Genomic DNA, 69,411 nt, shown 5'->3' with positions numbered 1-69,411 from the left:
CTCAGGGAGGACCCTGAGGGGGATGTGGGGACCGGGACGGGGGTGGAGGCGGCTGCAGGGGGGAGGGAGACCCCCCCCAGGGGACACCAACCTGGAGGGGGGACACCGGGGTCACCCCTGCAGGGACACTCTGTCCCCCCGGTGACCCCCACAATGTCTCCTCCCTGTCCCCCAATGTCCCCTTCGTCCCCAGTGTCCCCCCCCCATGTCCCCAGTGTCTACCCAGTGTCTCCCAATGTCCCCCCCCCAATGTCCCCCCCACATCCCCTGATGTCCCCATGTCCCCCCATCCCCACTGTTGTCCCCGAATGTCCTTCCGTGTCCCTTTCTTCCCCCATGTCCCCCATCCCCTCCCTGTCGCCCCATGTCCCCCCATGTCCCTTCCTGTCCCTTTTTCCCCCCCCAATGTCCCCTCATGTCCCCGTGTCCCCCAATGTTCCCCTCCCATCCCCATCACTGTCCCCAATGTCCCCCCCATGTCCCTGATGTCCCTCTCATCCCCTGATGTCCCTCATGTCCCTCTCATCCCCTGATGTCCCCAATGTCCCCCCCATGAAAACTTGGGCTGGCCTTAACCCTCACATGGAACCCTACCCACAGCACCACCAATAACCGGCCTACGGGTTTCCGTTTGACCACCAGCCTTGAATATACAAGCCCTAAACAGCCATTTTACCACCAACCTTGAATCAACCTTGAATTTCCCATTTTCCTCAATGGTGTCCCAAAAGTCAGAACAGTTATGTTGGGCCCACTCCGCACATGAGGAGGTCCAGGGGGCCAATAAAGGGTGAGGCCTAAGACACAATCTGAGCTCACACTTGAACTCACAACCTCAGCATGCTTGGCTTTAAGTGCTGCTGTCCGTACGGTGCTACCTTTCATTCCAGATGTATCAAGACGAATCTCTCTTAGGGAACGGCACTTCAAGGTGTAACCAGGTGTTCCAGCAGAGTCTCACATGCAGTCCTCTAAGCCTTCATCTCTCAGAGTTTACTACCCTGGATCGTTGTTGTTGTTTCAAGAGCAACTGGTCTCTCTGCTGGCTAGCCAAGGGCTGAGCTGTGCCTGTGTCTAAGGCCTCACCTTTTATTGGCCCTCTGGTCCTGCTCATGCGCAGTTGGGTCCCACCCTAATCAGAAACAGCTGGGCTTGTCATTAGCTCATGATCATTCCCTCGCAATTAGTGTCACCTGGTTGCCTCATTTCACTACAGCCAGTCCCGATTGTTTCCACTTTTAGGACCCCATTCAGCAATAGGGGAAAACGGCCGCTTCGGGCTGGTAGATTCAAGGTTGGTGGTAAAATGGAAACCCGTAGGCCGATTGTTGGTGGTGCTGTGGGTAGGGTTCCATGTGAGGGTTAAGTCCAGCCAAAGTTTTCAGTGGTCACTCTTTGCATTTGTTACCAGTTGTAGTTAAATTAGGCAACCAGGTGCCACTAATTGCCAGGGAGTGAGCATGAGCTTGTGTCAAGCCCAGCTGTGCCTAATTAGGGTGGGCCCCCACTGCTCATGAGCAGGACCAGGGGGCCAATAAAGGTGAGGCCTAAATCACAGGATCTGCTCATTCCTGGGCTTACTAGCAGAGAGGCCATTTGCCCTTGGAGCAACAGCATGGCTCCTGGCTACTCAACTCTGAGAACCATAGGCTTAGAGGTTTGCCCGTGTCTCTCTGCTGGAACACCTGGTTGGACCTTGAAGCGCTGTTCGCTAAGAGAGGTTCGTCTTGGTACATTTGCAATGAAGGTGGTACCGTGCTGATAGCAGCACTTAAAGCCAAGCATGCTGAGGTTGTGAGTTCCAGGGTGAGCTGAGTTTGTGTTTTATGCCTCACCTTTTATTGGCCTCCTGGTCCTGCTCATACGCACTGGGGGCCCACACTAATAAGGCGCAGCTGGGCTTGATACAAGCTCATGCTCACTCCCTGGCAATTAGTGGCACCTGGTTGCCTCATTTCACTAGAGCCAGTCCTGAATATTCAGACTTTTGGGACCCTATTTAGCAATACAGGCAAATGGCCGCTTAGGGCTGGTAGATTCAAGGTTGGTGGCCAAATGGAAACCCGTAGGCCGATTGTTGGTGGTGCTGTGGGTAGGGTTCCATGTGAGGGTTAAGGCCAGCCCAAGTTTTCAGTGCTCACTCTTTGCATTTGTTTGCCAGTCCCTGTTGTTCGGACTTTTGGGACCCCATTCAGCGATCCGGAAAACGGCCGCTTCGGGCTGGTAGATTCAAGGTTTGTGGGATGGGGATCAGGCTGTTCCTTGATATTTCATCTGTTTTCTTCCCACTGTCCAGTAGAGTTGAAGTCGCCAGCCTCAAGCTTAGGGAAGAAAACAGTGATCAGGCAAACACCCTGAGTTCTGAAGGATTAAATATTTAAATATTTTTATTTTAAATAGTGGTGGGTTTGTTTTGTTTGTTTCTCGTCAGCAGTAAGTCACCAGAGTAGTCTTATAGAAGAGAAAGGGCTGTGGACAAAATAGTTTGATATCTAAGACTGTCATCACCTGCACAATTACACACTCTGCTCAGACTCCTCCTTCTGTGTGCAAAGGGGATTTAACCAGACACAGAGAAAGGGAAAAGAGCTTTCTGCTTATTTTCCCCTTTCTGTGAGAAGCATCCTTCAGGATAGACTTCAGGATGAAAGAGAACTGGGAACAAAGCAACTTTGTTATCTTGTGTTTCTGCTCTCAGATGGGATTGTTTTGAATTAAGAGACATGCAAGGAACACTGACATGCCTCACACTAACTGTTCTCACAGCAGGGAATAAAAGCTCCATCAGTCAGTAGGGCTTTGCAAATAGGACACAAGAACTCGTCAGGTATGGGATCATCAGAGGAGGAGGAGGAGGAGGAGGATGGCTCTTTGGATAAACAGAAATGCTTTTCCTTCTTTCCTCTGGCATATGCTTCCCTGTAGGCAGAGTGGGGAAGGAAAAAGACAAAAGTTAAACACAGGCACAAGGAAAAATTTTCCAAGCTTTGGATTTTATCAAAGGAAGTAAGAGATGGAATTTTTGAGTGGAATTTTATACTGGAAAGCCCAGTACATCTCAGCCCAGCAGACCAGATTCCTTCTTGGAACCTAGGACACATTGCTGGCTCATGAGAAACTTGGTGCCCACCAGGACCCCTCCCAGCCTGTGCTGAAGGTACAGAGAGGATCCAAGGCTGTGTCATTAGATACAGATTATTTAAGCTGGCAGACTGCAGGGCATGAAGAAGCAAGAGTGGAGGGGCTGGGACAACTGAAAAGCTATTAGACAACATTTTCTGTCAGAAATGATAGAAATGAGGGACAGGCATCAGTGACAATGTTGACATTCAGCAAAAAAAGCAAAACAATTACCAAATGGGTCACTGAGACATTTCACTTCACTGCTTGATAGGAGCTGGAAATACATCAAGAGTAAATTCACTCAAGTGCTTTTTTTTGGTGGTGGTGATTTTCACAGCTGAATCAGACACAGAAATGCACTGAACAGGCAGCTGAAAGAAACTCGACCCCAAATTACCAACAAATAGGACTGCGTGGGGATACCAGATTTAGAATAGACTAGGTTTTTATATTAAACAGTGTCTTCCAGTAACAAAAGAGAGAATTTTGGTGCCCTGTAACAGGCACTGGGGCCACAAAGTGAGCACCTTATCCTGCTGCAGATTTTCCTCTCAGAACTACAGGATGTTGGGACACCTGAAACATCACAGTGCCTGCGTGGCAAAGCTACTGGCTGCCTTTTCCTCCTGAAAATAGGGACACAAGAGGGAAAAAATATTCCAGCACACTCCACCTCCAACCACCAACCAACCAACCAACCCAGGTATTCTGACCTCTAAATCTCCTGCTCCACAATGACAGGCAGCAACCCCGCTTCTTCCCGGGACACTCCACTCCTCCTCAGAGCCAGGGACTGCAGGAAGGCTCAGCCAGGGCTGATCTCCTCCCCCCTGGGAACAGCTCCCTGAGCTGACACACAACCCCATCTCCATGCTGGCAGCAATGGGTGCCTGAGGGCTCCCTGTGGCAGGGCCGACTCAAGAGGGAGCTCCACGGCTCTTCCCAGCACCCGATGGATGTGGATTCTGAGGAGCAGGTGGCAGCTGCTGGGAAAGGAGCAGAGGGGAACAGCAGCCCAGCAAGGAGCAGGAGGAAAGGGGGATGGGCTGCTGGGCTGCCTGACTTTCTATAGGCTGTGGGCAGGAGAGGGGAGGGAATAGTGACCCCTCTCAGAGCCCTCAGGCTCACAGACCCTCCTTCTTTACTTCTCCAACTCAAACTTCTTTAGTTCCTCCACTCCAACTACGACAGGTACCTTTGTTCCACTCAGTGGGAACCTCACCAGACCACCATCACCTCTCCAATAGGATGGACAGAGGCTCAGCAACTGCGTCTGCCAGCTCCTCAGGACCCGTGCCTGGACCCCGTGAGGTCCCATAAACTTGTGCCCCTGCAGGTTCTTTAGATGATCACAAAGCTCTTCTTCTCCCCCAGCGGGGGCTCCTGGGTTGTCCCAGGCCCTGCTTTCGATTCAATTCTACCTGGGATGGATGTGGCTCTCCTGCCCTGCTCCCCAGCTGCTCCGACCACCTCTCTACTCCTCCCAGGGTACCTGCCCTTGCTTCCCGCCTCTGCATGCTTCCTCCTTGTGTCTGAGGGCTTTTAGGAGCTGCTGGCTCATCCCCGCCGCCCTCCTGGAGTTTTTCCCCGGCTGCGGGATGGGGAGTGTGGGGAAACGGCAGCCCCCTGCATGCCCCGGGGCGCTCCTCCTCTCCTGCTGCCTGAGCCCGCCCGACCCCGGGGCTGCCCCGGCCCCGGCCCAGCTGGGAGGGGGAGCAGGAGGAAGGGGATCTGGGCAGGGAGAGAAGGCAGGGAAAAGAGTGGTGAGGAGGGGGAAAGAGATGGGGGGAAGGGGGCAAAGAGGGAGGCAGAGAGGGAGGGAGAGAGAGGAGAAGGGCGGGAAGGAGGAGAGAGGGGGGATGGAGAGAGAGCGGGCCAGGGGCCTGAGAGAGACAGAAAAGGCCCCAGGAGAGGGGAGTGACAGAGGGGTGGGAGAGGGAGCAGGAGAGAGGGGAAAGGGCGAGGGGAGAGGAAGGGAGAGGGGAGAGAGAGGCAGGAGAGGGAAGAGGCTGCAGGAGAGAACAGGGAGAGAAAGATGTGGAGACGGAGAGAAACAAAAATAAGAGCAGGCAGGGAGGAATTGGGAAGTGCTGAGAGGGAGAGAGAGAGTGAAAGCCCAAACTTGAGATGAGCAAAGGACAGAGAGGGAGGGCTGAAGAGCTGGGGGCAGGGAGCTGGGCAGAGCCCCAGAAGAGCAGTGATGAGCAGCTGGGCCAGGCCCCAGCACCCTGGGCTTCCCCCTGGGGTCTCCATCTCTGCTGTCTGCCAGCACTGGGGGCACCCCAAATGTCCTGCCTGCTCCCCACAGCCCTCCTGAGCCCGGGGGACAGCTGGGCTGTGGTGTCCGTGTCCCAGGGCTGATTTGGGGGTGTCAGGGCTCTCCTGGGGCACTCTGGGACTGAATGGGAGCAAAGCAAATCCAACTCCTTGCCTCTTATCATTGTCCTCAAGGTGACTGAGCAGAGCTGTGGCACGTGCTGGAGAGCATCCCCCTGGGAGGTAACAGAGGTTTGCAGAGCAACACTGAGATCTGCCTGAGAGGAAAGGTGTCCAATGGCCTCCAGGCAGCCCAGGTCCCAGGTGAGATGGTTCTCTTGGAGGCCACCAGAGCAGCCTTCCTCTGGCCCTGGTTTTGGTGAGAGATGGAGCAGCACAGAGATGTTTCCCAGGCATCCAGGGCTGTCGAGCTGTTCCCAGTGCCCCCATGATAGGTTATGGTCCCAGGAAGCCTCTCCCCATGGAGCAGAGGCTTTATCCAGCCTCCCCAGCATGGGTACAGCTGCCTTGGGGGGGTGTCAGGGAGGATGAGATCACCTGCCTGGTGCTTCTGCAAGAGAAATGAGCTGCTGGGGGGGAAGGGGGGAGGGGGCTGAAGGGAAGGAAAAGGCTCCTTTAATCCTTAAACCTTGCATTCATTCATTGCCACTACAGGTGACAATGGTCCCTTAAGTGTCTGGGAGAAGGTGAGGAACTCTCCCCCACCTCTATGAGTCATACAAGAGGCTTTTTCATACCCAATTCAAAGGAGGAGCTAGAGAGGGTAAAATAACCCTTCTTGTGTAACCCACTTCTTGTCTCTCACTTGTCATCTTGTCCTGGTTTGGGCCAGGATAAAGGTGATTTTCTGTTTTGTACTTTTGCTTTCAGCTCATCTCTTGTAAGTGGTTCCCCGTGCTGAAATTAACAGCAAGTTAATTAAATTAATGGCAAACTAGCTTGCTCTGACTGCACAGAGCTCACTGCAAAAGTTCCACTGCCACTGTACAAGTGTAGCTACACAGAAAATCATCTTACAGTTCCCTGCCGAAGTCTCCCAAAATTCAGCCCCCAAATGGGAGCCCTAATAAGAGATCCCAAAACAGTTGGGAACAGAACAGGCAGCCCAAGAGGTGTTGTGTTCCCCTGAATCTGCCTCTCCCTCCTTTCCTCCTCCCACACTTCCCTCCATTTGGCAGGATGGCACGGAGACCCCCCAGCCACCCCGAGCAGGCCTGGGAGGAGGTGAGGGCTCCTCAGGAGAGCAGCTCTCCAGCAGAACCCTGCAAGGTGACCATGGCCCAGCCACTACAGATGAGTGAGTGAGTGAGTGAGTGAGTGAGGGGCCCTAGGGGGCTGGAGAGGGTCCAGGGCCCAGGGATTGGGAGTGCCGGGATGCTGGGATGCTGTTTCCATGGCAACAGGGGTACCACAGGCAGGGGGCATGGTGGTGGTGCCTGACTGCCAGGGCTGCTTGGGGCTGGGGGCTGGTCCCAGCACAGCCTCCCTCCTCATCCATGCCAAGTTGAAAGCTCTTCCACTGACTGGGAAGCTTGTGAGCCAGAGTGTCAAGGGGCCCTGCGGGCTCTGCTTGCCTCTCACTGCTCTCTTTGCTTCCTCTCCTGGCCTGCCATCCCCTTCCAAAAGGGCTGGGTTGACCTGCATGTCCTCCAGGCACATCTGAAGCATTCCTCCCCTGCAAAGAACTTCCTGGCACTCAGGGCCTTGGTGGCACTGTCAGAAGAAGAGGAGATGGTGAGCGAGGTGGAGTCAGGCAGAGCCACCTTGGCAGCCTGGGGCTGGGGCAGGGGGGTAACGTGGTGGCTTGAGTCTGGCTGGGAGGAAGGAGGTGGCTGTCAGCAGAGTGAGCCCTGCTCCAAGCAGCACAGAAATTCTCTGCTTCCCCCAGGCCAGAAGAATGAGGTACAGGTGCCTGCTGGATGACATCCTGCTGTGCCTGAGGAATCCCTGTGCAGACAGCAGAGTGTCAGCCTTGCTCATCTTCCACAAGGTGATGGGGCACCTGAAGAAGAAGGCCAGAGCCATTGCTCTGCTGCTGGTGGAGGAGCTCCCACCCTTCTTTGGTGATGTAAGGAGCCTGAGCCCCACAGAGGGGCAGAGGGCAAGGACCCCATGGGCAGCACTTGGGCAGCTCCTCACACCCCTGGGCTCTCTCTGCTGGGAGGGCTGCTGGGTCCTGCAGCCCAGTGCAGCTTCTCCTTGGCAGGATGAGGCATCCAGGCCCCCCAAGCATCTTCCCTCACACCCACCCACCAATGCCCCTGCTCACTGTAGGCAGGGAGTGGCTGTTGCTGCACTCACCTTAATTATCTCTTTTTCTCTTTTTCTTTCTCTTTTCCTTCCTTCCTTCCTTCCTTCCTTCCTTCCTTCCTTCCTTCCTTCCTTCCTTCCTTCCTTCCTTCCTTCCTTCCTTCCTTCCTTCCTTCCTTCCTCCCTTCCTTCCTCCCTTCCTTCCTTCCTCCCTTCCTTCCTTTCTTCCTCCCTTCCTCCCTTCCTCCCTTCCTCCCTTCCTTCCTTTCTTTCTCTCTTTCCTAGAAAACAGAGAAGAAAAATTTCTTCATGGAAAGAGTGGTGAAGCATTGGAAGAGTCTGCCCAGGGAGGTGGTGTAGCCTCCATCCCCGGAGGTGTTCAACAGAGGGGCAGCTGTGGTGCTGGGGGAGTGTTGCCTTCGTTGAGGCTTGGCGACCTGGTTCAAGGACAACTCAGCAACCAACCTCAGGTTGCTTGGACCATCAGCTCACAGACATCAATATGATGGATGGCAAAATGGCGTTTATTCTTTGGAAGCACCTTGTTTTATAGCCTAGGTTTGCACCGTCACTTCCGCCTGCTTGCGTCAGGGGTCCATAAATTTATTGGCTGTCCGAGGGTCCAATCTTTCCGTACAGCGCGAGATCTTCCGGTCGCCAGACCCTAACTCCCACATTTCCCCCTCTCCCCATGCTTAACTAAATGGGCAGAAGTACAGACGGCTTAAAATATTAAAAATATAAAAATGTAGTGGTTAGTAGGTTTGTGTAAAACATAAGGCACACCAAACAAGTGTGTTAGTAGAGGTATCGCGGACAATCAAAATCACACGAAGGCATTGCCGCCTCCCCCTGTGAAGGCTATTTTGCCCCCGTTTAGAGGTTCAGGTGTGGGCAGCACACGAAGGCATTGCTGCCTCCCCCTGTGAAGGCTATTTTGCCCCTGCTTGGAGGTTCAGGTGTGGGCAGGATGCCTGCCAACTGGTTGTCCTCTCTTCCTACAGCTACTCGAAGCTGTTAAGCGAAGGTGAGAACCCTCTGGCTGTCTTCCCTTCCTGCAGCTATTAAGATTGCCCACTGTGAAGCCAGAAAGGGACGAACTGGAGTAATGATATATGCAGGCGAAGCTGAAAACCATATTGCAGCAATCCACTGTAAAGCCAGAAAGGGACGAACTGGAGTAGCGGCGCTATGTGTACTATTATAGCTACCGAACAGACATCTGTTCCGGAAAATGTGGACACTAGACATGCAGGCAGATAGAGGAGGCTTGCCAAAGGAAATGGAATTTCGAATCTCTCCGCATTCTACTAACAAAGAGATTTGTATCACAGCTTATACTCTATTGGCTACAGGAAGAGGGGCCTCTGACTTCACATTTCCCCCCTCCCTATGCCCAAAGATACATTAATAATGTTAGTTAAGAATCTATCATTCCTAATCATTCAGTGAAAATCACACTATCTATAAAAACTTGTGCAAAATTATCCCTTATCCCTAAGTTACAAAGTTAAAGCACCATGTTAGAATCAGTTAGTAAAACATAAAAAAATCAGAGGTAGTTTAAAGCTATCTAAACGACACTGTAGGAATGTTTGCTTAGAGTAGCTGCCTACGTTCTAAAAAGAGAATATTAACTCTCTCAAGTCGGCTTTTGACGAACGACACTAATCTGTTCAGGATACAGGGTCCGAAGATTAATGTCAGGACGAGTATCGCAATTGGACCTATCAAGGTTGATACCAGGGTTGTTAACCACGGAGATTGGTTAAACCATGACTCAAACCATCCCTGTTGGGTTTCCCTATCCTTTTTCCGTTGAGCCAGTCTCTCTCTCAATTTTGCCATGGAGTCTCTAACGACTCCGGTGTGATCGGCATAAAAGCAACATTCCTCTTTCAAGGCGGCACAGAGGCCTCCTTGATGGAGAAACAGGAGATCTAATCCCCGTCTGTTTTGCAACACGACCTCAGAAAGCGAAGAGACAGACTGCTCCAGAAAGGACATGGATTTCTCAATCTTCTCCAGGTCTTCATCAATGGCAACTTGCAGCTGGGTCAGGCCTCGCTGCTGACTTGCCAGGGAGGCCACTCCCGTGGCTGTACCGGCAATTCCCAGGCCAAGCAGAGTTGCCAAGGTAATGGCTGTCAGCACCTCTCGTTTTTGCAGGCTGTAGCCCATCTGTTCCCACAGATGGTACAGATCTTCTTCTGGGTGGTACAGGACCCTGGGGGCAATCAGAATCTGAACACAAAAGTCATTAGCAAAATCGAAGCGTTTAAGGGACACGCATGGCGTTATTCCCAGTTGGTGGCAAATCCACATCCCTGGTGCGAATGGGATTGCCCACGCACGGGTCTTATCTACCGCAACGACTTTTGCACAGGCAGAGTAGCCCCGGCTTGCTAGATTAGTGTTGCCGAAGCATACCCCTCTGCCACTGACTTGGCTCAGGGTGATTCCCTTTCGTGGTGTGTCCCATTTACATTGGGCAGGGTCACTGTCAGACGAATACGTGAAGGAGGCATTGATTGCGATACCCTCATAAAAGGGAGGATTCACATCATAGCACAACCAACAGGAATCCGTCAGATTGGGGTCGGATTGGTTCAGTGACTGGAAGGCAGCGTCCAACACGCCAAAAAACGGTTTACCGACCACATGTTGGGCGTCTCCAACCGGTCGTTTGGGGAGAACTGTCTCCTCAAGTGACAGGGGACTGGTTGCTATGGAGGCGGAGGTTGGCAAGCTGCTTCTCCTCCGCTGATCATCACTTTTAATTACAATGTTGGGGCCAACCGCTGTATTGCTCTTAATTTCCCGCTTTTTGATAAAGAATAGACCTCCCCTATCACCTCCAGTCTCCCGGTACCTGAAACCCCATGTCTTACCGACTGCCCACCCCAGGTCATTTTCTTCGGTGACAGTCAACATAAGATATCTGCACCACCCCTTGTCTCTGAGTTTAAACCACACCGCAAGATTGTGACCCCGGTGTGGACGAGGTATGCGTCTAGCGCAGTTGCTGGGACCCCATTGTACCCTTAAGAATTTGTCTGGCCCTGCTCCTGGTGCCCAATCAGAGGCTATGGTCTCACAGCCCCAAGAGGCGCAATAGAATTGGTCAGGGGCATGGCAGTAAGACCTACCAGGATTGGAGCTAGGGCACATATAGTACTGCACGTGAGTCAAACAAGGGTTCGTGGGGACCAATTCACAGGGAGTTACCCTGAAGGTAGGAGGCCCTGAGGTGACGATTGTCTGTAAGAGTTTTTGGTCCTCCCATCTACCCAGCACCCATTCCCATGGTTGATGCTCATACCAACCGCTGGAAGGCATTATGAGTCCCAACAGCAAGATTGTACAAAAGCACCGTGCCCCCCACCCGCGGGGGCTGGTCCGCCTTTGTACGGGCTCTGCAGATGTGGGTGCTTGAGATGTGGGCGGGGAGGTTGCTGCCATGTTGTCGTCGTCCCCTGCTACCGGGAGATACAGATTTCGAGGGCGTCCGACAAGCCGGTCCTGTGAACAGAAACTTACAGTTTTTGTTAGTTTAACTCTACTATTATTATTGTTATTATTATTACTATTACCATCAGTCTGAAGGTCTGGTTTGATGGACTTAAGTGGACACCACTTAACTTTACCATCTTTTTTGACAGCTGCATACCCTCGCCCTGTGAGAAGTAATCTCCATCCCTGTTCCCATTCACCTAGCTCATTTCTGACTACAATTAGTGGGCCCTCCTCCATTGTTCGAGTGGCCCAGTGTTTGTGGGCCGGGCTATTTGCTTCTTCTCCTCTGGGGTACTGATTAAGGGCTAATAGAGCTGTTGCCAGCAGGCGCGCTTGGTCTCTCGAAGGAATGGAGTTGTCGAAGCCTTCTGCTTTTGCTAATACCTCTAGTTTAGATTTCAGAGTCTGGTTCGCGCGTTCGACTATGGCCTGGCCTGTGCTGTTATATGGGATACCATGTACCAGCGTAATGCCCCACTTCTGGACGAAAGCTTGTACAGATTTGGACACGAAGTTTGGGCCATTGTCAGTTTTGATCTGATTAGGAATGCCGAGCCATGCCATAGCTGTCAGCCAGTGCTGGATAGTCGCTTTGGAGTCAGTCTTAAGATGCTGAGTGGCTACGATCACTCCGCTGTACGTGTCCACGGTTACCGCTAGCCATGCTCTAGGTTTTAGCAGCTGGCAGAGTGTAAAATCTGTCTGCCACACTTCGGAGGCTTTGAGACCTCTGGGGTTTACTCCGCTGGACCACTGTGGTGCTTTCTGGCAGTAGGGACATGTGGCTACGATGTGTTTTGCATCAGTGACTGAAATCCTGCATTTCTTCGCCAACGCTTTAGCTCCAATGTGGAGAGACTCGTGCAGCTGACGGGCATCTTTTAATGTCCACAGTCCTTTTGCAGCAGCATCTGCTTTGTCATTGCCGATCTGGAAGAACCCTTTAATTGGGCTGTGACTGTTGACGTGGATGACTGATATAGTGCCCTGTCGGGAAAGAAGCGCTTCTTCTAGCATTAGAGCTACTGTAGATGTTGACACACCGGGCCCAGACATGGCCAGGCAAAGTTTGGCCACAAACATAGAATCAGTTACTATGTTGAGATGTTCTGTTGGGAACAGTCCACACGCTAGTGCTACAGCCGACGCTTCTAGCTGTTGGACTGAGAGAGCAGGATCGGTCATTTTAACGCAGTGCCATTCTCCTCCTGACTGCCAGACTGCTGCCGCAGTTGAGGTCACTGAGGACGCGTCTGTGAAGACCGTTGGTCCCGGTTGAGGCCGGTCCATGATCTTCAGCGGGATGTCAATGTCTACAATTGTCAGCATTTGGGTCCAGGGGGGCTTTGTAGCATGTCGAACTTCTCCTCCAAATCCGAGGAGAGCTATGGCTAGATGCTCTGACATCGCCACTGATTGTGCTGGGAGCTGCTTGCGGAAGGGTAGGTATATCCTGGCAGGTTCGATGCCTAGGTGTCTTAGGGCGAGTTTCCTGCCTTTCATGATGAGGCTACCGAGGCATTCAAGTCCTGGGCAGAATGCACGTGATGGTTTTCCTAGAACTATCCATTGTACTGGCTTGGCTGTTTCTGGAGAGCCCTGGGCCAGAGCTCCTACTCCCCCTCCTTTTGTGAAGTGCACATACAGATCAAGTGGTATGTTCGGGTTCCACCTGGCAAGTGTGCTTGAGGATACCTGTTGCTCAATGAAATCGAGAGAGCTCATTGCTTTTGGTGTCAGAGTTTTCTGCTCCCACGAGTTCCTTCCTTTTAAGAGATCGTATAGGGGGGCCATGATTTCAGGAGGGATTAGGACTATGTTGCGCAGCCATTGCAAAGATCCCACCAACTGCTGCATATCGTGGAGTGTCTTGATGTTTCGACGGATCTTCATCTGCGGGGGGGTAACATAGGTGTTTGTGATCTCCACTCCCAAGAAGCTCACACAGGGTCCTCTCTTAATTTTCGCACTCGCAATTTCGAACCCATGTGCTTTCAAAGTGTTCGAAATTGTTGACACCAGGTGGTCTACTTGAGTTCCTGACGGCGCGGCAATCAAGATGTCATCCATGTATTGGATGATGGTCGCAGACGGGTCAATATGCCGGATCGGCGTTAATGCTTGATCCACTGCGATCTGGCAGATGGTGGGTGAGTTGATCATTCCTTGGGGTAGCACTTTCCACTGGAAGCGTAGGTTGGGACGTTGGCTGTTTGGAAACACGACAGAGAAAGCAAACCGCTCTCTGTCCTCCTCATGCAGGGGTATTGAAAAGAAACAGTCTTTGATATCAAGGACAGCACAAGGTTGTCCCTCTGGTATCATAGAGTTCATAGGTAGCAGCGTTTGGACAGGACCCATTGGTTGGATTACTTTGTTTACTTTGCGTAGGTCATGAAGGAGACGAAACCCCTCACCAGTTCGTTTGTGTATTACAAAAACTGGGGTGTTCCATGGGCTAGTGGAAGGCTCTATGTGACCTCGCTGTAGTTCGCGGTCAACTAGCTCAAGAAGAGCATCCATTCGAGGCTTTGACAAGGGCCACTGCTCGACCCACACTGGATTGGATGATTTCCATGTCAGCTTGATCGGCAGGAGCGGGTGTGCGGCAGTGGCCCTCAGGGTAAATTTGTCACCCTGGCATTTAACAGGGCTAGAGCATCCCTTCCCAGCAGAGGTGGAACTCTTGGCAGGACATACGGAAAGAGAGTGATGGTTTTCTCTGGTCCCTTTTCAGTGTGAAGCGTAATCGCTACCAATTGAGCGCTTTTTCGAGCTTGGCTTACTCCCCCGACCCCACCCACCATGGGCGCCTCTTCCAGTTCCCAGCTTGGGGGCCAAATTGACTTAGGAATAACTGTAACGTCTGCTCCTGTGTCGATCAAAAAGGATACGCTGATGGCGGTGCTATTTGGAACCCTATAGAGGGAGCAGACCCCCCACACCATTGGTGGGTCGTTGCAGCTTATTGCCAGGGCCACCTTGGGGTCTCGCCCCCAGAAGGTGGTACCGGCTGTCCCTGAAGCGTGGGTGGATTCGGTTGGACCACTGGTTGGGCCGCGTAGTTGGTTGTCGCTCGCTGGGGCGGTGGGTTCGGGAGTGCCTGGTTCCATCCAGGGTTGGTATAGTTGGGCCGCGTCATATCCCAAGTGGGAGAGGGCTGTGTGCAGCCCGGGCGCCCCCTCCCCGTCCCGTTTCCCCGCTTTTTGGATTTGCAGTCCTTAGCAAAATGCTCTTTCTTTCCACAGACCCAGCATGGTCCCCTGCATTGCCTCTGGCGCGGATTAGATGTTGGTGGCTGGTTCACTAGTTGGGGACAGTTTGCCACCACATGGCCCGCTTGGCCACACTTATAACATGCCATCACATCAGCTATTGCAGTGCGGACAGCTACCTGAATCGGGGCTAGATTCTCTTCATTCATGACACGTTTAATCATGTCACCAATACTTGCCTCCGCTGGCAGTGATCGAAGGATTTCTTTGGCTTTTGAATTACACTGCTGACGTATGCAGTCTAGAAGTACCGGGTTTTTTACATCTGCAGGCAGGGACGAAGAGTCCATGGCCGCCTGCAGGCGGTCCACAAATTGTGTAAAGCTCTCACTTTCATTCTGTTTTATTGAGGTCCATGGTGATGACTTGTCTACAATCCTACTGGTAGCACGAATGGCCTCTCTAGCTGCACGGGTGGTTGTCATAATTTCATGGGGTCGCATACCTTGGGCTTGTGCTTGGGGGGTAATCACTGATGCGTCTCTGCCCATCAGTCGCTGCAGGTTGGAGCCATGCAGTGGGTGATCTGCCCCGACTGCTCGGGCTAGTTGCTTTGCACAGTTATCTTCCCATTCTTCTTTGAAAACAAACATGCCTGCCCCATCAAAAATTAGTCTGCCAATTTGTTTTATATCAAATGGGATCATGTCATCTCCCCCAAAAAGCCCATCTATAAGGGTGTTAACTATGGCAGAATTAAGTCCCTTTTCTGCAATTGCTTTAACAATCGCCTGTACATCCTTATAATTTACAGGGGTGTATATTGTTCGTGCCTCATCACCCTCTCCTATCACCCTGACCGGGAATGCTAATGCTGCCGAAGGGACCCAATCTGCACATGCATTGTTTATTTTCCTCCAGTCCGTAACGGAAATACCCTCCTGCAATCCCCCTTTGCTACATCCACAGATGTGTCGGGTTCCAATCCCTCCCTTACTACCATTTGAATCTGAGTCTGCCCGGGGCCACTCGTCCCCGGGACTGTCCGACTCAGAATCGGAACTCGACTGACTGGCTGCTTCCGGGCTCCGATGTTTTTTCTTCCGACCCCGGTCCCGCCCACTTTCCTTTTTGGGGCTCCGACCCCTCCCACCTCCTTTGTGGGCGGGCAGTTCCCTCCCCTTCGGCTCGCCCCATGTCCTGCCTGGGGAGGAGTTTGCCCTGCAGTGACAGATCTGTGGGCGGACCCAACCACCCTTCTCCTCCTTACTCTCCTTATTAGGGCATAGAACCGGATAGGCGCTCTGATTGGTTTCTGCTGCCTCGTTTGTGTTTCCCGCCGCCCGGCTCGCGATCCCGCCCCCCTCCTGGTTATCGGCACCGCCCCCCTTCTCCTTTTCGCTCGGCGCGGTCGGCGCGGCGCCGACGGCGGGGTAGAGCGGGCTGGGACCGAGCGGGTACGCTCCCCCCCCTTTTTTCGCATCGCCTGGCACGGTCGGCGCGGCGCCGATGCCGGGGCGGAGAGGGCTGGGGGCAAGCGGGTCCGCGTCCCCCCCCTTTTTCGCCTCGCTCGGCACGGCACCGGCGGCGGGGCGGAGCGGGCTGGGGCTTGGTGGGTTCGGACCGCCCCCTTTCTCCTTTTCGCTCTCCCCGCCTTCCCGTCCGCGCACGCCCATCAGTTCTGGTGCCCCCCCCTCGTCTCCGGCAGAGGCATTTTTGCCCCGCCCTCCCCCTTGGGGATCAGCGCCATCTTTGGGCGAGTAAGGAGGCGGTCTATGCCACGCGTCATCGGCTTTTGATTTTTCGGCCGCTTCCCTAGCTTCCTCAATTAGACCGCACCAAACGGATTCTGTTTGTTTTGTCTCTTCCGCGGGCGGAATAGGGTTTGGAGGCTGGAGGGGGGTGTCCCCCTCGTGCCGGTCCGCCTGGGGACCGTCATCGGTTGGGGGTGCGGTCTGCGTGGCTGCACCGACCCCGATTTTCGGGACGATTAGTAAACAGTCCCTTGCCTTCCTCCATGTCTCCTGCTCCTTTAGGGCTTTTTCTAAGGCGCCCCTGACCCTCCCCCATGCCTTGAGGGATTTTCCCGTGCCTGAGGATATGGTCTCCTCGGCCATGGCTTTAGTACATTTGTCCCACACCTCTGGGTGGAGGATATCCACCGCCTGGTCAATGACCCCAGTCTCTAACAGCCTCGAAACTGCGAGGGTAAAATCTTTGGGCCTACACTCAATTCCCCACTGTCTATGCAACTCAGATACGACCTTTACAAGGGCTTCCATCCTCCTTGTCGGTCCGGGAGCGTCCTCCCCGCCAGGCTGGTCCTGCCGCTCCGGCCGCTGTTCACCCGAATCCAGGTGAATTTCCCGAACCCGAATTCGACTCCGGTTCTGGCCTCAATTTTCTTCTTTCCCGGGTTTCGGCACCATTTGTTGCCTTCGGAGAAGGCGAGGCGACCTGGTTCAAGAACAACTCAGCAACCAACCTCAGGTTGCTTGGACCATCAGCTCACAGACATCAATATGATGGATGGCAAAATGGCGTTTATTCTTTGGAAGCACCTTGTTTTATAGCCTAGGTTTGCACCGTCACTTCCGCCTGCTTGCGTCAGGGGTCCATAAATTTATTGGCTGTCCGAGGGTCCAATCTTTCCGTACAGCGCGAGATCTTCCGGTCGCCAGACCCTAACTCCCACACTCTCCACTCAAGATCTTACTCACCCTTTAACTATATACGTGTTTTTTACAATTGATTAGAACTCCAGAATTTCCCTCCTTTCTTTAAAAACCATTTTGATGATTCTAATTCTACACAGGTATTAGAACAGCATTACTGGAGACTGAGGAACATACCTGCCCAGCCTGTCAGCAGAGGTTTCTCCTGATGCTCTAGTTGCCAACAAGTGCTTACCCCAGGTAACATGATGACTTTAAACATAACCTGTTTGTGAGAAAAGTCTTATCTGTAAAAAGCTGAAAGGGAAGAGTTTACATCTCGTTAGACAAGGCTACATTGAATAAGGCCAAAACAAATGATTTGGAAAGTCAGTGCTGTTGATTTATGACAATTGTGAGTTTTTTCAGTTTAGTCATCTCAAATGGCCAAGCTGCTTTCTCTCAGCTGGAGGGAATGGTGTTGTGGTTTTATCTATTTTTTGCATTGTCAGGTTAGTCCTTCTTTTTGGTTTAGAGTTGTTGTAGGTAAATTGTAAGGGTGCATTGTGCCTGTAAAAGCTTAAAAGATAAAACAAAACTCAGAATCTTTGTATTTTGTTTGCACCTGAGGTTGTAACTACACTGGAGTGTCTCTGACATAACCAGAATGCCATAGTGTTTTTCCAATATGCTTTTTCATTGTGGTTGGCAAACATGAAAAAGTAAACCAAGACAAATGTCATTCTAAAATGTTCCCTAAACCATGCAGGAATTCTAAAAGGTTTTTTCTGAGATGTTCACATTTTGCATTTGCATGCAGTATATATTTCTTCACATTTGCCCTGTTTTATTTCTTGGGCTTATGTTGTAAGAAAGGAGAATTGGACTAAAGGTCAAACTTACTTTAACAGGAAGAAGAAGATGTCCAAACTCTGTGAGTTACAGACAGGTGTGGTGAGGAACTAAGGGACTACAAAAAGCTTCAAAAGGAGCATAGGTGTTTGTTTTCCAGGTGACTGCTTTGCATGTCCACAGTGGAGAAGCAGATGACCAGGGGTCTGGAGCACCTCTGCTACGAAGATGGGCTGAGAGAGTTGGGGCTGTTCAGCCTGGAGAAGAGAAGGCTCTGGGGGGACCTTGGAGAACCTTCCAGTCCATGAAGGGGCTACAGGAAAGCTGGGGAGGGGCTTTTCAGCAGAGAGAGTAGTGACAGGACAAGGGGTAATGGTTTTAAACTGAAAGAGGGGAGATTTAGGTTGGATATTAGGAAAACCTTTTTCCTCATGAGAGTGGCGGGATACAGGAATAGGTTGCCTAGAGAAGTTGTTGCTGCCCTTCCTGGGAAGTGTTCAAGGCCAGGTTGGATGAGGCTTTGTGACACCTGGTCTAGTGGGAGAGGTCCCTGCCCATGCAGGGGCTTGGATCTTGATGATCTTTAAGGTCCCTTCCAACCCAAGCCATTCAGTGATTCTCTCCCTCCTTAGGAGCTGTGTCCTGATTTCTCTGCACTACCTGAAAAAGCTTGGGTTTTGTTCTGGGCAGCTCAGCAGACAGCAGTGAGACTCAGTGCCTGAGGCAAGTTGCTGCTTTTAAATTCTCTCCTGGCTGATGCCCAGCAGTGGGGTGTGGTTGGTGGCTAATTACAGCCATTAGTGGCTCATTTCAGGCTGGCTGTTCAAAAGCTGGGCTGCCTGTGGAAGGTCAGGCTGGTGCTGGGGCCTGCAGAGGATGTGTTTGCAGCAGGGAACTTTGAGATGATTTTCTGTGTAGCTGGGTGTGACACATGTGGCCTGGTGACAGCTACCATTTGTGTTGAGATTTTCCCCAGAGTTAGGGAAAAGCTAGTTGTCCTGCCAGTAATTCCTGGTAGGCCAGGAGAATTCCAGATGTCCATTTCCCTCTAGTTATGGGTTAGACTTGTCTAGGGAAACACCCTGTACTTGTACAATGGCAGTGGAACTTTTGCAGTGAGCTCTGTGCAGTCAGAGGAAGCTAGTTTGCCATTTAAAGATGACAAGTGAGAGACAAGAAGTGGGTTACACAAGAAGGGTTATTTTTCCCTCTCTAGCTGCTCCTTTGAATTGGGTATGAAAAAGCCTCTCCAGGAGCAGAACTTACCAGTTGTTTGTATGACTCACAGAGGTGGGGGAGAGCTTCTCAGCCTGTCTCAGACACTTAAGGGACCATTGTCACCTGCAGTGGCAATGAATGAATGCTGAGGCTTTAACCTGGGCAAGGTTTAGGGATTAAAGGAGCCTTTTCCTTCCCTTCAGCCCCCTCCCCCCTTCCCCCCGTGAATTGGTTCAGCCCCTTCCCCCCCCCGCAGGTGGTTCGGCCCCGCCCCCCGTTGCCCCTGGCGACTGCCGTTAGCGGTGACTCTGCCGTTGTGGCTCCTGTGCTGAGCTGCGCTGGGCTGCGTCTCTCCGGCTGCTCCCGGTTCTGGACACTGGTTTGCTCTTTCCTCCCGCCCCGTCCCTGCCTTTCCCCTTGCACCCACCTCGTCCCCGTCTGTCTCCTCCCTCCCCTGACCCTGTTTTTGCCCTTCCCTTGTCCTTAACCCCCACCCTTCCAGGTCTACCCCACCCAACCCTTACCCCACCCTTCCGGCTCGGCCGGCTGCCTCCCGCTGCTCCCGCGGGGCTGTGCCCGTGCCACAGCTCACAGAGCTCCTGGGATGGGGCTCTTCTCCAAGAAGCAGAAGCTTCCCCGCTTTGGCAGGGCTCCTAGGCAGCCCTGCGGTGCTGCCTCTTCCGGCACCAGCGCCCCTGAGCCTCAGTACCAAGGTCTGGGCAGGCTGCACCGCGCGGCTGCCCGCGGCCACCTGGCCTGGCTGAGGCGCTGGCGCTGGTGGATGGAGATTTGGGGCATCGACCGCCGCGACAGGGAGAATCGGTGAGGGGCTGTGGGCAGCATGCTCGGGTGGGCTGTGGGAGCATCCCCCCTGCAGGGTTTGTGTGGGATCCCCTTGGAGCTGCTTGCTTGCAAAGCAAGATGTGCCCTGTCAGCTGGGAGGGGGAACTGGAGAGCTTTCCAGTGCTGGGAGCTGCTGGGTGGGCGCCAGTGCTCCTGGAGGTGCTGGGCTGCTGCTTGGCCCTGCTCTCCCTGCAGGGTTCTCTTGCAGCTGCTGAGGCCTCCCCAGGTCTCTCCTGCCCTGTGGGTGATGTCTGCAGGCTTGCAGCAGCAGCAGCAGCAGCAGGAGCAGCAGGGTCTGGGCAGGGTCCCCCGGGCTGGGTGGTGCCACAGCTTTGGTTCTTTCCTTGTCTGTCAGTGTTAAGCTCCCATGTTTGATTCTCAGGACACCTCTCCATCTGGCGTGTGCCAACGGCCACACAGAGGTTGCCAGATTCCTTGTAAAGCACGGCAGCCAGTTGGATGCTGTTGATAATCTCAGGAGAACACCCCTGATGAAGGTGAGTGAGAGAAGTTCTGCTCTTGGAAGAGGGGCTTCTTGACTGTGCATGAAAGGAGAGGTGTCTGGCAGGACTCTGTAGGCAGAGCTGTGCGGAAAGACGCCTGTTGGGTTTGGAGTGGAACAGGCACCTGTCAGATCATCTTTGCAGGTGCTCTTCTTTCCCAGTGGTCAGAAGCTGGGCGAGCTGTGATGGAGTGAAATGGGATTTTGGAAGTCTTCCCTTTTTTTGTGTGTTGTTCCCAGGCAGTAGAGTTTCATCAAGAAGACTGTGTGGCTTTCCTGCTAGAGCACGGTGCCGACCCAAATCTCACCGACACCGATGGCCACACTGCCCTCCATCTGGCCATCCTGGCTCATAATAAAAACCTCGTGGGGCTGTTACTCAGGCATTATGTGGATCATCGTGCCAAGAATAAGGTAAATGTTTCTCTTTCTTCAGCAAGTCCTTCCAGAAAGTGGTGTCAGTATTCCTTTTGCAGATTTTTTTGACTTTGCTTATTAACATGATGTATTTCTCTGACTTTTCAGGAGGGCTTTACCCCACTAGCTCTTGCTATCTCTGAAGATCAGGAAGAGATAGTAGAAATCCTCCTGAAAGCAGGAGTTGACGTGCATGCTCGAGACCGGCATCAAAGGTAAGGGGCTTCTCCAAAGGTGTCCCTTTGGTATTCTTTCTGTTGGACTGCTGAGAAGCATGGGAATGTGCTCTGAGCAAAAGCAGGGGGGCACTGGGAAGGAGCTGTTTCTGTGAGACTTGTGTGTGAAAGCAGCGTGTGCTTGGCTGCTGTGGTACCTCAGGGGCTGCTTTCTGCACTGGGGCTGTCCAGGAGGCATTGTCTGGCAGGAGATGTGTCCTGAGCCTGGCAGCAGTGCCTCAGTTTGAGAAACCAGCTCCTGCACAGCAGCCTGGTGTGCACTGAAGTGTTGTACATGTGGCAGCTCTGTCTGAGCACGCAGCTGTTTTGACTCCCTCTGCCATGTTATTGTTGCTTCCAATGGAACCTGCTTTTTCTTTTGTTCATTGTAATGGAATGGGGAAAAGACTTTTTCTGAGAGCAAGCAGGACTGAAAGGAATGTTTCTGTGTCTGTGTCAAGTGATCCATTTCATAGGATGTTTTGAATCTTTCAGGACCCCACTGATGATTGCTGCTTCTGTTGGGCAGCTGAATTTGGTCCAAGTTCTCCTTTCTTACGGTGCCAAAGTTTCCCATGAAGACCGTGATGGGAACACAGCTGAGGATTATGCTGATCTTCATGGGTACTGGAGGTAAGCTTTGAACTTTCTGATGAGAAGAAGTGGTCAGTTCTCAGCGTGGCTTTGGAATGTTGTTGGTGGCAGCACCAAGGTTTAATGGTGTGTTTAGAGGTGTGTTGAAGGTGTGCTCAGGGATGTCATCTGATGGGTGTGGTTGCTGTGTGTTCTGGTTTTTGGGCCCAGGCTGATTTTCTGGTACCGGTGGGAGGCCCCAGAGAGAGGGTGTGTAGCACCCTGAGGGACTCGTGAGGGGTGGAAGAGACAGGGCTCAGGATTCCCTGCCATCTCCTGCCAGCCTCTCTGAGAGCCCAGAGGATGGGCAGCCTGGTCCCTGCCTGCTCCCTTCTTCCCTGCTGCTGGGCTGCACTGGGAGCTCTTGGGCAGAGGCTCCTGTTCTGTCATCAGCTCGCCCGTGCTCAGCAAGATCCGAATCCATCAGGGAGATGGAGAAAGGGGTGAATGCCATTCCTCAGATGCTCTCTTGATAGCTGAGACCCAGGCCCGACAAGGGGCTATGACAGCATCTTCACACTCTCGGATAGTTTTAATCACATCACCCACAGTTGCATCTATCGCTGCAGGAACCCATAGCATTACTGATAGTGTATGATTAAAAGGTGGTGGTGCAGCATGCACAAACCTTTGCATCATAGGTTTAGGGCATGGTACGTGATAGGGATCTTCAATGTCATCATTATTATAGATCACGTCTCGCACAGCCAATTCTTCGAGATACCTGATAGCTTTTCCAAGCCTGGCTGCTTTGATCTGTGGGCAGTCTATTTCCCCTTTATAGGGATATCTCTCCCTTACAGCTGACAAGAGTCGTTTCCACAGGCTGGTAGTTCCAGCCTTTTCCCCAAATGCCCGATCAATACCTGCATCTTTGGCCAGGGATCCCAACTGCCTGGCTTCCTTCTGAGTTAATGGTATGGTAGCAGCCCCCTCATTCCAGCATCGGAGTAACCAAGAGAGAAGTGGTTCACCTGAAAAACGGCTGTAGTCTTTTCTCAGAGTACGCAAGTCTCTCATGGAATAGGGCTGAGAAGATTCTGAGTCTGAGTCCTCAGCTGACTCTGCTTTAGAGTATGCTCTAGCTGGTCAGGGGGCTGGGGGCAGCTGGGGACCCCTCTCCTGAGTCAGCCCTGCTGCGAGGGACCCTGGGACACTTATAACTGTGACCATGAAGATGGGCTTTGGTCTAGACTTGCAGATGTTTGTTCCTCATCCCACATGTTCCTGTCTCTTCCTCTTGGAGCAGAGCTGTTCCGGTCTTCTTTTCAGACCTTCAAGTCTCTCTTCCCTGTTCCCCTTTTCTCGTCCCTTGGGAGGATGGAGGGGGGTACCAGAGCAATTCTGTCAGCTGATGTTTGGTTAGAACTGAGACACTGTGTCTAGTGTTAGTTTGGAAGCTGAGGAGAATTTCTGCCCAGGATTCTCAGTTAGAGAATCTTTCAAGTGTTGTTGCTGAGCTGAGGTCTGCCCAGTAGCAACTCTCCCAAGTGTCTGTAGCCAGAGGAGGAACTTGGCAAGCTGAGATGCGTGTAAAGCCTCTGCCCAGCCCAGCACCATTGTCCTTGCTGAGTTGCACTGCAGTGTCCAGGAAGCACCAGCCTTTTGTTTCAGAGGAGATGTGACTGAGAGCCCTTCATTGCTCTGATGCACAGCTTTGTAGCTGGGGGGGTTCCTTCTCTCAGGTGGTTCTGTGTGCCTAAAAGGCAGACTGAAAGAATGTTCCAAGCAGGAGCTTGGAACTTGGAAGGTGTGAATGTGCATCTCTGGGGTAAGAGCCCTGCAGTGAGTTCTGTGTGTGTTACCCTTAACAAATGCTGAGGAGAATGCTTAGAATTGGTATGAATATGTGTAGGGTGGATAATAAGTTGGTGTTAAGTGTTGTGCTGAGTGGTGTATGCCAGGATGTGGTTCTTTTTTCCAACTCCGTTTCCTCTCTTTGTCTGTGCAGTCTCAGTCAATATCTGGCAAAATTGGAGGACACAGCAGAAGCTCCTGCAGGGGATGCTCAAGGTGACAACATCCTCAAGATCCTTCGAATTCCTGAGCGGGCAGGAGCTGCTGGAGAGCTGGAAATCAAAACAGAGCAGGAGAAGACAGGAGAAGCTCCTGCCTGTGATGCAGAAGATATCCCCATGGTTACCAGTCCTGAGCAGGCAGGAGCTGCTCCATTTATGTGGGGTGCACCTGCTGTGGACAGAGGAGGTAGGATCCTTAACTAGGGAGGAGCTCAAGAGGAAAATGATGTGGCCTTTCCTTGAGGTGGTTTGTATTGTCAGCACTGACTGTGCTGTGCTCCCGGGTGACTTCAGTGCAGGCCTCAGGAGGAGCAGCACAAGAAGCTTTGTGAATGTGCTGATTTGTTCCTTTTTGGCCTTGTCAGGCTGTAAGGGCAGTTGTGATTTGTGTGCTCCATGTCCACTGAGAGGATTGTGTCCTCTAGAATGAATTTTTTAATATAAATGAACTCTAGATTGGGACCTGTTCTTCTTTGAGTTTTTTTAAGTGTGTTGTATCAGAGCTGTGTGTCAAATGGAGAGCAGAGAGTGTTCAGGGAGCACTTATTGGCATTAACAGTGCAGTCTGGCTGGCAGTGCAAAGCACATCATGAGAGTCCCTTTGCTGTGCTGCAGCAACAGAGGGTTAGAGGGTAAGCTGGGGTGATCCTGAGCGAGCTTCTGAGGTCCTCTGAAGTGTATGTTTTGGGGAGGAGTCCTTGTGCCACATCCATTCCATGTGCTTGTGGTCAGCTCAAGAGAAGCAGCACTGCCTGCTGCTCTGAGGCAAATGTTACAGCCCTGTCACCTCTGAGGCAAATGTTACATTTGGGGTACCTGTCATAAGAGAACCCCAGCATTTGCTGTCTTGAAATGTCAGGTGTTAGTGAGCAGGATGGGTAGAGAAGGTGGATAGTGATTTGTATTCTAAATAATGTAACAACAGAGGGACCTGCAGCCACAGGTGCCACACAGAGTGTTCCAGGAGGCACAGAGGTGCATCCGTACACCGACACTCAGGTGTGACTCCTGCAGCAGTCACCAGACCCATTTGGGTCCAGTTGTGGCCAGTTTCATTCTGTAGGAGCTGTAGAGTTGTCCATGTTAAATGTCTGTGTGTACTGTTTTATTGTGAGCTTGCCAAATCTCATGTCAGCATGTCATTGAATCTTTGAACAGCCACAGATGACCTTTGTGAAGGAGGCTCAGTAAGGTGAGACTTTACAAACCCCAACCACTTGCTTGAGGGGTGATTTTAGAGACATAGCACTCATTTTGCTTTGTTTTTGAAGGAGCTCTGAGGAGGAGGGGAATGATGACACTTGGAGTGATTCTGAAGACTCAATCTGTTTTAGCCCTAAGGTATGGTGCATTTCCAGGAAAAGTGTCCTTGAAAAGTAAATCTCTTGAAGGCAAGTTTTCTCTGGGATTGAAAGAAACTGCAGTTCCAGCCAGCATTGTTTTCTCCTTAGAAGCCATCTCTGGCCTGCTGTCAGTTTTTGCAAAAAGACCTGTAGCTGTGGCAGAGCAAGCAGTAGGTTTGTGGTTTGGGGCCAAAGTCCTAGGTGCACAGTCACATTATTTTATTTCTTCTTGTTCATTTGGATCAGCATCTGCTGCTGCTGCTGCTGGGATTCTGTAGTGATGGGGAACTTGAGTGTGGTACTTCAACCCACTCACTACTGCTGGAGATGCCAGCCAGCATCTTTAGTTTTAACATGATCTCATTTCCTTGCATTGATTTAAATAGAAATGATGCATTTTTCTGCTGTGATCCTGAAATGTAGGGATAGTGTGGAAAGTGTACTTGCAGAGGCTGATTTATGCATCAAGTCTGGTGATGCTAACAGTGCCTTGCATTCTGCACCTTTGCAAGAAAGCCTTCTGAAACTGTGAGAGCTGAATTTTGCTAAGTAATAGAAAGATAAAAATCAGAGGAGTGAAACTGTTCTGCACGTAAACATAGTTCTGGAAGCACTTTGCAGAAGGGTGCCTGCAGAGTCTTGTGGGGTGGAATACTCACTGAGTTGGGTGTGTGAGGAGTGTTTGTGTAGTTACAAGTATAAGATAAAGGCAGCACCTAAGCACTATGAAAAAGACAACCTGATTATATTTCCTGTTCAACATTTGATGTGAAAACAATGTTTATTGTTGTGACTCTTAGGCCGTTTAGAAATGAAATATTATTTTCTAAAATAAATCTTCAGGTCCAGAAGCAGCAGAAGCCAAACTTGTTGGAGTTATGGGACGTTTTCCTGAAGTACAGGAAAGCTGGTAAGCTGCCTGGAAAAGGTTGCATGATGTCCTGCTCTGCCAAAGTAGACTTGCTAAGTAGTTGTTTTGTATTTTCTTACTATAGAAAGTGAGAGAAGTAGGTTTTGAAAACAAAGCACTTTTTCATTTGAGAAAAGAAAAACCATGTAGGTAAAATAAAGCTATTAATCACCTCCAAAGCCTCTGTCCCTGACCAGTCCTTCCTCCCTCCTGTTCCTCCCTTAGCTGGCTCATTTTCCAGACATTCCCAATGACTCCTCTGCTGTGAGGAAGTCTGGCAAGATGCCAATTGCAATATAAAGAAATAACTCCTTTTATTCACATACATTTTAATTGACTTTTCATATGTGGTTGAAGAGAATGTGATTCTTCTAGAAATGGAAGTCCATAGTGAATAAAGAAAACCTTGAAAAAAAGAAGAGGGGGGTAGCAGAGTGAACTAAAACCACTGCATCTCGCTCTTCTTCCCTGGTGTGTAGGTCTCCAGGCAGAGCTGGAAGCTCTCCAGAAGGAGAAAGCTGAGGAAGGTCAATGGAGATCTCTGTGTGGTTCTCAGGTACTTTGTGTGAAGGCCAGGGAGGTTTCCATGGTGGGGCTGGGGAGGGTAGGAGGGAGATCCCGGAGCAGCTGAGAGCTTGGTGTGACTGAAATGAAGCTGGGCTGAAGTGGGGAAGTGCTTCTCAGGGGCTGTGCAGAAGCAGGGCTGAGACTGAGGACAGGAGGCATTTCTTTCTGCTGCTGCAGATTTCCCTGGAAAAGCTGAAGGGCTTGTAAAAGCAAGGTCAGCCAAGTTTCCCTTCTGTCTTAGGCAGGAGAAGTCTTTTTCAAGCTGGCAGTGGGTGGCAAAGCAGGTCCTTGTTTGAGCTCTTTCCAGCTGTGTGGTTTGATCTCTTTTAGGAAGAGTCACCTGAAGAGGAAGAACTGCAGGAGAATCAGGAGCAGGAAGAATTGGATAAAGAATTGTGGGCTGCAATTGCTGCATGTGTCACCAAGTACATTTTGAATGAAAGTCCTGATCTTTTGACAGGGACTGCAGAGAACAAGCCTGGTGAGAGGAATGATTTGTTTAATAGTGATTGAGATTCTTCCTCTGTGAATGCCCAGTAAATGACCAAAGATTGTGTTGACTTCTGATAGGGAATTTTTTCCCTCACTTGTGAATCCTGGTGGGATTCCTGTTCTTTTTCATTCTTTCTTTGAGAATGGAAATCGTGGCTTTGTGTTGCAAACAGTGCTGTGTATCTAGGAAGTGCCCTGCTTTCTTTTTTTGCTGTGTTCTGCCTCTGAACCAAGTGTTTTGTGGCAGCAAGCTGCACGCACGTCGCTGTGTGTGACCTGAATGAACACTGACCAAGTGAGAGAAGCAATTTTGTACAGCTATCTTTACTGAAACAGTGGAGGAGCCTCAGGCCTCAGAGCAGGAGGAGGAGGCCCCCTTTGCATTGCTGGAAGCATCTTGCTGGTTACTGCATGGCACACAGTTTATCTGAGAGAGAGATCCTGCACCTTGGAGACACTGGAGTGAATTATTTGTGGCCATAGTGATATTCAGAAACTTTCTTTTTTACATAAGAAAGTCAAATGTCACCAAAGAAAGGATTGAACACAGATGCACATGAAATGTGTATTCTGATCATTTTCTCTCTAGCTTGTCACAAATTTGAGGGGATGTGATGTTTTCTGTTCAGATTGTTCTCACCATTAATCAAGATGCACTCTAGGAGTAACTAAGTAGCATTAAGTCCTGCTGGTTGTAAAAATCTGTTGTTTTCCCTGTAGGTGAGCACTCCGGATCTACTTTCCAGGTGTCATCACCAGCAAAAATAGAGGCCTAAAGGAAGCCAGTGACAACTCTGGGGTGCAGGTATGTGAAGCCAAATATTTGGCATTAGAGTCTGGGCTGGTAAGTGGCATTATAGAGTAAATTGGATGATAGAGTAAGGTAAAGAAAAGTAACCAGCAAGTGACTAATGGTGATGGCAGAGTCCTGCAGAGGAAGGTTGTGTTACTGTCTGAAGTTGGGTACAGTGCTCTTAGGACGAGGAAAAATCCTTGCCAGATGCTGGATATTTGCTGTAGTGCTGCTTTGTTTCCAGCTGGTTTGCTTCAGTTTTGCCCAGTGTTGTTGCTGCTGTGCTGTGCAGATAAAGACTGCTGGATGGCATATTTGTGAGGAAAGTTCCTTAAGACCCTTTGCCTTCCTTAGAACTGTCTTAATTTTTCTGGAGTGTTCCAACAGTCACAGCACTGATCATGGAATTAATAGGGTTTTCTTACTGGATTGTGTTTTCAAAGGGAATATATGGCAGAAAAGATGAATTTCATGTCCTTTCCTTGAATAAGGAGAGGTCCTGCAGAGAACAGAATTTGATTCTGTGAAGGAAAAAAAGTATGTCTTTTTTTGGCTACCGTTTTCTCAGCGTGTCTGAGGTTTGAGCTCTCCATGATCAGGTAGTGAGGTGGATCAGGAACTGGTTGAAAGGAAGGAGTCAGAGAGTTGTAGTCAATGGGGCAGAATCTGGTTGGAGGTGTGTGACTAGTGGAGTCCCTCAGGGGTCGGTGCTGGGACCGGTGTTGTTCAATATCTTCATGAACGACTTGGATGAGGGTATAGAATGTACCCTCAGCAAGTTTGCTGATGACACTAAGCTGGGAGGAGTGGCTGACACACCAGAAGGCTGTGCTGCCATTCAGAGAGACTTAGACAGGCTGGAGAGTTGGGCAGGGAGAAACATGATGAAATTCAACAAGGGGAAGTGTAGAGTCTTGCATTTGGGGAAGAACAACACGATGGCCCAGTATAGGTTGGGGGCTGACCTGCTGGGGAGCAGTGTAGGTGAAAGAGACCTGGGGGTCCTGGTTGACAAGAAGATGACCATGAGCCAGCAATGTGCCCTTGTGGCCAAGAAGGCCAATGGCATCCTGGGGTGCATTAGAAAGGGTGTGGTTAGTAGGTCAAGAGAGGTTCTCCTCCCCCTCTATTCTGCATTGGTGAGGCCGCACCTGGAGTATTGTGTCCAGTTCTGGGCCCCTCAGTTCAAGAAGGACAGGGAAGTGCTTGAAAGAGTCCAGCGCAGAGCTACTAAGATGATTAAGGGAGTGGAACATCTCCCTTATGAGGAAAGGCTGAGGGAGCTGGGTCTCTTTAGTCTGGAGAAAAGGAGACTGAGGGGTGACCTCATCAATGTTTTCAAATATGTAAGGGGTGAGTGTCAGGGAGATGGAGTTAGGCTTTTCTCAGTGATGACCAGTGATAGGACAAGGGGTAATGGGTGTAAATTGGAGCACAGGAGGTTCAAGTTGAATATTCGAAAAAATTTTTTTACTATAAGGGTGACAGAGCCCTGGAACAGGCTGCCCAGGGGGGTCGTGGAGTCTCCTTCACTGGAGACATTCAAAACCCGCCTGGACACGTTCCTATGCAAAGTGCTCTAGGTGGCCCTGGGAAAGGGAGGGTAGCTCAGAGTTGTTGTGCAGGTGTTGTCTGCCTTTTGGAAGAAGCTGTGTAAGCACAGGGCATTCCCAGATTGCTTTGAAGCTCTGGTGCTGAGCAGTCCCAAGTGTTGGTAACTCTTGCTGCTCCTTGCAGGTGGTTTGACTGCTGTGATACAGGCTCCCCAAAACCCTTCAGGTCAAATGGGTTTGGTCATTCCTAATCTGTTCCTGCCAGAGAGAATTCTTTGTGTCTGAATGTTTCAGAACTGATGAAAAAAAGAAAAGGAAAAGCCAACAGAAAGCTTGGTGGAAGGTGGCAGAACACACGTGGAAGTGGCTGCAAATCCAGTCCACCATTCAGCTCACCTGGGACATCCTGGCACCAGTCTGGTTCTGAACAGAAGTCCAAGTCCAGTAGGAAGCATCCCCAGCTCACCCATTGGAGCAGAACCATTGATGAACAGGATTTCCTCTTCTGCAAAACCCTCAGGTCAAATGGGTTTGGTCATTCCTAATCCCCTCTACTGTTCCTGGTTCCTACCAGAGATCATTCTTTGTGTTTGCTGAATGTTTCAGAATTGATGGGAAAAAAAAAAAAAAAGGAAAAGCCAAGAGGAAGCTTGGTGGAAGATAAAAGAACACACGTGGAAGTGGCTGCAAATCCAGTTCACCATTCAGCTCACCTGGGACATCCTGGCACCAGTCTGGTTCTGAACAGAAGTCCAGTAGGAAGCATCCCCAGCTCACCCATAGGAGCAGAACCATTGATGAACAGGATTTCCTCTTCTGCAGTCAGGGTAAACATTTTGAAATCCCATCCTCAGCTACTGCTGAAGAGCATCTGTAAGCAAGGTTGTGCTTTTTAGCCTAAAGTTACAACTCCTTTGAAGGGATTACTCCTGGTGTAACTCCTCCTCATCCCAACACAACATCTAGGTGTGCTAGGGGTGAAAAGTTTGGGTTTTGAGGGCTGTTTCCCAAGAGTGCCCAGAAACCAAAGATGATGCCACAGGATCTTCCCAGCTAAGCTTTAAATTAAATTTTCTTATCTAGGCTGTATGACTATAATAAATAAGTCTGCAATAAATCTCATTTTATACTTCAATGTAGAAGATCCAGTGTGTGTAGGAGGCATTTGGGTTTTTATGGGGTTCTCCTGGAGGAGCTGTGAATTTGGTCACTGCTCTCCCTTTAGTCCTGGAGAGAGGGCCCTTCCCTCCACTCTGCTGGTTTATGGCCTCACTTGTTTGGCCCTTGGAGTTTTTGTCTGGTTTTGTGTGGATTGGAAGAAGGTTTTAGAATGTTTTAGGATGTTGCACTCCTGTTAATGGGATATTTTCTGGATACAAGCAGGAACTGGATGAGTTCATCTCTGAAGAAGTTGTTAAGAAGAAGATGGTAAGATGAAGAACAAGGTAAGGTGTCATGTTAGAGGTAGGCAAAATATAACTGCTCCTAACTCTTAAAAAGAACATCTTGAAAGCTGTTTAGTTCCTTGCTAAGCACAGGGTTTTTTTTTTCTGCTCTCTTTACACAGAAACTTTCTGCTTACAAAATGCTCTTTAAGCGCTTGCCTGAAAAAAAAAAAACCCAAAATCCACAAGAACAAAGAAAAGTGACCCATTTCCTCCCCACAGATACACTTGGCTTCAGCTGAAGTCATCTTTCCCTGGACTTAATCCTCAATCCCAACCAGAACAGGAGCCCCGCAGAGTTTCATAGCCCTGAGCCATCACTTCTCCAGCACAGGCCCATAACACAAATGCTGTTATTTCTTGGGTTTTGCTGTCCCTTACTCATTGCTTGTGTTTGTAGCTCCTCTGTGTCAGTCTTTTTTTTTTTGCATAGGCAAGAAGAGGATGATCAGTGACAAAAGTTACCCTATTTTTTAGAGAAAAATCACTCAGTATTGTTCAGGCAAAGGAGCTGAATTGTTGTCATCCATGGCATCAGACATGTTCTGTGATGTCCAAGAGGGAATTGCACCTATTTTGTAATGATTCCTCCAAAGTCACAGCTTTGCAGGAAGCCCCTGAGCCCATTTCCTTCTGTTTCTGTCTGCTTTTAATCACAGAGAGTGTTCAGCTCTGGCTTCGTAGCCGTAATGTTCTGACAGTGACCTCTTTGCCCCTCTCTCCTGTAAAAGTAACACCAGGAATCTTGTCTCTTTTCTGCCCAGACACTGATGAACTTTACATCTTTGGGAGCTTATTCCGTATTTTGTGATGGATCAGAAGAGATGAAAATATGTTTCTGTCAGTCTGAATAAATGTTCTGAGTCTGTTGGATGGATGACAGCCCTGGTGCCCTTCCCTGGTGGTTTTTTGATGTGTAGTCCTCTCCCTCTCTCCTTTCCCCTTTCCCCTTTCCCCCTTTCCCCCTTTCCCCCTTTCCCCCTTTCCCCCTTTCCCCCCTTTTCCCCTTTCCCCCTTTCCCCCTTTCCCTATTTCTCCCATTTCCCGCATTTCTCCCTATTCCCCCTCTTCCCCCTTTTCCCCCTTTTCCCCCTTTTCCCCCCTTTCCCCCTTCCCCCTTTTCCCCCTTTCCCCTTTTCCCCCTTTCCCCCTTTCCCCCCTTTCCCCCCTTTCCCTTTTCCCCTTCCCCTTTCTGCTTCTCTTTTCTCCTTCCCTTTTTCACTCCGTTTCCCCTTCCTCTCCCATTCCGCTCCAAATTCCTTTCCCCTCCTATTCCCCCCGTCCCATTCCCCCCGTCCCATTCCCTCCTCACCTATTCCCCCTTTCTCCCCCCTTTCCATCCCATTTCCTCCCCTTCCCCCCATTCCTCCCCTTCCCCCTTTCCCCCCTCCTTTGCCTCCACCCTTTTCCTCTCCTCCTTTCCCCCCCTTTTCCTCCCCCTGTTTTCCTCCCCTGTTTTCCTCCCCTGTTTTCCTCCCCTGTTTTCCTCCCCGGTTTTCCTCCCCTCTTTTCCTCCCCCCTTTTCCTCCTGCCCTTTTCCTCCCTCTTCCCCCCTCCTTTTTTGCTTTCCCCCGTCCTTTCTCCCCCCTTTCTCCCCCGTTTTTCCCCCATTTTCCCCCCCTTTTCCCCACTCCCTTTTTCCCACCCCCTCTTTCCCCCCCTTTTCCCTCCTCCTTTTTCCCTCTTCTTCCCCCCCCTTTTTGTCCCTCTTTCCCCCCCATTTTTCCCCCTCCTCTTTTTTCCTCCCTTTTCCCCTCCACCCCTTCCTTTTCCTTTTCTTCCCTCCCCTGCCCTCCCCACCCTCTACTTTTTTTTTTAATTTTTGTAAATAAATTGATTTGAATTTTGCTTTTAAAATTTTCAGCAGTCTCTCACCCTTATTTCTTGCTGCTACCAAATCTGCTCCTCTTACCCTTTTTCATTTTCTGCACCCTGCTTTATGAAATGCAATAGAAAAACCCTCATATTTCTGAAGCAAAAGACATAGCTTGCTTTCCAAGAGTGCATAAAGGGCCTTGGCAGTAGAAAGACTGCTCCAGAAATCACTTGGGCACCAGCAATGTGCTCATGTCCTTTGCTGCGTGTCTGGCATGGCTCAGTTTTGAGGGCCAGAGCTCAGCTCCAGTTCCATGGTGTGGGCCAGAGGGTTCATTTTCCTAAGGAAAGCACATGGACAGTGGATTTCTTCCCAGTGCTTTCTGATGCCACTCCAGGTTCAGAGCCTCATTCTAAAAGAGGCTTCATGGCAGCTCTGCTCTCGAGCTGTCACACGTGTCTCCACACCCAGCCCTCTGATCTGCTCCCTTTCCTTCAGGCACAACTCACAGCACCAAACACTCATCTCACCATCTCCCTTTGGGGATCCAGTCCAAACTTGTGCTGCCTCTGCACAGAATGACTTCTGCAGCCTGACCAGCACACGACAGACACATCCTGCAGAGGGGGACAGGGCTTTCCTATTTGTCAGACAGAAAGAGGAATTGGGATATCCCCAGAGAGAGCAGCTCTTCAAGAAAGAGGCAGGGAGCTCTAAGGCACAGACAGCTTTGCCATTCAACTCTCTTATGGAGAAAAGAATTCTCTTCAGAATACTTTTGGTGGAAGCATTTGGTCCCTGCAGAGAAATCTCTGGGGCAGTCCTGTTCCCAGCGGGTCCCACAGCCAAGCAGAGAGCATCCATCCCTTGGTGGTCAGCAGCTGGAACAAAGGACCTTACCAACAGGTTTTCCAGTCTATTTGCTAGGTTGTGTTTCCTGTATCTAGGGTGTATCTCTTGATGTCACACCATCCCACACTGTCAGTCCTTCTGAAGTTCAGAGGATATCATTTTATTTCTGCAGACCTCTGCTTAGTGTAAGGTACGGCTAAAAACCAGGTGTGTCCTGGTTTGGGGCAGGATAAAGGTAATTTTCTGTCTTGTACTTTTGCTTTCTTTGCAGCTGCTGCCCACAGACACTGCTGCTGTTGAGAAAGCCAACGCTGCTGCTGCTCCTGCTGCAGACACCACAGCCTCTCCCCCTCAGCACACACAGATACTTGTTGACCCTGGGACTGGGAGAAAAGGAAAACCATGGGAATGAGAAATGAGCCTGTTCCAGGCAGGTGAAGGACAAAGAGGGGATTACCTCAGTGTCCAGCACTTGTGCCAACACTGTTTGCTGTCTTTATAATCCCCCTGCGGGGTGGGACAAAAGGCTCTTTCAGCCCCTTTGTGGATGAAGCCACGCTGGGGAAGCCCTTGAGCAACCTCATCTGGTTCATCCTGCCTTGAGCAGGGCACTCCGAGAAGGAGATGCTCAGGGGTCTCTTCCAGCCTGAGGTATTCTGTGATTGAGAATGATCTGGAGGGTCATGGGAATGATCTGTAGGATCATGGAGCAGGAAGAGCACAGGAAGCTCATCCTGGAGCAGCTCCAAGAGACACTACTGCTGAGTGAGGCTGATGCTGTGGATGGGATTAAGAAGGGAGTTCCATGGGGACAGGGGCAGGGTTGGCTTCAGTTTCTGGGAGTTAGGGTCTGGCGACCGGAAGATTCCGCGCTGTACGGAAAGATTGGACCCTCGGACAGCCAATAGATTTATGGACCCCTGACGCAAGCAGGCGGAAGTGACGATGTAAACCTAGGCTATAAAACAAGGTGTTTCCAAAGAATAAACGCCATTTGCCATCCATCATATTGATGTCTGTGAGCTGATGGTCCAAACAACCTGGGGTGGTTGTTGAGTTGTTCTTGAACCAGGTCGCCACGCCTCACTGAAGGCAACAAATGGTGCCGAAACCCGGGAAAGAAGAAAATTGAGGCCAGAACCGGAGTCGAATTCGGGTTCGGGAAATTCACCTGGATTCGGGTGAACAGCGGCCGGAGCGGCAGGACCAGCCTGGCGGGGAGGACGCTCCCGGACCGACAAGGAGGATGGAAGCCCTTGTAAAGGTCCTATCTGAGGTGCATAGACAGTGGGGAATTGAGTGTAGGCCCAAAGATTTTACCCTCGCAGTTTCGAGGCTGTTAGAGACTGGGGTTATTGAGCAGGCGGTGGATATCCTCCACCCAGAGGTGTAGAATAAATACACTTGTGCATTGGCCGAGGAGACCATATCCTCAGGCACGGGAAAATCCCTCAAGGCATGGGGGAGGGTCAGGGGCGCCTTGGAAAAAGCCCTAAAGGAGCAGGAGACATGGACGAAGGCAAGGGACTGTTTACGAATCGTCCCGAAAATCGGGGTCGGTGCAGCCACGCAGACTGCACCCCCAACCGATGACGGTCCCCAGACGGACCGGACGAGGGGGACACCCCCCTCCAGCCTGCAAACCCTATTCCGCCCGCGGAAGAGACAAAACAAACAGAATCCGTTTGGTGCGGTCTAATTGAGGAAGCTAGGGAAGCGGCCGAAAAATCAAAAGCCGATGACGCGTGGCACAGACCGCCTCCTTACTCGCCCAAAGATGGCGCCGATCCCCAAGGGGGAGGGCGGGGCGAAAATGCCTCTGCCGGAGACGAGGGGGGGGCGCCAGAACTGATGGGCGTGCGCGGACGGGAAGGCGGGGAGAGCGAAAAGGAGAAAGGGGGCGGTCCGAACCCACCAAGCCCCAGCCCGCTCCGCCCCGCCGCCGGTGCCGTGCCGAGCGAGGCGAAAAAGGGGGGGGACGCGGACCCGCTTGCCCCCAGCCCTCTCCGCCCCGGCATCGGCGCCGCGCCGACCGTGCCAGGCGAGGCGAAAAAATGGGGGGGAGCGCACCCGCTCGGTCCCAGCCCGCTCTACCCCGCCGTCGGCGCCGCGCCGACCGCGCCGAGCGAAAAGGAGAAGGGGGGCGGTGCCGATAACCAGGAGGGGGGCGGGATCGCGAGCCGGGCGGCGGGAAATACAAACCAGGCAGCAGGAACCAATCAGAGTGCCTATCCAGTTCTATACCCTTATAAGGCGAGTAAGGAGGAGAAGGGTGGTTGGGTCCGCCCACAGATCTGTCACTGCAGGGCAAACCCCTCCCCAGGCAGGCCTTGGGGCGAGCCGAAGGGGAGTGAACTGCCCGCCCACAAAGGAGGTGGGAGGGGTCGGAGCCCCAAAAAGGAAAGTAGGCGGGACCGGGGCCGGAAGAAAAAACATCGGAGCCCGGAAGTAGCCAGTCAGTCGAGTTCCGATTCTGAGTCGGACAGTCCCGGGGACGAGTGGCCCCGGGCAGACTCAGATTCAAATGGTAGTAAGGGAGGGATCGGAACCCGACACATCTGTGGATGTAGCAAAGGGGGATCGCTGGAGGGTATTTCCGTTACGGACTGGAGGAAAATAAACAACGCGTGCGCAGATTGGGTCCCTTCGGCAGCATTAGCATTCCCGGTCAGGGTGATAGGAGAGGGTGATGAGGCACGAACAATATACACCCCTGTAAATTATAAGGATGTACAGGCGATTGTTAAAGCAATTGCAGAAAAGGGACTTAATTCTGCCATAGTTAACACCCTTATAGATGGGCTTTTTGGGGGAGATGACATGATCCCATTTGATATAAAACAAATTGGCAGACTAATTTTTGATGGGGCAGGCATGTTTGTTTTCAAAGAAGAATGGGAAGATAACTGTGCCAAGCAACTAGCCCGAGCAGTCGGGGCAGATCACCCACTGCATGGCTCCAACCTGCAGCGACTGATGGGCAGAGACCCATCAATGATTACCCCCCAAGCACAAGCCCAAGGTATGCGACCCCATGAAATTATGACAACCACCCGTGCAGCTAGAGAGGCCATTCGTACTACCAGTAGGATTGTAGACAAGTCATCACCATGGACCACAATAAAACAGAATGAAAGTGAGAGCTTTACACAATTTGTGGACCGTCTGCAGGCGGCCATGGACTCTTCGTCCCTGCCTGCGGATGTAAAAAACCCGGTACTTCTAGACTGCATACGTCAGCAGTGTAATTCAAAAGCCAAAGAAATCCTTCGATCACTGCCAGCGGGGGCAAGTATTGGTGACATGATTAAACGTGTCATGAATGAAGAGAATCTAGCCCCGATTCAGGTAGCTGTCCGCACTGCAATAGCTGATGTGATGGCATGTTATAAATGTGGCCAAGCGGGCCATGTGGTGGCAAACTGTCCCCAACTAGTGAACCAGCCACCAACATCTAATCCGCGCCAGAGGCAATGCAGGGGACCATGCTGGGTCTGTGGAAAGAAAGGGCATTTTGCTAAGGACTGCAAATCCAAAAAGCGGGGAAACGGGACGGGGAGGGGGCGCCCGGGCTGCACACAGCCCTCTCCCACTTGGGATATGACGCGGCCCAACTATACCAACCCTGGATGGAACCAGGCACTCCCGAACCCACCGCCCCAGCGAGCGACAACCAACTACCCGGCCCAACCAGTGGTCCAACCGAATCCACCCACGCTTCAGGGACAGCCGGTACCACCTTCTGGGGGCGAGACCCCAAGGTGGCCCTGGCAGTAAGCTGCAATGACCCACCAATGGTGTGGGGGGTCTGCTCCCTCTATAGGGTTCCAAATAGCACCGCCATCAGCGTATCCTTTTTGATCGACACAGGAGCAGACGTTACAGTTATTCCTAAGTCAATTTGGCCCCCAAGCTGGAAACTGGAAGAGGCGCCCATGGTGGGTGGGGTCGGGGGAGTAAGCCAAGCTCGAAAAAGCGCTCAATTGGTAGCGATTACGCTTCACACTGAAAAGGGACCAGAGAAAACCATCACCCTCTTTCCGTATGTCCTGCCAAGAGTTCCACCTTTGCTGGGAAGGGATGCTCTAGCCCTGTTAAACGCCAGGGTGACAAATTTACCCTGAGGGCCACTGCCACACACCCGCTCCTGCCGATCAAGCTGACATGGAAATCATCCAACCCAGTGTGGGTCGAGCAGTGGCCCTTGTCAAAGCCTTGAATGGATGCTCTTCTTGAGCTAGTTGACCGCGAACTACAGCGAGGTCACATAGAGCCTTCCACTAGCCCATGGAACACCCCAGTTTTTGTAATACACAAACGAACTGGTGAGGGGTTTCGTCTCCTTCATGACCTACGCAAAGTAAACAAAGTAATCCAACCAATGGGTCCTGTCCAAACATTGCTACCTATGAACTCTATGATACCAGAGGGACAACCTTGTGCTGTCCTTGATATCAAAGACTGTTTCTTTTCAATACCGCTGCATGAGGAGGACAGAGAGCGGTTTGCTTTCTCTGTCGTATTTCCAAACAGCCAACGCCCCAACCTACGTTTCCAGTGGAAAGTGCTACCCCAAGGAATGATCAACTCACCCACCATCTGTCAGATCGCAGTGGATCGAGCATTAGCGCCGATCCGGCATATTGACCCGTCTGCGACCATCATCCAGTACATGGATGACATCTTGATCGCCGCGCCATCAGGAAGCCAAGTAGACCACCTGGTGTCAACAATTTCAAACACTTTGAAAGCACATGGGTTCGAAATTGCGAGTGCGAAAATTAAGAGAGGACCCTGCGTGAGCTTCTTGGGAGTGGAGATCACAAACACCTATGTTACCCCCCCGCAGATGAAGATCTGTCGAAACATCAAGACACTCCACGATATGCAGCAGTTGGTGGGATCCTTGCAATGGCTGCACAACATAGTCCTAATCCCTCCTGAAATCATGGCCCCCCTGTACGATCTCTTAAAAGGTAGGAACTCATGGGAGCAAAAAACTCTGACACCCAAAGCAATGAGCTCTCTCGATTTCATTGAGCAACAGGTATCCTCAAGCACACTTGCCAGGTGGAACCCGAACATACCACTTGATCTGTATGTGCACTTCACAAAAGGAGGGGGAGTAGGAGCTCTGGCCCAGGGCTCTCCAGAAACAGCCAAGCCAGTACAATGGATAGTCCTAGGAAAGCCATCACGTGCATTCTGCCCAGGACTTGAATGCCTCGGTAGCCTCATCATGAAAGGCAGAAAACTCGCCCTAAGACACCTAGGCATCGAACCTGCCAGAATATACCTACCCTTCCGCAAACAGCTCCCAGCACAATCAGTGGCGATGTCAGAGCATCTAGCCATAGCTCTCCTCGGATTTGGAGGAGAAGTTCGACATGCTACAAAGCCCCCCTGGACCCAAATGCTGACAATTGTAGACATTGACATCCCGCTGAAGATCATGGACCGGCCTCAACTGGGACCAACGGTCTTCACAGACGCGTCCTCAGTGACCTCAACTGCGGCAGCAGTCTGGCAGTCAGGAGGAGAATGGCACTGCGTTAAAATGACCGATCGTGCTCTCTCAGTCCAACAGCTAGAAGCGTCGGCTGTAGCACTAGCGTGTGGACTGTTCCCAACAGAACATCTCAACATAGTAACTGATTCAATGTTTGTGGCCAAACTTTGCCTGGCCATGTCTGGGCCCAGTGTGTCAACATCTACAGTAGCTCTAATGCTAGAAGAAGCGCTTCTTTCCCGACAGGGCACTATATCAGTCATCCATGTCAACAGCCACAGCCCAATTAAAGGGTTCTTCCAGATCGGCAATGATAAAGCAGATGCTGCTGCAAAAGGACTGTGGACATTAAAAGATGCCCGTCAGCTGCACGAGTCTCTCCACATTGGAGCTAAAGCGTTGGCGAAGAAATGCAGGATTTCAGTCACTGACGCAAAACACATCGTAGCCACATGTCCCTACTGCCAGAAAGCACCGCTGTGGTACAGCGGAGTAAACCCCAGAGGTCTCAAAGCCTCCGAAGTGTGGCAAACAGATTTTACACTCTGTCAGTTGCTGAAACCTAGAGCATGGCTAGCGGTAACCGTGGACACATACAGTGGAGTGATCGTAGCCACTCAGCATCTTAAGACTGACTCCAAAGCGACTATCCAGCACTGGCTGACAGCTATGGCATGGCTCGGCATTCCTAATCAGATCAAAACTGACAATGGCCCAAACTTCGTGTCCAAATCTGTACAAGCTTTCGCCCAGAAGTGGGGCATCACGCTGGTACATGGTATCCCATATAACAGCACAGGCCAGGCCATAGTCGAACGCGCGAACCAGACTCTGAAATCTAAACTAGAGGTATTAGCAAAAGCAGAAGGCTTCGACAACTCCATTCCTTCAAAAGACCAAGCACGCCTGCTGGCAACAGCTCTATTAGCCCTTAATCAGTACCCCAGAGGAGAAGAAGCAAATAGCCCGGCCCAAAAACACTGGGCCACTCGAGCGATGGAGGAGGGCCCATTAATTGTAGTCAGAAATGAGCTAGGTGAATGGGAACAGGGGTGGAGATTACTTCTCACAGGGCGAGGGTATGCAGCTGTCAAAAAAGATGGTAAAGTTAAGTGGTGTCCACTTAAGTCCATCAAACCAGACCTTCAGACTGATGGTAATAGTAATAATAATAACAATAATAATAGTAGAGTTAAACTAACAAAAACTGTAAGTTTCTGTTCACAGGACCGGCTTGTCGGACGCCCTCGAAATCCGTATCTCCCGGTAGCAGGGGACGACGACAACATGGCAGCAACCTCCCTGCCCACATCTCAAGCACCCACACCTGCAGAGCCCGTACAAAGGCGAACCAGCCCCCGCGGGTGGGGGGGCACGGTGCTTTTGTACAATCTTGTTGTTGGGACTCGTAATGCCTTCCAGCGGTTGGTATGAGCATCAACCATGGGAATGGGTGCTGGGTAGATGGGAGGACCAAAAAATCTTACAGACAATCGTCACCTCAGGGCCTCCTAGCTTCAAAGTAACTCCCTGTGAATTGGTCCCCACGAACCCTTGTTTGACTCACGTGCAGTACTATATGTGCCCTAGCTCCAATCCTGGTAGGTCTTACTGCCATGCCCCTGACCAATTCTGTTGCGCCTCTTGGGGCTGTGAGACCATAGCCTCAGATTGGGCACCAGGAGCAGGGCCAGACAAATACTTGAGGGTACAATGGGGTCCCAGCAACTGCGCTAGACGCATACCTCGTCCACACCGGGGTCACAATCTTGCGGTGTGGTTTAAACTCAGAAACAAGGGGTGGTGCAGATATCTTATGTTGAATGTCACCGAAGAAAATGACCTGGGGTGGACAGTCGGTAAGACATGGGGTTTCAGGTACCGGGAGACTGGAGGTGATAGGGGAGGTCTGTTCTTTATCAAAAAGCGGGAAATTAAGAGCAATACAGCGGTTGGCCCCAACATTGTAATTAAAAGTGATAATCAGCAGAGGAGAACCAGCTTGCCAACCTCCGCTTCCATAGCAACCAGTCCCCTGTCACTGGAGGAGACAGCTCTCCCCAAACCACTGGTTGGGAACGCCCAACATGTGGTTGGTAAACCATTTTTTGGCGTGTTGGACGCTGCCTTCCAGTCACTGAACCAATCCGACCCCAATCTGACGGATTCCTGTTGGTTGTGCTATGATGTGAATCCTCCCTTTTATGAGGGTATCGCAATCAATGCCTCCTTCACGTATTCGTCTGACAGTGACCCTGCCCAATGTAAATGGGACACACCACGAAAGGGAATCACCCTGAGCCAAGTCAGTGGCAGAGGGGTATGCTTCGGCAACACTGATCTAGCAAGCCGGGGCTACTCTGCCTGTGCAAAAGTCGTTGCGATAGATAAGACCCGTGCGTGGGCAATCCCATTCGCACCAGGGATGTGGATTTGCCACCAACTGGGAATAACGCCATGCGTGTCCCTTAAACGCTTCGATTTTGCTAATGACTTTTGTGTTCAGATTCTGATTGCCCCCAGGGTCCTGTACCACCCAGAAGAAGATCTGTACCATCTGTGGGAACAGATGGGCTACAGCCTGCAAAAACGAGAGGTGCTGACAGCCATTACCTTGGCAACTCTGCTTGGCCTGGGAATTGCCGGTACAGCCACGGGAGTGGCCTCCCTGGCAAGTCAGCAGCAAGGCCTGACCCAGCTGCAAGTTGCCATCGATGAAGACCTGGAGAAGATTGAGAAATCAATGTCCTTTCTGGAGCAGTCTGTCTCTTCGCTTTCTGAGGTCGTGTTGCAAAACAGACGGGGATTAGATCTCCTGTTTCTCCATCAAGGAGGCCTCTGTGCCGCCTTGAAAGAGGAATGTTGCTTTTATGCCGATCACACCGGAGTCGTTAGAGACTCCATGGCAAAATTGAGAGAGAGACTAGCTCAACGGAAAAAGGATAGGGAAGCCCAACAGGGATGGTTTGAGTCATGGTTTAACCAATCTCCGTGGTTAACAACCCTGATATCAACCTTGATAGGTCCAATTGTGATATTCGTCCTGACATTAATCTTCGGACCCTGTATCCTGAACAGATTAGTGTCGTTCGTCAAAAGCCGACTTGAGAGAGTTAACATTCTCTTTTTAGAACGTAGGCAGCTACTCTAAGCAAACATTCCTACAGTGTCGTTTAGATAGCTTTAAACTACCTCTGATTTTTTTTATGTTTTACTAACTGATTCTAACATGGTGCTTTAAGTTTGTAACTTAGGGATAAGGGATAATTTTGCACAAGTTTTTATAGATAGCATGATTTTCACTGAATGATTAAGAATGATAGATTTTTAACTAACATTATTAATGTATCTTTGGGCATAGGGAGGGGGGAAATGTGAAGTCAGAGGCCCCTCTTCCTGTAGCCAATAGAATGTAAGCTGTGACACAAATCTCTTTGTTAGTAGAATGCAGAGAGATTCGAAATTCCATTTCCTCTGGCATGCCTCCTCTATCTGCCTGCATGTCTTAGCCCCAATTAGTTTCCACATTTTCCGGGACACCTACCCTCTGAACAGATGTTTGTTCAGTAGCTATAGTAGTACACATAGCGCCCCTGCATATATCATTACTCCAGTTCGTCCCTTTCTAGCTCCACTTAACAGTGGAGTAGCTGCAGGAAGAGAGGACAACCAGAGGGTTCTCACCTTCACTTAACAGCTTCGAGTAGCTGTAGGAAGAGAGGACAACCAGTTGGCAGGCATCCTGCCCACACCTGAACCTCCAGACAGGGGCAAAATAGCCTTCACAGGGGGAGGCGACAATGCCTTTGTGTGATTTTGATTGTCCGCGATACCTCTACTAACACACTTGTTTGATGTGCCTTATGTTTTACACAAACCTACTAACCACTTAAGTTTGTTACATTTTTTACCAATTTAGCTGGAAAGAGTGATTACCTCAGGCACTACAAACCTCTATGTGTGCCTTATATTTTTAACGTTTTAAGCCTTCTGTACTTCTGCCCATTTAGCTAAGCATGGGGAAAGGGGGAAATGTGGGAGTTAGGGTCTGGCGACCGGAAGATTCCGCGCTGTACGGAAAGATTTAGACCCTCGGACAACCAATAGATTTATGGACCCCTGACGCAAGCAGGCGGAAGTGACGGTGTAAACCTAGGCTATAAAAAAAGGTGTTTCCAAAGAATAAACACCATTTGCCATCCATCATATTGATGTCTGTGAGCTGATGGTCCAAACAACCTGGGGTGGTTGTTGAGTTGTTCTTGAACCAGGTCGCCACGCCTCACCGAAGGCAACACAGTTGGGTGGGATCATGGAATCATGGAATGGGTTGGGTTGGAACTAGATGATCTTTAAGCCTTCCAACCCAACCCATTCCAAGATTCTGTGAGAAAGTCCCAGCCAGTTCCAGGCCTGAGAGTCTCCACAGCCACCACCAGGGCTTTGTGATGAAGGGTCTGGTGCCTGGATACCTGGGGGTATATAAGGGATGTGGAGACCTGGGGTGCCCATATCTGGGAGAGCACCTCCCTCAGGAGTCAGCAGCTGCCCTGGGTGAGCATGGAATGTCTGTGGCAGAAAATGCCCAAGATGTCCCTGGAGAAGGAGGTGGAAGCCTGCTGCCAGCCCTCCACAAGACCCCAAGGTCAGTGACTGAAGGAAGGGCCAGAACAGAAGTTCCCCTGCAGGCTGTGGGGAGAGGGCAGCTGTCCCCTGCAGCCCATGGAGGAGCACGGAGGGGCAGATGTGGATCTGCAGCTCATGGAGGAGCACCCTGCACCAGGGTGACATCAGTTTTTAACTGAAATACATAAAATTTTAGAAAAAAGTCACATTTGAGCAATGTGAGCATGTCTGGGGCAAGGGGCAGGAAGGTGAGATGGCTTTTGTCTCTCTGTGTCTAGATTTCCTTCTTTCCCTTTCCAGCTGGGCTGTTCCATGCCAGCTGTGCAGTTGAGTTTCCAGCCCCTCAGTCTCTCTCCCTTCTCCTCTCTCCTTTCCCCAGAGGGGAAGGTGTCTCTGCTCCAGCACTGCTCTCCCCTCGGGGACTGCTCTCAGCTGCCCCTCTCCTCTGCCCTGCAGCTCTCCGAGCGGTTCCTTTCCTTTGCTTGAAGATGTTGATGGCAGAGGCACTGTGGCTGCTGGGAGAGCTGTGTTTGGATTGGATGTGCTTGAAATGCTCGAGTTGCACAGCTGGCAAAAAGCTCTGGTGTTTGAGGAGCTGATTCTGAGGCTTTTCTCCCCAAACCCTCCTGGTTCTCTCCAGGCAGAGTTTCTGGTGGTTGCTCAGTCCTGCTGCCAGGGAGCCTGGGGAGCGTGGGGCACGGGTGTTTCTGCTTGGCTGTAGACTCCAGGAGCTGGCACAGTTTTGCTAACTGAATGTGAATCAGAGTACAAGGCTCCTATTGTCCCACTGAAAAAGCCAGATGGGAATTAGAGGACAGTACAGGACCTCAGAGGAATTAACAACATTACCAAGGATCTGTACTCAGTGGGTGCCAACTCTTAGACTATGTTAAATAAATTAGTCTTGGTGAGTCTTGGAGTAGTCTTGGTGAATAGGCTTGGTTTATTGTATTGGACCTAAAGGACACATTCTTTTGCTTACCCCTGAGAGAGCCAATTGCTGTTTGCCTTGGAATGGGAAAACCCTGATTCTGGAAGAAGAAGGCAACTAACGTGGACGGTGTTACCACAAGGGCTTCAAACCACCCCTACCCTTTTGGAAATCAATTAGCTAAAGATTTGGAGCAATGGGCTCCAAATCCATAGAATCAGGCAATGCACTGGCTTGGCAGGGACTCCTCTAGTCCAGCCCCCTGCAGCCAGCAGGGACAGCCTGAACTACATCAGCTGTAGAACCCTTTGGCTCATCGAGGCCAAGCATCAGCCTAGCACAAGGCCAAGGCCATCACTAAACCACGGGCCTGAGCACCACAGCTACACGGCTTTCAAATCCCTCCAGGGATGGTGACTCCGCCACTTGCCTGGGCAGCTTTTGCCAGTGCCTGACAACCCTTCTGGGGTACAATTTTTCCTCATTGCCTCTTTTTCTGAGAAGCCTCCCTGGGCACAGCTTGAGGCCATTTCCTCTCGTTGGAACCAAATTTAAAAGGCAACGTTTAACATTGTTAGTTTGGGATAAAAAGAAGCCTTTTGCTACTTTTTCCACTCTCCTGGTACCAGATCTACTAGCCTGCTAACCTGTATGCATCTCTTGAAATTCTGAAAGTCACTCTCAAAGTCTTGCAAGGCATAAATAAACACTGACTGGTCAGAGCCATACACAAACACATTTTCTTACTTCAAGCATCCTGGGTTCAAAAACATTTTTTTTAAACTTGTCTCTCCTCTTTCTTAGCCACATCAGAGCAGTATGCATGTCTTGGAATCTCCTTTTAAGTGCCTCTCCCTTCACATGCATTGTATCACTGCATAATTTCTATTCCCATAGTAAGCTGCTGCTTATTCTAGGAGTCTGTTAATAGTTCAAACAGCCCTCTGACAACTGAACAACTGACAAGAACTTAAGATTCAGGAACACTGAAACAAAAATACAATCAAGCCTTTAAATCCATTTTTAAAGTTCCTTTCTTTGTAACAAAAGCAGAAGCTTAAAGCTTCATATCTTAATATTGAGATAGCTTAATCTCTTCCTTAACACAGCTGAAAGTTTACCTAAGGTTGTATAACACCTTCAGCACAAACACCCTCCCATACCCTGAAAGATGCACAACATTTCCAGACCCTGACTCGACAGCTGTCTGCATGAAGGCAACATGGACCGATGCACCTCAGCTCTTGCATTTGACTACAGTGCAGTCCTGATCCCAGGATGCTCTCTCTCCTCAAAGACCTCAGGCAGAGGTGAGACTTTTAGACCTAGAATCGTCAGAAAGAACTGGCCCCCTCTAGGATGTTGTGGACTCCAGAGCCATGCTGCTCAGGGTGAGCTGGGGGGGCACCCATCACACCCACATGGGGGATGAGCTGGGCTTCAGCAGGATTGGTTGGTGTCCCCCCTTGCAGCCTCCACCCCGGGATGAGTTGGGCTCTCTTGAAATATTTTGGGAGTCCACGCTCCAGGGTAATTTAGATCCCCTGGAATGATTTGGGGCTCTCCCATCATGTCCCCTGGCCCCCAGGATGGTTTGTGGGTTGCCAATTGCAGCCCAACACCACCAGGATATTTTTGATGTCCTCAGTCAGAGCCCCCAACCCCTGGGATCAGTTGGGGTTTCCAGGGCTGGGGTTGAGCCTCCTCCACTCCAGGCCCCAAACCCCAGGAGGAGTTTGGTTCCCCTCCCCCAGGATGAGGTAGGGGGAGACCAAATCACAGCTCCTCCACCCTCCAGATGAGTTGGGGGTCCCCAATTCCATTCCCCCACCCCTGGGATAAGTTGGGGTCCCCCTCGAATCCACGACCCCCTCCCCCTAGCTTGGTCTGCTCACCCCCAGTTTGGGCAGTATTGGGATAACCACCCCCCTCCCATCACCTCCCAGTCCAAGCAGGGAGTGCCCAGGACAGTGGGGAGAGAGGGGTGATGCTCAGTGATCTTGGAGAGCTTCTGAAACTGTGACAATTCTGTGGTTTTTGGTGATCATTGAGATGGTGCCAGTTATGATGGAGAAGATCTCATTCCCAGTAGAAACTCCTCTTGCACTGGGAGCAGCTTTAGGTTTTTTACCAGGATGGAGGCACTGATGGGGCATCAAGGGTGGGGCATTGATGGGTCACCCTTCCAGGTGATGATGGTCAAGCCCCAGGCCCATGCAGCCATTCTCTGCACACAAGTCCCCTGGGGCTGGATGTCTGACACACATTTAATAAAAGAACACAGCCCCAGAGATTTGGGCTGTTCATCTGCAGATGGGGAAGGGGTGTGTGTGTGTGTGTGTGTGTGTGTGTGTGAGTGAGGAAGATCTGCTCTCCCATTTCATTTTTGCACCTCAGCAAAAACATTGCAAGATTTAAACTCAAGAAGTCAACGGGTAAATGATGCAGAAGGCTCCAGCCACACATTTCCACTGACTCCCTAGAAATATGCAAGACCACACCATCAGTCACACTGCCCTACCTGCTGTAGAGGTGTCAGACCAGAAATGAGGGTTTCAAGACAGAAAACACAACACAATCCAGCACAACCACAACAAAATCAACCTGAAGATACCAGGTACACAAACCAAGGGCCCCTAATCAAACCCCAAAAATGAAAAGAACCTTTCATCCTGCACAAGAAAAGACCATTCAGAGCACAAGGTAAAAATAACTTCATCCCAGGAACACAGGCCAACAAACCCAGACTCTGTCAGGAACAAGAACATGCTCACCTAAACTCTGGCATAGCACAACCTTGCAACCCCATAGCCCCAGCACCTGGAACTCTAGCATCCCATTGCCCCAGCAGATTGTAGCCCAAAGATCCCCAAAAATGGAATACAAACTCCCTGGAGATCTCTGCCAGGGCCTTCAGGTGGCCCCGCATCTCAGTGATCACAGCTTTGGAGGGGGAGCTGAACAGAGCCACCAGCACACCACCAGCATCCATCTTCCCATCATCTGTCACAGCCTGACAAAGTGCCTGGCTGCAACTGCCCAGGGCTGAAAGGCTGAGGCACTCAGAGATGTTGAACCAGCCAGACATGAGCACAGGGCTGCAGCTCATTTCTCTTGCAGAAGCACCAGGCAGATGACCTCATCCTCCTTGAGACCCCCCCCCAAGGCATCTGGGTAGCTCCCCATGCTGGGGAGGCTGGATACAGCCTCTGCTCCATGGAGAGAGGCTTCTTGGGAGCAGAACCTCTCAGGGGGTCACTGGGAAACCCTCAACAGCCCTGGATGCCTGGGAAACATCTTTGTGCTGCTCCATCTCTCACCAAAACCAGAGGAAGGCTGCTCTGGAGGCCTCCAAGAGAACCATCTCACCTGGGACCTGGGCTGCCCGGTTGCCATTGGACACCTTTCCTCTCAGGCAGATCTCAGTGTTGCTCTGCAAACATCTGTTACCTCCCAGTGGGATGCTCTCCAGCACATGCCACAGCTCTGCTCAGTCACCTTGGGGACAAAGATCAGAGGCGAGGAGTTGGATTTGCTTTGCTCCCATTCAGTCCCAGAGTGCCCCAGGAGAGCCCTGACACCCCCAAAGCAGCCCTGGGACATGGACACCACAGCCCAGCTGTCCCCCGGGCTCAGGAGGGCTGTGGGGAGCAGGCAGGACATTTGGGGTGCCCCCAGTGCTGGCAGACAGCAGAGATGGAGACCCCAGGGGGAAGCCCAGGGTGCTGGGGCCTGGCCCAGCTGCTCATCACTGCTCTTCTGGGGCTCTGCCCAGCTCCCTGCCCCCAGCTCTTCAGCCCTCCCTCTCTGTCCTTTGCTCATCTCAAGTTTGGGCTTTCACTCTCTCTCTCCCTCTCAGCACTTCCCAATTCCTCCCTGCCTGCTCTTATTGCTCTGTCTCTCTCCATCTCCACAGCTTTCTCTCCCTCTCCTCTCCTGGCCTTATTGTCCCTCTCTCTCCTGCAGCCTCTCCCCTCTCCTGCCTCTCTCTCCCCTCTCCCTTCCTCTCCCCTCGCCCTTTCCCCTCTCTCCTGCTCCCTCTCCCACCCCTCTGTCACTCCCCTCTCCTGGGGCCTTTTCTGTCTCTCTCAGGCCCCTGGCCCGCTCTCTCTCCATCCCCCCTCTCTCCTCCTTCCCGCCCTTCTCCTCTCCCTCTCTCCCTCCCTCTTTGCCCCCTTCCCCCCATCTCTTTCCCCCTCCTCACCACTCTTTTCCCTGCCTTCTCTCCCTGCCCAGATCCCCTTCCTCCTGCTCCCCCTCCCAGCTGGGCCGGGGCCGGGGCAGCCCCGGGGTCGGGCGGGCTCAGGCAGCAGGAGAGGAGGAGCGCCCCGGGGCATGCTGGGAGCTGTAGTCCCGGGGCATGCTGGGAGCTGTAGTCCCGGGGCATGCAGGGGGCTGCCCGGCGGCCATCTTGGTTCCCGGGCCATGCTGGCAGCTGCCGTTTCCCCACACTCCCCATCCCGCAGCCGGGGAAAAACTCCAGGAGGGCGGCGGGGATGAGCCAGCAGCTCCTAAAAGCCCTCAGACTGAAGGAGGAAGCATGCAGAGGCGGGAAGCAAGGGCAGGTACCCTGGGAGGAGTAGAGAGGTGGTCGGAGCAGCTGGGGAGCAGGGCAGGAGAGCCACATCCATCCCAGGTAGAATTGAATCTAAAGCAGGGCCTGGGACAACCCAGGAGCCCCCGCTGGGGGAGAAGAAGAGCTTTGTGATCATCTAAAGAACCTGCAGGGGCACAAGTTTATGGGACCTCACGGGGTCCAGGCACGGGTCCTGAGGAGCTGGCAGACGCAGTTGCTGAGCCTCTGTCCATCCTATTGGAGAGGTGATGGTGGTCTGGTGAGGTTCCCACTGAGTGGAACAAAGGTACCTGTCGTAGTTGGAGTGGAGGAACTAAAGAAGTTTGAGTTGGAGAAGTAAAGAAGGAGGGTCTGTGAGCCTGAGGGCTCTGAGAGGGGTCACTATTCCCTCCCCTCTCCTGCCCACAGCCTATAGAAAGTCAGGCAGCCCAGCAGCCCATCCCCCTTTCCTCCTGCTCCTTGCTGGGCTGCTGTTCCCCTCTGCTCCTTTCCCAGCAGCTGCCACCTGCTCCTCAGAATCCACATCCATCGGGTGCTGGGAAGAGCCGTGGAGCTCCCTCTTGAGTCGGCCCTGCCACAGGGAGCCCTCAGGCACCCATTGCTGCCAGCATGGAGATGGGGTTGTGTGTCAGCTCAGGGAGCTGTTCCCAGGGGGGAGGAGATCAGCCCTGGCTGAGCCTTCCTGCAGTCCCTGGCTCTGAGGAGGAGTGGAGTGTCCCGGGAAGAAGCGGGGTTGCTGCCTGTCATTGTGGAGCAGGAGATGTAGAGGTCAGAATACCTGGGTTGGTTGGTTGGTTGGTGGTTGGAGGTGGAGTGTGCTGGAATATTTTCTCTCTCTTCTGTCCCTATTTTCACGAGGAAAAGGCAGCCAGTAGCTTTGCCACGCAGGCACTGTGATGTTTCAGGTGTCCCAACATCCTGTACTTCTGAGGGGAAAATCTGCAGCAGGATAAGGTGCTCACTTTGTGGCCCCAGCGCCTGTTACAAGGCACCAAAATTCTCCCTTTTGTTACTGGAAGACACTGTTTAATATAAAAACCTAGTCTATTCTAAATCTGGTATCCCCACGCAGTCCTATTTGTTGGTAATTTGGGGTCGAGTTTCTTTCAGCTGCCTGTTGAGTGCATTTCTGTGTCTGATTCAGCTGTGAAAATCACCACCACCAAAAAAAAGCACTTGAGTGAATTTACTCTTGATGTATTTCCAGCTCCTATCAAGCAGTGAAGTGAAATGTCTCAGTGACCCATTTGGGAATTGTTTTGCTTTTTTTGCTGAATGTCAACATTGTCACTGATGCCTGTCCCTCATTTCTATCATTTCTGACAGAAAATGTTGTCTAATAGCTTTTCAGTTGTCCCAGCCCCTCCACTCTTGCTTCTCCATGCCCTGCAGTCTGCCAGCTTAAATAATCTGTATCTAATGACACAGCCTTGGATCCTCTCTGTACCTTCAGCACAGGCTGGGAGGGGTCCTGGTGGGCACCAAGTTTCTCATGAGCCAGCAATGTGTCCTAGGTTCCAAGAAGGAATCTGGTCTGCTGGGCTGAGAGATACTGGGCTTTCCAGTATAAAGTTCCACCCCAAAATTCCATCTCTTACTTCCTTTGATAAAATGCAAAGCTTGGAAAATTTTTCCTTGTGCCTGTGTATTGGTATTTCCCTTTTTTTGCAAGTCATGCCTGCAGCCCATAGCAAGGACCAGCTGGGCTTTGGGGTGCTGCTTGCTTTCAGCTGCCTTATGGGACTGTTCATTCTCATGCAGTGGGGTGCACTCAGTCTCCTCTTCTGCTGCTGCCTTATCCAAAAGACACAGCAAACGTCTATGCCAAGAAAGTCCTTCTGGTCTGCAGGTCCCAGCGTGTCTTGATCTAGTCAGGAGAGTACCCGTTAGCAGCATGTGATTGATTTTGTTTGTGATCTCAGAGTCCTCATCATACCCAACTTCTCCAGTGCTTGCTGGGTGGGATGATAGCAGATGAGACCAGCAACTGTTGAATGCTTGATGTCATCAGCAAAGCTGCAGCTGTACAGTAAGAGCAGAGGAGATCCTCCTTTAAGTCTGCACTAGAAGGAAGGCTTCAGGAAAGCTGCTCAGCACCTTTTGGAAGGTCTGGAGGACTCAGGGCACAAACTACTTCAGTGGAATGACAAAGCAAGTTGATGGGGACTCTGGTGGCCCAGGCTGCATGTCCAGGGTTCCCTGCCCTGTGGCTTCAGTGTGAGCATAAACCAGACAGTTTTGGCCATTTCAGCCCTCAAATGTTCCTTCTTCACCCTGGGCTGCAGCTCATTGAGCAGAACAAATGATAAATTCACCTGTCCTGCCAGGAGGCCCCCGCTGCAGAGTGCCACCCCTCTGGCTGCCCTGGCAGAGGATGGAGATATTAAGGCCCTTCTAAGTCTGCCATTGATAATTAACACCCTCAGCAAAGCACCTGGGCAGTGAGGGTTGTGTGGGCTTGTGTAAGTACAACAGGAGCATGGTGCTGCAGAGCCCATTGTTCCCTGACTCAAGGTCTTGGGCAGTGACTGAGGGGAAAAAAACCCAAACAGAAGTCCTGGCTTTAGCCTGGAAGAAGGGAGGGTTAGCAGCAGTCAAGGGGGTGTGTATGGTGCTAACCCAGGTGCTGGGCTGAGTTCCAGCACCTTGGGATGCCTGGGGCTGGCCACGGGTGCCTGGCTCACCTGGTGCTGAGGGTCCCAACACAAGGGAGAAGCCGATGCTTCTCCTTCATCTTGGGTAGATGGTGCATGGTGCGGGGGTGCCAGTGTCTGCCAGAGGTGATGAAGTCCCTTCAGCCTCTTGTGCTACCGAGGAGCCAAAGGCTGTGCTGGGCTCTGCCTGATGGCCCATGCCTTCTATGAGGTCTTGCTGTTCTGTGGACTGCTGGTCTGGTCCCTGTGTCACAAGCACAGGCTTGGCCACAAACTCCCTGACAGTGAAGTGGTTGGTGTCCACCAGAGCCAGATCCTCATCTGTGGTTTTGGAGAGGATAGGTGCCAGGTTCTCAGCTTCTGCTATGGTGTCCTGCTGGTCTGGTCCCTGTGTCACAAGCACAGCCTTGGCCACAGTATCGCCAACGAAGAAGTGGTCGGTGTCCACCAGAGCCAGATCATCTTCTGTGGGGCTGGAGGGGGCAGGTGCCAGGCTCTCTGCCTCCGCTGCTGTGTCTGGCTCACTAAAGGCAAGACAAGCTGGTGCTTTTGCCTCCTGTTGTGCCACAGGAGCCAGAGGCAAATGGTGCCCCTCTTTCTCAAGAGCTCTGGCCTGGGCAGAACCTGCTGGCTCCATGTCCATGAGCTCCGGTGATTCAGGAAATGTGCTCTGCTGGTAATTATCTTCCTGTCCTTCAGGCTCTGTGCCCATGCTGCTGGATGTGCTGGATTCCTCCTGGGGGACAAAGTTGAGGTCCTGAAAGAAGTCCTGGGAAGAGGGCCAGATGATGTCATCTGCGTCACTGTCGTCTTCCCCCTCCTGGTCTAAGTCCCCTGCTTTGTTCTCCAGCACTGGCAGGAATCTCCTCCCTCTTGTCCCCACTTGCTGCTGGCTGGATCTGGGGGCTTCCATCCACTCCAGCATGTCCTCTCTGCTGGTGGCATCATGCAGGAGTTCCCTGCGCCTTGCCTCTGGCTGACACAGGTTCAAGCTCACTCTGCAGGTCTGGAAGGAAAGAGGGGTTTAGTAAAAGCAGCCTGGCTCCCAGCAGCACCTGGATGCCAGGGCCCTGCCGGCAGCGGCTGCTGTCAGAGACGGGAGATGATGGGGCCAGAGCCGTGCGGCGCAGCGGCGCGATCCAGGCAGAGGGAGGCTGCATCCCCCTGTCCTGTCCCACCCTGTCCTGTCCCATCCCATCCCATCCCATCCCATCCCATCCCATCCCATCCCATCCCATCCCATCCCATCCCATGCCGTCCTTGGTACTCACCCTCCTTGATCTGACACTGAGCTGCCACATTTAAAAAAAGACTGGATGTGGCACTCAGTGCCATGGTCTAGCAACTGCTCCGGTGGGTCAAGGGTTGGACTAGATGATCTCTGAGGTCCCTTCCAACCCGGCTAATTCTATGATTCTATGATTCTATGACTCTGTCAGGAGGACCTGCTGCTTCTCACCCTCCTACCACCAGAGCTGCCTGGCCTCCAGGCCACCCTGCTGACACTGCCGGGTGGCTGCGCTGGTCTGGGCTGGGCAGCTCCTCTCCTGGTCCTCCAGATGCTCCGTGTGGACAGACCGGATGATCAAACGATCTGCAGCAGCCCCTTGGTCACAGGATAACCTGATATTGGGCTGGCACCTAACACACACTGTCAACCTTTCTGGGACATGTCTTGCCATTTGTCCACAGCATGCTGGTCCCACGTCCCTCTCCAAGGAAGCTGTCCCAGGGGTGCTGCAGGCAATACCAGTGTTTCCACCTCTGTGGGGATCAGGCAAGGGACGTTCTCTATTAGCTGCCCAGACTACATCTGCTCTTCTTGGTATCGCCCGGTCCTGCTGTGCTGCTGTCTGCTTGCAGCATCCCCATCGCCTAGTGAAAACCTTGTCCTGGGGCTCATTGGGGACGTGCCGGGCTGTCCCCTTTCCAGCTGTGGCAGAGGCTCCAGGGCTGTGCAGGGCAGGCTTCCAGCTCTCTACCCTGGCAGATGTGCCATGGTCACCCCATGTGCCCTTTGCAGAGGAGACAACCTCTTGGGGGCCACTGGTTGCAGCGCTGCTGGCTGTGTTTCTGCCTCTGGCAAAGGTTGCTGCTGGCAGAGGAGGCAGCTTGCAGCAGGTGCTAGCAGCCTTGTAACTGCTTCTGGAAGAAGCTGATGTAGAGGGTGCAGCTGGCAGATGGGGCAGCTTGCAGCAAGTGCTGGCAGCCTTGTCTCTGCCCCTGCCTAAAGGTGTGGAGCGTGCAGCTGGAGGGGGACGTGGCTTCTGGCAGCAAGTGCTGGCAGCTGTTGGGGAAACAGTTCAGAAATATACAGGTTGTGAGCAATCCTGACTTACTTCAATTTAGGCTACATTGGGTTAATGGTTATTGAGGCCTAGTTAGAGGCTTTCTGAGAATGAGCTACTGGGAAAGAGATAACTTAATCGGCAACAGAGGAGGAAAATAGTTATGTGGGAAGAAGGTCCCGTGAGAATGGTATGTTGTTGGAGTATAAGGCCACCTGCATGATAAGATGATGTAAACAAGGCTCCTCTATATAAAGTGAGTGCAAGTTGCTAATAAACGATTTTCCTGCAATCATATTGATGCGTACATGGAATCCTTAAGCCTCCGCAGATTGCTTTCCCACAAATGGCGCCCGAACAGGGACTAAGGGTGGCCCGGACCAGGGTCTAAGGACGGCCCGGACCAGAGACTCTTATGCTGTTGCTTCCAGGAGCGATAAAGACAGCTGGAATAAGAGGGCGGAGAGGCCAGTCGAAAGGAGATTGCTGCCCCGGCAATCTATGTAGCTGGTGCCCGGCTACGGAATAAAAGAGGTACCTCGGAGTTGAAGAATCTTGCCCTGATCAGGTGAGCGGCTGGGGAGGAGATGGGGTCTACACTCTCTAAAGAAGAAGAGGCGGTAGTTAAGCTCCTCCAATATATTCTCTCTATGAGAGATTTATTACACGAAGGCAGGACCTTACGTGAATTACTGAAATGGGCACAGGGTAGAGACTTGATCCCCTCGATGGGTACTGTTTTTGAGTTACCTACTTGGGAAGCCATAGGTATTGCCCTATGGGATAAAATTAGCGATGGAGATAAGGAGGCACAACGCTTAGCGACACTCTGGAAATTGATTAAAGAAACCTTAAAAGAAATGAAAAGTGAGAGGTCAGCAGCAGCCTCAGCATTTGCTGTCTTAATGTTTGATCCACCAGTACTGATGAATGCTCAAAATATGAACTTGACCTCTAAACAGTTGTTTGAGACACCTAAAATACCCTTACCAGCACCTGAAGGGACTGTACTGATTCAAACTCAGTCAACTGTGCCATTTGACCCTGGGGGTCAGATGAAAAGTAAAAATGGGACCGAGAAGCAAGACCAAAAGCGACCGAAAACACCACCAGAATCGTCGGAGTTCCCAGAGGGAGAGAAGCCGGAGAACACAGGCGAGGAATCTTGGAATGCAGACTCCCGACCTTGCAACTGCCCGCCACGGCTCCCGACTGCTCTGCCACCTTTCCACCTTGGAAGCCTGATTTATCTTCTTGACCACAGTTGCCATCAATTAATCCTCTGCTTCACCTGTCAACACCATCAGTGCCTGCTATAGAGCAACAACCAAGGAAGGAACTGGGACTCGGAGACAAGCAACTAAGGAAACTGCTGAAGAAGCTGACAGAACTGGAGACCAAGGATGAGTATACCCCTGAAAAAAACCTAGTTTTTGCTCCAGGGAACATCCCGAACAATGGGGCACTAATCCATTTTTACCCCCTGATCCATTCCCTATTCCTGCTCCTATTTCCCTTAACCCTCTAACACCCACTGCTCTACCTCTTCCAGATCCGACATGGGGAGGGGAGGGTAGTGGGGGGGGTGGTAATGTGTATCCAGTATCCAGTATCCAGTAACTAGATGGAAGGGAATTATTTAAAATGCTATAGTTGAAGGAGAAATGGTTCCCAATATGAGTCCGATGGTTTTCCAGTGATTGTGGGACCAGGAGGAGGAGGTCAATGGGTTGCATTAGATTGGAAAATGATAAAAGAAGCCAAAGGTGACATTACAGTACAGTACAGGCGCAGTACGGTTTGAAATAGATTTGAGTCATTTACTCAATCTCTTTTGCAACATCTTTTTACTGCTCAGTTGTTGATGCCATATGACACAAAAATGCTCATTAATACTCTGTTAAGTTCTTCTCAACAATTGCAATTTCATCATAAATGGTAAATGCTGTGTGAAAATGCAGCTGTGATTCCTAGACAGAACACCGATGCATTACACGGAGTGCAAGCACAAATGTTACTGGGTGCTTGTCCTTTTGTACGTGCAGATTTGCAGGCATGGTTTCAAACTGAAGTGTTACAACTTTCACAAAAATTGGCGTATAAAGCTTTGCAAATTGTTCATGATCCTGCACAAGGAAACTTTTCCTTTACAAATATTAAATAGAGAGATCAGAGTCATATTCAAAATTTGTGGATCACTTCTATTCAGTGGTAATATTACATCTCAATTTGTTAAAAACAAACAATCAAAAAAAAAAAAAAAAAAAAAAAAAAAATCCCGTAAAGCTGTTGTTACCTGGGAGGAGACGCCTGGGCAATGGAAAGAACATTTAATTCAAGGGAAGTCATTTGACTCTTTGCAAACCCTTGAACTTACTGCAGTTATTTGGATTTTTGAAACGTGGAATAATACTGCTGTAAATATAGTCTCTGATTCACTTGGTGTAGTAGGTATTGTTTTAAGAATGTATCATGCCGTTTTGAAGGAAATTTCGAATAAGCATTTGTATTTCTTGTTGCAGAAGTTATTAAGACTCTTAGCAGAAAGAGAACATCCTTATTTTATCACTCATATCCGGAGTCATCTTAGTGACCAAGGTTTGGCTATCGGTAATAACCGAGCTGACTATTTAGTTGCACCAGCGTGGACTGGTCCTTCTGTTGATGCTTTTTCACAAGCTCGACAATCTCATGCATTTTTCCATCAAACTGCTAAAGTGCTAGCGAAGCAATTTCATTTACTTCTGGGGGATGCCCAGGGAATTGTGAAATCTTGTCCTGATTGCCAAAAGGTTGATTTGGTATTGGGATGGAAGTCAATCCTAAAGGTTTAAAATCCTTGGAACTGTGGCAAACGGATGTCACTCATGTACAACAGTTTGGACGCTTAAAATATGTGCCTGTTGTTATAGATACTTTTTCTATGGCCGTTTGGGCCTCTGCTCAGACTGGTGAGGCAACGAAACATGTTATCAGACATCTATATGTATCCTTTGCTGTTCTTGGAGTACCTCAGTCTATTAAGACGGACAATGGCCCCGCTTATTCTTCTGCTCGTTTTCAACAGTTTTGTGGACAATGGGGTATTTGACATGTTACTGGTATTCCTCATAACCCTACGGGTCAAGCAGTAGTGGAACGTTGCCATTCGGTACTAAAGACACTCCTTGAAAGACAAAAAAGGGGGGAGGAAGGGAGTCCTCCTCAGGACCGGTTAAGTAAGGCTGTATATGTCATGAACTATTTACGCCTTACAGGAGATCGTACAGAACCTCCGATACTGATTCACCAAAAAGCTTTAACAGACTTTGCTTCGGAATCTTCCCACAAAATTTTGGTGGAATTCAAGAATTCCATCACTGGACAATGGGAAGGGCCAGCAGAGGTGAAACTGACTGGTCGAGGTTATATGTGCTTACTTACAGGTACTGGAGTGCGTTGGGTACCGAGCAGATGGGTTCGACCATGGAAACAAAGGCCTTTAAATGTGGATCCACAGTGATAATATTTCTGATACAAGTATTTGGTTTGGGAGATTGTATTGATTTATTTTAGGCTGATTCCACCAGATTTTAGTAGTAATAGTGTTTTGGGTTTTTAAAGTTTTTGGTAGGTGTTGTTAAATTTTTCTCATATATTGGTAAAGAGTACGATAGATTCATAAGAATGTTTTTCAGAGGCCGAGAAATGCTGCGGAGAGAAAGAAATTCCCCCCCCCCCCGTCCTCTTTCCCCCGTGGCTGCTTTTCAACCCCCCTTCGTGTGCCTGGCGGTGCTGCCAGCAAGGCTGCTACAGCTGTAGGTGCTGCCTCTGCCCCCGCAGATACTGTAGCTATGAGCCCTGCTGGGAGGGGGAGGAAAGGACACCACATAGCCTCATTAAAAAGACAAAAAAAAGAAAAGTTTTTCTAATGCCTTCTGAAAGGTATGAAGCAGAAGTGGGAAATATTTTTACATTGTTCTGGGCATCAAATGTCCAGGCCTGAATTTTGGTAGGTAATAACTTGAGGGTTACCTGCTACTCATGAAAGATAGTGATATTTTCTTTTCTTTGACAGGAGATTTTCGCTATCCGTGAAATAGAATCTTTTTAATGTGTTACGCCATACAAAAGATGAAGACATTTACAATCAAAAAAAAAAAAAAAAAAAAAAAAAAAAAAAAAAAAAAGTAACTTCAATTAGGTAGTGTCACTATTCTGCTTTTATGCAAACTCCAGATATTTTAAAACAACTTACTTTGATGGGCACATTGATTATAATTTGATCTATTATTTAAGAAAAGAATTTAAAAGATGCTCAAAGCTGCATTGTATACTGTATACTGTGCAAGGGTGTGGTGTGATAGAAAGAAATTTCTTCAAGTTTAGTTTGAAACCATTAGAATACATGATTCGATAATAAAACTATTTTCATTACAATCAAAAAAAAAAAAAAAAAAAAAAAAAAGAGAGAAAAGACAAGGGAAGAGCATATACCCCTATGAGAAGAAAAAAGAGCGTGACCTCATGATGAGAGCACTAATGAGTTATCAATAACATTTTGATCAAACTGGTCAATGTAAGAATTAGGCCTAGAATATAAGGGAAAATTTGAAATTTGGGTTTCTTGCTGTTTCATTGGTATCACACATAGCAAGAAGAAAAGCCTTTGGTAAAGAATTGATAAAAGTCATAAAATATACCAGTTAGCTTGTTGGCTTGCAGATTTAATTAGATAAGGCTTATTAGTTATATACGTTATTATTGCTTTTATATTACTAGTATGTTATTATTGCTTTTGCATCAGTATGTGTGTTGTTGCTTTTGCATTGTTGGTATGTTATTGCTTTTGCATTATTAGTGTGCTGCTTATGACAATATATCATTAGCATGTTATATTATGTAACGAAATAAGTCAGAATTGCTCAAAAAACAAAAAGGGGAATATGTTGGGGAAACAGTTCAGAAATATACAGGTTGTGAGCAATCCTGACTTACTTCAATTTAGGCTACATTGGGTTAATGGTTATTGAGGCCTAGTTAGAGGCTTTCTGAGAATGAGCTACTGGGAAAGAGATAACTTAATCGGCAACAGAGGAGGAAAATAGTTATGTGGGAAGAAGGTCCCGTGAGAATGGTATGTTGTTGGAGTATAAGGCCACCTGCATGATAAGATGATGTAAACAAGGCTCCTCTATATAAAGTGAGTGCAAGTTGCTAATAAACGATTTTCCTGCAATCATATTGATGCGTACATGGAATCCTTAAGCCTCCGCAGATTGCTTTCCCACAGGCAGCTCCTGAGGGCTGAGCTGTGAGTGCATGCCTGGGTGCCACATCCTGCCTGAGGAGAGGCAGCTGGCATGGCTGGCAAGCTGTCTCCTCCTCCGTTGCCCTGCCTACCAGGCTGCCCAACTGCAAGAGAAACCAAGGAGAGACTGCAATGACTCTGGCCCTTGCCCTTGTGGCTCCATGTCCCAGTTGTGAAAGGTCCTTCTGCCAGGATGCCCTGGCAGCCCCCTGGCCCAGCCTGTTCCCTCCAGCACCTCCCAGCTGGCCAACAGCTCCTGGGCTGGGAAGATGTCCATGCCCATTGCCCTTGGGCTCCCTACCTGGATGTGGTGTCTCCCTGTGGCCTTGGCTTTATAGTTGTTGGGGCAGGGCAGCTCTGGCAGTCTGTCCCTATCAAGGGATGAGACCTGGCTCTGACTTCCACCCTGCAGTACTGCTGGTTGCTGCCTGTGGCCCACCTGTGGGCAGGAGGAGGAGGAGGTGTGGAATGGAGGTGGCTGCCAGGACCCTTGTTGCCATCAAACCCAGCACTGGCACCGAGGCAGCGCCGTGTGACCCAGTCCCACACCAGCCTCTCCCTCTTACCTTGAGCCTCGCCTGGAGCCTCTTCTTCAGGAGCGGTTGCCCCTTGGTGGTCTGGGAGCGGGCCTTCTCCTCTCTCTCCATGGTCACCCTTCACACCAAGCTGCTGGCCAAGTGTTTGCTGAGAGCAGCTTGTCCAAGTCTTCTGCTGAGACAGTTCCTTTGTGCCTACATCTTCCTCTCTCTGCAGGGTGGCGTTGCAGACACGCCGCTGCCTTTCTTGCACAGAGCATTCCCATTTTCAGCAAGATGGGTGGCATTGTACGTGCTGCATCTTTTGAGGTTCCTAGTTGCCTACCTCAAATACTTGGAATCCAAGGTAGTACTCAAGGAGAATGCATCCGATGCTCCAAACGTCACATGGCTGTGACCATCCCAGGGCTGTGGGAAGATTCAGAAGCCTCATGTTTGTACCAGGCTGCAAAGAGTTCAACAGCTCAACCAAGATGTACACAGTTGCGTAGCCCCCTTCAAGAGCGCAGCAAAAGATCTTAGGCCAAAGCTGCACCTAAGAGACTCCTACTGACCTAGGATGACTTCAGGAGCTCTGTAAGGTCTTGTAGTGACCGGAGAGCAGCGAGACTTATGGACAAGCAGCGAGGCTCATGGACAAGCACCGTGCTTCCGAACTCCACTGCTTTGATGTCTGGGCATTTCAGTCTGCACACCACACATTTCTGCAATGAAGAAATGGGATGTGAGAGCCTGAAGAAAGGCGTAGGATGGCTGAGGGGGAGGTGGGGAAGAGGGCAGCAACTCACCAGGCTGGAGTTGTACTCCTGTATAGTCGGAGGAGGCGAGTAAGATGTTTTCTGGATTCAGATCTGTGTGTGTCAACTTGTCCACATGCAAAACTGCAAGATAAGAAGGCTCCTTAGCAAATCCCACTGAGAAACTTGAACAAATGAAGCACAACAGAACCCTGCTTATAGCTGACAGCTTTGCAGATCTGATAGGCCATGTGCCTGATGTGTTCCAGCCTGAAGGGCAGAGAGCAATTCTCTTTGAGGAAGTTGTAAGTGCTGAGCCGTAGCAGCCCAAAAACGATGCAGACATGGCCCTGGTACTCAAACCAGTCTAACATCTGGACACAGTGCCTGCAAAAGCAGAAAAAGACAGGAATTGCCACAGGCAGTTGTGTAACGCTTGGCTCCATGAGTCACCTGTTCCAGAAGGTGGCCTCTGGGAAGTGTTCAAGCCAAAGCCCAGCCAGGTTGGCTTTGTCTACTCACTGTGTGCTGCTGGGGTCCAGTGCCTTTGAGTCCAGCACTTGCACCTCTGCGTAAGCTGCCCCGGAGTGCGCAACAGCGTCTTTGACTATTTTCACAGCCTTGTTCCTGCCATTGCTGGAAAGACAGGGGAGACAAGGAGGAGTTTTACCTCAGAATCTTCAGGAATGCTGCCCATCTATGTTGTTTATAACAATGGGAACCTCATCAGAAATGGTTTGCTGAGGGTGTGGAGAGTGCAGCTTCAGGCACTAAACTAACATCAGTTTGTGTGTGGGAACTGCTGCAGCCTTCAAGGAACAGAACAGCAGATGAGGAGGTAAAGATAAAGCCCGAGACAGTCAGAAAGCACTTCCTGAGCCACACCAGGAGGGTATCAGTCAAGGAAATGTCTCCAATGAAAATGACTTGCTCTTGGTGATCAGTGCATTGCACTAGTTGTCCAAAAGTGCCTTCACCCAAAAAAACAACAACCTCATCTGGAAGGAAAAGAGCTCTCAGTCACACAAGTTGTGAAGTTCCTCAGCTATTGAACAAACAAGCCATAAGACACAAATGGAACAAACAAACACAACAACTGGATTCTTCTCAACTGTGCCTCTTGAAATGGAAAATACCCATTTGGAGGGATGTCACTGGACATCAAGGCACATTTACAGGTATGAGTAGGTACCATTTACGGTTTTTTTTAGGGAGGGAGGGAAGGAGAGAAAAAAGAAGGTCCAGAGAAGGAATAACTCCCCATCCCCAAGGGAAGAAAGACAGGAAGAAAAGACTTGCAAGAAGTCCCCTCAGCTTTTAGGCTAGAAGAACTTACTCTCTCTGAAAAGCTAATAATACTGTTTACTTACATCTTGCACTTAGGATGTCCCCGGTCTGACAGATGGGGAGACCCTCGTCCTCATCCTCCATGATGTTGGATCTGCTGCTTGGAGGCCTCATCAGGATGCTCTGGGCAATCAGTAAACCCAGGTGAATTGAAGTCAGAGTAGGGAAGTGAGTGGGCAGGAAAATCCTCAGGCATGGAGATAGAGGCCAGGCCACAGAGGGTGGGAAGCACCAATTTCATATTTGGTCCCCACAGATTCCCAGGACACAGAGTTTATGGTACAGGAGGAAAACATGGCACTGAGCAGATTTTCACATGAGATCCTCCAAGTGGCAAGGCAACACCAAATTACAGCTGCTTTTCTAGTGGGAGGTGTCCGTGCCTGTGGCAGGGGGGTTGGAACTAGGTGATCTTAAAGGTCCCTTCCAACCCTGAAAATTCTATGATTCTTTGAAAAGATTGGTTCACTGAGTTTTACTTTAGGATTTTGGTGCCCATCTTTCTTTTCTTTATAAGCAAAAGGATTTAATAATTACGAGTATGTATATATATAACACCTAAATATCTTTTTTGCTAAATTTAAATTACATTTTCAGGGTCCATGATGCATCTTGTTGTCCCAAGCACTGGGGAATAGGGAGGAGAGTGAAGGAAGCTCCCCATTGTAAAGAGAGGCAGCAGGAAAAATCCTGTTTGCAGCCAGGACAGAAGTGTTCTTCCTGAGAGCTGTGGGTGTGCTGTAACCACTTGCTGAGGTGGCTGCCTGTGCACGGTCCCTCTCCCATCCCTCTGCCTCACCTGAACCTCCAGGCAGCCAGGGACAGCCCCATGGCCCTCGTCCTGGCTCAGGCACTGCTCCTCCAGCTCCAGGAACTCCTGCAGTGAGTCCGTGTGGAAGAACTGGGATCCTCCAGGTCTGTGGAAGAGCTGGGACCCCACAGCAGAGTCCTCCTCCTGGCACGGCCCCACCACCTCCTTGGCACAGCCTGCGCTGCTGGCAAGGGAGCTGCCGGCACCCCCCGGTACGCGCTGGACTGGCAGGGGATGGGAATGCCCAGTCCCATATCCAGCAGCTCCAGGCTGAGGCATGGAGAGAGCTTGATGTGCTCCATGCAGGCTGACCCAGAGGCCTCCAGGGTCTTCTGGTGCCCGTGGCTGAGGCTTTCCTTGGACATGGGCTTGCAGGGGTTGGGCTGGCCCAGATGATTCTGGGTGAGCATGGTACTCGACTCCCCCGGGGAAGGGTTGGAGACACACACTTCCAACACCTGGCTCACTGGAGCCCTCCTGCTTTTCCAGACTTTCCATGATGGCCACCTGTCTGCCTTCTTGTTGGGCTCTGCTTGGTTCTGTGTTGAAACTGGTGCTGGCATCAACCTCTGGGGCACATAGTCCTCCTCAAAGTCCTCATCCTCATGCTTCCCCAGGCAACAGCAGTTCCAGCACAAACAGCCTGGCTGGCTCAGGGCTTTGCCCATGCTGCCCTCCTTACTGCTCTCATGTCTCCTGCTGGACTGGATGGTTGCTGGGATGGCCAGGCCCTTTCAAAGGTCCTTTCCAAACCACACCCTGTCATGGTTCTAGGATTAGGATGTAACCATCCCAACAACCATTCCCCAACTCCTGTTGGAAGGTGTTCCAAAAGATGCTGGTGGGGAAGAGTGGAATCATAGAATGTCAGGTTGGAAGGGACCTCAAGGATCCTCTGGTCCAAGCCCTCTAGGTAATAGTGCAGTTTACATGAGATGTCTCAGCGCGCTGTTGAGCTGAGACTTGAAACTGTCCCCCGTGGGAGAATCCACCACTTCCCCTGAGAGGCCATTCCAATGTTCCACTGTCCTCCCAGTGCAAAATTTTCCTCTTGTCCACCTGGAATCTTCCCAGGAGCAACTTGTGCCCATTACCCATTGTCTTAATCCATGTGACTCCTTGAAAATGGGGAATCTTCATCAGAATGCTTAGACTTGCTGGGGGAGACCCAATCCATGCTGGGGCTGCCATGCCCCCTGCAGACCCCTGCCACTCCTCCTGCTTACCCCATCCCACGTGTGGCCATGGGTGGTGAGGAGGATGTGGCAGCCCCCAGAGTCCCCACTTGGCAGCTTCAGCAGCACCGTGCCCATGGGGGAGCAGAGCCTGTGGGGGAGCAGGGGAAGCAGGGGGACTGAGGGGAGTGGAGCTTGTGGGGGAGCAGGGGGGCCTGCAACCCATCACCCCAGGGTTGCTCCTCAGGGAGCACTGGGGCAGAAGGGAACCTTGGCCAGAGGAGCTGCAGTGGGGCTGCCTGTTGACTTCCAGGAGCCAGGAGGAGTTTTGGGAGCCGTGGCCGTCCATGGACAGCCCTTGGGCCATCAGACCCGTGCTGCTGCTGCATGGGGCTTGGGACAGGTTTCTGTTCTGGACAACACAGGGGCTCCACGTGATCACAGCCAGCCTGGTGTCACCATGTCACCAACCAGACCCTTTGGGGCAGCAAATGCCAGATGCAGTGGGTGATTTCCCTCTGATGATGCCAAAGAGTGAGACATGGCTGTGTGGCAAGGATGTGGAAACACAGCTGCTCAGTTATGGTTCCCTTGCTACAGTGCCTTTCATTAAATGGAAAAAAAAAAAAAAAAAATTCTGGGAGAGCCTATTCTTGTGTTTCCATGTTGACAAAATTGGAAATGAAGAAAAAAATAGTTTTTGGGTCTTGCTTTCATCCTTACCAGTGTACAGTGTTTAAGTGGCAAGGCACAGGATGGAGAAAAGGGGGAAACTGTTTAGAAGAGAAAAGAAAAACAAAATAGTAGATATAGGGTAGGAAAAACTTATTTATTTAAGCTGATGAAATTAGTGTTTTCAAGGTTTTAAAATAATTGCTAGGTTCCCTTCCAGCTACAGCAGTCTTCAAAGGCCTCTTCTTCACTGCACTGTTAGTGCTGGAGAATGCAGTCAGTGGCTGAAGCTGTGAAAAACAGCCCCTTAGTACTGATGAGGATGTGAGGGGTACAGTAAAGAAATAAGCACTGCTCCTGGATGTCCTTAATCTTGGCCCTGGACTCCCACCTCTCTGGGGCCTCAGGAGATGGTCCAAGGCAGCACATGGTGGTTGCATCCCCAGCAGACACGGTGCTATGGGGTTGTGCTGTTCTGGTGTTGGAGCTGTGTTGGCTTGTGTGCCATGGAACAAGGCAGGTCAAGAAAGGAGAGGATGCTGCAGGAGACTGACTCTGATGGATGGTAAAATCCATGAATGGCTTCTAGAAAGTCCAGGTGGAGAAAAGTGGAGTGAAAGCTGCTACGGGGGGAGCAAGGTCTTGGTTTCTGCCTTTGCTCCCATAGCTGCTGGCATGGGCATGGGCTGCTTGGTGGAGGGGAGATCATCCCTGGGGGAAAAAAGAGTTCAAACAGATCCCCTTCGAACATGAATTCATCCCTGTGCCTGCCCTCCCCTGTGTTTGTGGCAGCAGCGTCCTTGGACACAGAGGTCTGCACGTGCTCTGTCCCAGCATAGGGGTGCCCTGTGTCAGGGGGCACAGTGAGCTGAGCATCATTGTGGGGTCTCCTGGTGGATCTCCTCATGGTGGCACTCAGGTGCTGCCCACCTGAGCCCCAGGTAGACAGGCTCCTACAGTACCTGGGCAATAGTGGGACCAGCTGGGGCTACATGTGGACACCCAGGAACCAGGAGAGTCTTGAGGATGCTGTCGTTGTCCAGCAGTCTCCCTTGGGCAAGCAGACAGCTCTGCTCATGCTGTTACCCCCTGGTCAGAGCAGGTTTCTGTTCCTTGGCTCCTCTGTGCTCCAGTCCTGCTCCAGTGCCAGCCTGGCATGCTGGAGGGACAGGGTGAGCCCTGGAGCCCCAGGCAGGGTGCCCAGCCCTGTCCTCACCCACTGCAGGGCAGCCAGGGCTGCAGCTGCTGATCCCTGCAAGAGGCAGCCACTACTCAGAGAAAACCATGGAAATTGCACACTAACGCATTTTGAAACTTAAGCAAGTTACAAGGATTTATTTTAGGAAAGGGGAAACAAAACATCACTGTTAATAAAGGGTAAACACGATTCGTTACTTTGGAGAGAAGAGTTGTTAAGAAAAGTAAAGAAAAAGAGGGAGCAATTAAGATTTTATCATCGTCCCCGATCCTGGTCTCTGGCTGGAGTGGGGGGGGGGTTGATGTTCTCCGCTTTTCCTGTCCTCCGCTGCTGTTGTCCTGTAGCCAAAGTGTCGAGAGAGAAGGGGGGGGGAAGAAGACCCGCCGCTTCTCTGTTTTCTCTTGGAGTTTTATACAGTAGAAGGGGTTCTGTCTTTTCATAAATCACTGGCACACAGACTTGCTAAGGATAACACAGATTTTGCCATCCCAAGAACTTCTTTTTTATTTATTACTATTTTTCAGTCCTTGTTACCTTGCTAAATTTATTATCTTTGTCTGGGCCATGTACCAGGAGGCGACCTGATAAGCGGTCTTATCTTTAGGTGCCTGTCAAGCATGATATAAAACAGAAGCAAGTTAAGTTTGGGGAAGAAATCTGTTAATTGGGAATGTTTGGTATATTTTAAAAAGAGCAGAAAAAATACTGATTCGAGAGACATATTTTGTATTTTCAAAGTGTTTACATCAGTACCCCATGGAGGTGATGGCTTCACTGTGGTGTCCAGGCCAATGGGCTTCTCCTCCGGCAGCTCCTGGGGAGCAGCGGGGTGGGACGGGTCAGGACGGGGCAGTCTCCTTTGCTCATCAGGAGCCCGAGGGGCTGGCAGAGCCCGGGAGCCTTCCCCCTGGCACCACCTCCCCAGTCAGCACCCAGAGGTCCCAGGCTCTGTGATGGGAAGGGCTGTGCCCATCCCAGAGCCACAGGCTGGCCCAGGGGCCTACAAGTGGTGTTGGGTCCAAGTCCTGGCTCCAGTTGGGCCACCCTGGTGTCTTTGGAGCATCTCCAAGGACAGAGAGCTGGAGCAGTGTTCTTGGGCATCCCCCTGTCCAGCCAAGGTCTCCCCTGCCCTGAGGGCTGTGCTGCTGCCTCTGACCCCCCTCAGCCTTGCTGTCCATCCCCTCACCTTGATGATCTCCAGCAGCTCCTCCTGGTAGTAGTAGAGCCAGACCCACACAGTGGTGTGTGGGCTGCTGATGTTGCAGATGGAGGACAGAAACTGCAGCTTCTGGGCCTCTTGCTGCCAGGCAGAGAGGACAGATGGACAAACAGTGTCGAATGGGGAGGGAGAGCGGAACCCAGCAGAGCTGCCATCCCCTTCTGAGCATGGGATGGGGGCAGAAGGAGTGGCCAGGAGAGCCAGGCACACGTGTCCTGGCAGGAGTGTCTATGGGTACCTGTGTTCTGAGCCCTCCGCCCAGCTGCCGGGGTGTCAGCAGCCACGGCTCAAGGCTGGGACACTGCTGAGCCTGTGGGCCCCAGGGCTGAGGGTGTGATGAGGGAGGACAGCACGGGGATGGAGGGGGCCCCGGGACACCGGAGCGAGGGATGCGCTAGCAGGGGGGGGCATGTGACGTGGGGATGCTGTGACGGGGCTGGGTCCCTGGCTGCTGCCTCCTGGGGTGGGCAGCCCAGGCCCCCGCTGCCCACACACTCACCTACCTGCAGTGGGGGGACCTCCCACGTCTCACAGGGCCTTGGCCCAGAGCTGCAGGATGGGGCAGCTCTGTTCTCCTCCCAAGCCCACCTGGGCTGGCTGGGGGGGTCACCTGCACTCCATGCTGTGAGAGGGACGGAGGGGAAAGGGGTGGCAAACCCCAGCTCTTCTCTCTGATGCTGGAGTCCCAGTACAAGCCGTGGGATCCCCTGACAGATTTATTGGCACCCAAGTGGGGCTTAAACTAATCAGCCTGAGTGCAGCTCACATTTCAACTGACTTGCCTGAATACTTTGAATTTCAGCTTCAGTGGAAGGGTACCCAGATGGCTCCGATGACTGAGATTTGAACTATTTTTCTGGAAAATTCACAGGGTTGGAAATTAAAGAGGTCATTCTGCACCTTTGGTATTCAGGGTATGTGATCTGTGGCTTTTTAGCTGGGGTTAGTGTTGCTCTGTGGTTCATTCTTGGTAAGAGCTGCTTAAGAACCACAGTTGTGATTTGGTCTTGAATACTGGCATGGGGGGATTAAGAAGTGACTTCCATGGAGACAGGGAAAGGGTTGGCTTCAGTTGAGTGCGATCATGGAATCATGGAAGGGGTTGGGTTGGAACTAGATGATCTTTAAGCCTTCCAACCCAACCATGATTCCATGATTCTGTGACACAGTCCCAGCCAGATCCAGGCCTGGGCTCCAGACAGTACCAGCAGGGCTTTGTGATGCAGGGTCTGGTGTCTGGACACCATTGTCATGGGGGTCTCCATGGTGACCAGGGGGATAAATAAGGGGTGTGGAGGCCTGGAGTGCCCATTACCAGGTGAGCACCTCTCTCAGCACCTCAGCTGCCCTGGGTGACCATGGAATGTCTGTGGCAGAAAATGCCCAAGATATCCATGGAGAAGGAGGTGGAAGCCTGCTGCCAGCCCTCCACAAGACCCCAAGGTCAGTGAGTGAAGGAAGGGCCAGAAGAGAAGTTCCCCTGCAGGCTGTGGGGAGAGGGCAGCTGTCCCCTGCAGCCCATGGAGGAGCACGGAGGGGCAGATGTGGATCTGCAGCTCTGAAGCACCCCGCACCAAGGTGAAACTTGTAAAATTTTCAAAAAAAGTCACATTTGAGCAACTTGAGGATGGCTGGGGCAAGGGGCAGCAACGTGAGATGGCTTTTGTCTCTCTGTGTCTAGATTTCTAAGTGGGTTCCATGGGGACAGGGACAGGGTTGGCTTCAGATGGGTGGGAGGTGTCCCTACCCATGCATGCAGGAGGTTGGACCTAGATGATCTTGAACCCTTCCAAGCCAACCCATTCCATGATTCTATGACTCTGAGTCATGGTCCCAGGCAGTTCCAGGTCTGGGCTCTCAACAGCACCACCAGGGCTTTGTAATGGGGTAGGTGCAGTTTCTCAGCTGCTCCCTTTACAGCTTAGACCCAGGCCCCGTGAGGAGCCATGACAGCATCTTCATATTCTTGTGCTGTTTTAATCCCATCACCCACAGTTGGTTCCATTTCTCCAGGAACCCATAACATTACTGACAGTGTAGGGTTAAATGGGGATGGTGCAGCATGCACAAACCTTTGCCTCACAGGCTTAGGGCATGGCATGTGATAAGGATCTACAGTCTCATCATGGTATAGATCACATCTCGTACAGCCAATTCTTTCAGGTAGCTGAGAGCTTTTCCACATGTGGCTGCTTGGACCTGTGGGCAGTCTATTTCCATTTTATAGGGATATTTCTTATGTGTATGAAATGTGTATCTCCTAGGTGTTAGTTGATTTTTCAAAAATTTCTTCTATCTTTGGGATGTCAAAACATGTACAGTCCTTTTAGTAGGAACC

At 51.0% G+C, this 69,411-nt stretch overlaps 2 protein-coding genes across 3 annotated transcripts; one reads left to right on the top strand and one right to left on the bottom strand.

Annotated features, from left to right (window-relative positions):
• The first annotated feature begins 17,216 nt into the window (after positions 1–17,216).
• On the top strand, positions 17,217–27,836 carry LOC115600222 (POTE ankyrin domain family member A-like). Of its 2 annotated transcripts, none has more exons than XM_030468509.1 (12): positions 17,217–17,296; positions 20,331–20,445; positions 20,691–20,864; positions 20,976–21,082; positions 21,578–21,715; positions 23,667–23,920; positions 24,892–24,925; positions 25,005–25,074; positions 25,920–25,986; positions 26,466–26,542; positions 26,884–27,034; positions 27,766–27,836. In XM_030468509.1, the coding sequence occupies exons 2-12, from the start codon at positions 20,440–20,442 to the stop codon at positions 27,819–27,821; spliced, it is 1,134 nt and encodes a 377-aa protein (XP_030324369.1). In that variant the 5' UTR covers positions 17,217–17,296; positions 20,331–20,439; the 3' UTR covers positions 27,822–27,836. The 2 variants fall into 2 exon arrangements, with proteins under 2 accessions (XP_030324369.1, XP_030324368.1); XM_030468508.1 differs by lacking the exon at positions 17,217–17,296 and adding an exon at positions 19,379–19,927.
• A 32,708-nt stretch (positions 27,837–60,544) lies between these two features.
• LOC115600211 (dual specificity protein kinase CLK1-like) lies at positions 60,545–61,846 on the bottom strand. The gene is made up of 5 exons (XM_030468496.1): positions 61,788–61,846; positions 61,174–61,287; positions 60,863–61,038; positions 60,703–60,795; positions 60,545–60,618 (listed from the first exon to the last, which is right to left on the bottom strand). Exons 1-5 carry the CDS (start codon positions 61,844–61,846, stop codon positions 60,545–60,547), a joined length of 516 nt encoding a protein of 171 aa, XP_030324356.1.
• Between the last annotated feature and the right edge of the window lie 7,565 nt (positions 61,847–69,411).

This window comes from Calypte anna, unplaced genomic scaffold, assembly GCF_003957555.1.
Source record: "Calypte anna isolate BGI_N300 unplaced genomic scaffold, bCalAnn1_v1.p scaffold_147_arrow_ctg1, whole genome shotgun sequence".
Lineage (NCBI taxonomy): Eukaryota > Metazoa > Chordata > Aves > Apodiformes > Trochilidae > Calypte > Calypte anna.
This window is presented reverse-complemented; position numbering and strand designations above follow the sequence as displayed.

Excerpts from the sequence above, each read along its gene's own strand:
- LOC115600222 (XM_030468508.1), top strand. The coding sequence starts at position 19,710 with ATGGGGCTCTTCTCCAAGAAGCAGAAGCTTCCCCGCTTTGGCAGGGCT. Across the intron at positions 20,865-20,975 it reads ATCATCGTGCCAAGAATAAG|GAGGGCTTTACCCCACTAGC; the intron begins GTAAATGTTTCT and ends CTGACTTTTCAG. Across the intron at positions 24,926-25,004 it reads TGTGAAGGAGGCTCAGTAAG|GAGCTCTGAGGAGGAGGGGA; the intron begins GTGAGACTTTAC and ends TTGTTTTTGAAG.
- LOC115600211 (XM_030468496.1), bottom strand. The coding sequence starts at position 61,846 with ATGGTACCTACTCATACCTGTAAATGTGCCTTGATGTCCAGTGACATC. Across the intron at positions 61,288-61,787 it reads AGTGACATCCCTCCAAATGG|CAATGGCAGGAACAAGGCTG; the intron begins GTATTTTCCATT and ends CTGTCTTTCCAG. Across the intron at positions 60,796-60,862 it reads AGCTGTCAGCTATAAGCAGG|TTTTGCATGTGGACAAGTTG; the intron begins GTTCTGTTGTGC and ends CTTATCTTGCAG.